Genomic DNA, 72,089 nt, shown 5'->3' with positions numbered 1-72,089 from the left:
ATTCGGGGATCAAGTTAAGTGATTACACACTTAATAACATGTTGTAAGGTATTAATGAAAGTAGTTAATCATTAAATAAGATCCCAGAGCATAAACTAGCTCAGTACGCACATATACGCAGTTTCGTGAAAGCACAAAGCACAAAAGTAAGTCGAAAAAGCCGGGTCGTTACAGTATGTATGCGTATAAGACTAAGCAATTAGCTTACCCTCTCGTTGTTTACTTTTTTTAGGTTCGGAGGCGGACGTGGCAAGGGTATGCTCGGGATTTAGATGATTCCCTTTTTGTTGCTTGCTTGTATTACTTTTGAATTTGACCTAGGATTGGGTAGTTTATCCCTAAACACCATGCTCGTAGTTTGTTTGGAAATTAAACTCATTTGGGTCGAAGTCACTACCTTAATGTATTTAACGGGTCGTTGGAGTCCCAAAGGTTGTAATGTACTTTTGTCGTTTAAAACTCGGCTATTTAATGTTTGTGAATCGTTGGGTTTGGTTTGGGGTTTTACGGAACTCGGGTTGGGCGAAAATGCTTCGATATGTTAAAAATGGGCTGCAGATACTTTTCAGTTGAAGTGCGCGCCGCGCAAATGGCCAGAGGTTGGTATTCAGTCAGTTGTCGAGTTCTGATTTCAAAACACGTTATAGCGCGCGCCGCGCAAATGGCCAGTAAATGTTTTTTTTAAAGGCGTGTTTTCTCGTATAACACCCTAGATTTTTTTGAAATAACAGCGGAAGTATTTAAATCAAACATAACATAATTCTTTATTAAACATAAGAATTTATTATTCAAAAACCCGCAATATGGTGTTACTTAACAAAACAGTTTCATTATTACAAAATCACGACACCAGAATTCCAAAGGTGGTCAAACATATCCACTAGACATCCCATCTTCTCCCAAAAACTAGCATGCAATAATCAATAACCTGCAGGGAAGATGTGGGGGGATTAGCACGAAGCTAAGTGAATGAAACTATCATAACAGCACTAGCGTACAGTATCAAATCATACAACTGTGAGTAACAACTAACAACAAACAACTTTGCCATCCCAGAGGACCGGCGGCCAGGCCTGACCTGCAACCCTAGCTGATTGAGCTAGAGTCTACCGATAGTTCCTGTTACTGACTCATTCGCATAGAAATCTAGACGCAACGCATGCGTCATTCAAAGCTATACTACACAGATAGTAACACTCGAACCCAACCTCACAAATCAAGGTTGACCTCATGAGCCAGCCTCACAAATCAAGACTGACTCCCGACATCCGACCTCACAAATCAAGATCGAATCAACTGGTGCACATATAATCATATAATCAACACAACCTATCAACAATATACTATCATGGCAATCTAATCGGTCGGTCATAACAACAGTAGCACAACTTGCTACTCTATACTAATATCCGAAAGGACAGTTCCACTCACCGATATCCACAAGTACTCAGTGGTCTAATATTACTGAGTCTTCTACTTACTCTTATCACCTGAGAATAATATAATCCAAGTCAGTAATCATATCTCAAATATATACTGAATCAATAGCACTGTTTTAGTCGCATTGATTATACACGAAATTCACACAATATATTTTTAACAGCAAACAAGTATTAAAAACACTTTTCACACAAGGTTCATGCCAAAACCCATTTAACTCACTTTTTGACATAAACCCTAAAATCACTATTTCAAGAAATATCAATCAAACAAGTCATTCATATATATATATATATATATATATATATATATATATATATATATATATATATATATATATATATATATATATATATATATATATATATATATCAATCATCAATTTTATCAGACAATCATCAATCCACAACATCTAATAATTTACTCATATTTCTTACTTATACCAATACTTAACAAAAAATCTAATAAAAGTAATATAATAAAAATTAGCAACTAATCGATATAGATCAGATAGAATTTATGTACTAGGCTCATGAATAGGCTCATGAATTCATTTGTGATTCCTAAAAGCTACTTAATACCAACACCTTAACAAGATTCAAATGATAATTTCATGTTTTTATGAAAAGCTTCGTAATATAATTAATAAGAATCATATGCTACAAATTAACTTCTTGTAGTCATTAGATTGAAAGGATCCAGGAACAGTCAAGAAATAATATATATCTCTTCTTGATTAGAGTAATAAAAATCGATCATACTTAATTAACGGCGGTGTTTGTTATCGTAAGAGTGTGTGTGCATTGTTATTATAATTAGACAATGAACAAAATTGGTAAAATGAAATACATGGGACCAGCGTACGAGTACTTGAAAGGTCAACGTAATATCTAGATGTTTAATAGTTTTTTTTCGTTATCTAAAACACGATGTCTACGTTAGACGGTCTTAACGAAACCCGAATCACACAAACAAATATTTTCTGCGACCATCGTTATAAAAGGTATTTATTTGTCCACTTAATAACTACCCCACTCATAATTTATTATTTCACTTTTATATTTAGTGATTATTATTTATCCATAATTTAAATATCGTATTTGTATTATAATAAAATAACACAAAGTGGCCTATTTCGTCTAGGCCAAAGACCAGGGTGTTACATCTCGTATAATGTTTTGGGTCATTATAAATGATGTCTGTGTTTCCTTTCAACAACTCCATTCTGTTGTGGTGTGTAAACACAGGAAGTTTGATGTAAGATTCCATTAAGTTTTAAGAAACTTGAGAGAGTGTTATTAAGAAATTCAGTTCCATTATCACTTATAAAAACTTTTATAGGTTTGTTAAACTGAGTTTAAAACATATTGACAAAGTTTATGATGTTTTCAGTTGTGTCACTTTTATTTGAAAGTAAGAACACCCACACTGCTCTAGAGAAATCATCAACAACGTTCAAAAAGAACCTAAAACCTTCTCTAGTAGTTACTTTATATGGTCTCCAAACATCAAGATGAACAAGTGCACATATGCTTGTTGACACATGATCACTTAAGGGAAAGGGTTCCCTTGTTTGTTTTGCCTTATGGCAAATATCACAAGGGAAAATAATATCATTTCCAAACCCTAATGACTATTTGAGAACCTGCATCACAGGTTCTGCTGGGTGACCTAACCTATTATATCAAGTAAACTTAGTTAAAAAAACATGAATTAACACTACAGTTTAAAGATTTACCTAGCACAGACAGATTATCAAACACATATAAACCTCCATGAACACTACCAGTCCCCAATGTCTTTCCCATGACACCCTTGTGGGGCAAGTCCTGAATATAACAAGTGTGTTCATCAAAACCTATAAACTTTTTACTATCCCTTGCAATTTTATAAATAGACATTAGATTAACCAAGTAATCTGGGACAACCAGCACATCAAACAAAGTGAGATTTGAAGAAATAACACAATCACCAATTTTAAATTTTTTAGCCAAAGTACCATTTGGATGCTCAACAGCTAAATTTAAGTCAGAGATATCAACAACATTTATTAAATCATGTTCATTAGTAGTATAGTGTTGATTAGCCCCAGAATCAATGATCCAACTATGTTTAGGAAAACCAGAACTCAGACCAGCCATATTACTTTTAGCAAAACAAGAAAAGAAAGATCTTGTACCTGCCATATTAGCTTTAGGATCACAAGAAGGTGTCTTTGAATTAATCAAAGACATAAGAACAACAATTTATTCATCAGAAAAAGGCATATTTCCTTGAGAAGATGACTCTGCAACAGCAGAGACACTAGAATAGTTTTTAGTATTAGAGTTATTATTCCAGGAAGTTGAACTGTTATGATTAATTTTGCTGTTAACCATCTCTCTTATACTTAAAACAAAACCACTATTGAGTGACAAATCCGATCAATATTAAATCCTAGCCATCCAAACTTTTAACTACATCTAATCACAGCCATTCATTTCAAAACCAACCCTTAATCACGTGACAATCCTTGGATTAGGAGGTAATCAGACAAAATTAGCCTTTAAAACCAAAAAACGTACGGGGTTTAGCCCTTAAATTAGGGATCGTTCCATCTCAAATTCATTTGCAAGCTACGCAGTCTTCTTTAACCCTTCAAAACTCTCTCATCTCAAATCAGTAACACTCAGCTAATCAACCAAAAAACCCTAAATCGATTCTTCATCCAATCCTCCATCCATCGCCAAACAAATCTATTCTTCAGCCATCTATATCGAATTCGCACAAGGTAATCAGATTCTGATGAATCTGTTTAATTTGAATTTAGATTTGTTTTGATCAATCTGTTTATTGATTTGTTTTTAATCCAATTGATATAGATGATTTGATTATTCAGATCATATGCATCGACGATTTGATTATTCAGATCATATTCATCGACATTAAGCATCGAAGGTAAAATCCATCAGTTTGATAGCGAAAAGATCTAAAGATTTCATCTGTTTATTGCTTTATATATCGATTAGTTGTTTTTCAACTTACTTTGATTTTGTTTTTCCTTAGAAATATTGATTTTATTTATCAATCAACTATTACTTGCAGATAATCGATTCAACCAGAAACTGTTATTGTAAACATGCTATTATGAAAATGAAAGACTGATCAAGTAATCAATTCTTATTTTATATGCTATTTTATCGAATACCATTTGTAATCAAGTCTTATTTTTGTGAATCACGAGCCCAAACATTGATGTGAATCACGAGTCCAAACATTGATGTTTCTGGTTTCATGTGTAACATTGATGTTTCTGGTTTCATGTGTTGCTTTGAACTACATACTCAAAGGTTGGACTTTCAATTTGTATCCTTGATCTACATACTTTTATGGTGTAGCTAGAATATCATTTATCTATGATCTTATAAAGTTAGAAAATTGGTGGCTCTAGTAATGGTTAAATTCTTTATGTTGTTCGATTCTTGCACAGTTCATCTTATCTGAAATTGGACTGGAAATGTTGGTTCTTGGGCTGCTCAGCTTATTCATGAAGCAGGTGGAAAAGTTGTAGCAGTTAGTGGTAAAGGATTTATACTACTTTGGCTATCTCAACTGCCATCACAAATCTTTGTGGTAATTTTAGTTTTCACAATTTTGAGATAATGTTCAATTTGATTTGATAGATATATGGGTTTGAGGGATGTTAGTGGTTCAGATCGTTTCGATAAGTTGTTAACGTGATTTTGAGAGACGGATATGGAGCTGGATTTGGAGGGTTATTGGTTTCAGTTTAAGGTTTTTAGAAACGGATATGTAACTTGCATCGAGATTGTATAAGAATAACTATTTTGGTGTTTGTAAAGTTTTATTTTTTTTAATATGTTACTCTAAAATGAACCATTAACTTATGTTTGTGTACGGATATTCGTTGCATGTGATATATGTCATGTCTACCTGGATAATGGAATAAATCAACAAATCAGTGAGTATTATCTTTCTTATATTCAGAGCTCAGCGGATTTAGGTGTCTTAAGAGAATGGTATTCCAAATGCTCATATAAAAATGTAAATAGAAGTATTTTGGGAACTCGAATCCAATGACCTAGAAGGTGACTATTTATCACTTGATCTTATAGGTTTGCCTATCCTACAACTTTATGCTTCTTCATTGTTATGTATGTATCTTCTAAATATAAATCATGGTTTATTGGCCAATTATCACTTGATCTTATTGGTTTGACTATCCTACAAGTTTATGCTTCTTCATTGTTATGTATGTATATCCATTGTGAATTGTTGACTAAAAATAGTCTTTTTGATTATGTTTAAGTGCAACAAGTGTTACGAATTAGTGTTGCAATGATCATGGAAAACTGGAGAAGAATGGGTAAAAGATTTAATCAGTAATCTAAAACGTGAAAAAGCATATTACAACTCCAAAAAATCACTAGTTGGTACGAATTTTTATTAGACGCACACCATATGTTTAATGAAATGACAAAGATAAATTTAGTTGCAGCCTTGCAGGTAAATTTTTGGTACCCATCTTTATATTTTTTATCTTTATTTTTATTTTATGTCTTTGTTTAAATTACAATTCCATTATAATTTATGGATTTATAGCATTTTACTCTTATACCAAATGATTAGAGGTTTACATGTGCAGATGGGGTTTCTAATTTTGAAAAATTATATTCTCTCGATGCATGTGGGTGAGATGAAAAAAACAAATATTAATGCTCATGACCATAATTAGTTGCCCAAGTTCTATATTTTAAGTTTAGCAATCCCTGGTTCCATCCAATGCTATACCTATGTCCAATTCTCTAATAAAATGTGATTATCTATGTAATTTTTAAAATGAGATAGTTGCTGCTAAGGCTATGGAAGAATGAGTCAGTCATATTTGTTTGGACCATTTTTGCACTTTGTCTTAGTTGTATTTGGGATTTTTATAATTAAAGGATGTGTATTAATGTTGATCGTTATATATAGAAATCATTTTAAGCGTAGTTATCAATATGGGTCAAACGACAAGGAAACTTATTGACGAAGATCACGGTGTCACCAAAGAATTTCTCACACTGGCTCCTTCTAAAGCTTCACGCTTCAACTCAATCGCATCCGAGATCAGAAGATTTTTCTCCTTATAAAGTGAGTATTCTTCAAACTGTTGTTGATATCATATTTGACACATTGGTTGACTAAATTGTTTGACTTTTTGGGTAGAGTGAGATGAGTGATTCATGTGAGAGTAATGTTCAAACCTGAAACAAATATTTCTTACTTTTTTCTAGCAGAAACATCCATGGAAACTTCAATTGTGTTGAGAATATGTAAAGAATGTAGAAGTTTCACTTATATGCCAATTTCCATTCCATCTAGGCCCGACGATTCAAAAATGAATGATGTTATGTGAGTTTTATTTGGTATTAATCTTTATATTAATATATTAATATAATAATATACTAATGACGTATGAGGAAGATATGAATACAGTTTCTCCATGCTGCATGAAACTCAATACCACATTATGTGAAGGTAAGTTTCTATTATGCTTGGTAACTGATCCAATTTTTAGGCGTAATAAATTCACCATTCCTCTATAAGATGACTTAGCATTATCTTATATTTTTTAAATATAAATAAATCATTATCTGAGTCATAAAAAAATAATGAATATTCTAATGATGATTGAATGCTTAGCATTATTTTAGCCTTTCTATATTCATTAAATGCTTATAAATATAGTTGTAAATATGGTGGACCAAATAAATCTTAAGGGTTGTTGTTTTGTTGTTGTTGTTGTTGTTGTTAAGACACTTAATAGATCAGAATATTCATGAGTATCTCTATTTGCAGTTTACCAAGTTATTGGTTGCTTTTTCTTCATCCAGGGGAGGTTTGGCTCCACATATAAAGTCTCTGAGGGCCACCATGGTTTATGAGGTTAGATAAAAATCTGGTTTCTTGCACCTGGGGTAAAAATATTTGTAATAGATTGTGCAACAGAGTTGGTTTATAACTTGGAACTCAAATGCTAATGATTGTTTGAGGTGTTTGACTATTTTTATTCAAAACTCATAAACTGATGTTTTATGTACAGGGTACTGGGAATCATTGTAGTGGAGCACCTCAACGAAAAAACAATAATTGAAGGGAAACGCTTAATACGGGTCTGGATATGCAGTCAATACGCGTCCAAGTCAAATTGTGTACATTATTATGGGTCAGAACAATGCTTCTTATCGCATCTTGTGAGAATTTCGATATGAGCATCAGATTTGTCCTTCTCTGTCTACTACTGTTTTTATTATTTAATGATTAATCAATTAATGTGTTTGCCTTTTGGTCAGTTTTCATAAGGTGTAATAAGGTGTAGGCTGTGGAAGATTCAAGTGGACTAAAAGGTTAGTAGTATATATCTTACAATATCCCTTTGAAGTTTCCATCAGGTCAATACTATGGCTGGAAAACAGTAAGGGGAGACAACCTTTATTTTGTGTTAACTAAGAGATTGTCGTTACTACAAATAAAATATCTTTATTAATTCCTTTTTTTTCTTTTTTCTTTTTTGTTTAATGTGGTTAACTAAAATTATCCTTCTTCATTTTTCTTCTAAATAATCATCATTTTGTGATTTTACGTGACATATGAAACTTGGTGAGACCTACTTTAAATAGAAGTCGACTAGACTTGGTGAAACAACGAATTGGTTATCTTTTAAACACGAAAAATGTTTCACTTTTAAAGAAAAAGAACCTAATAGGGATCAACAAGTTAATGTTGTTTTGTGGGTGAAAGGGTCAGCTTGACTAGATCCAAATTTCAGGATGTCGGATACAAAGAAAGAAATTGGTTTGTCTACTTTTGATTAAAAGTCTTCTATGACCCCCATTTACTGCAGGTCATATGTTGCAGACCTTAATCTACAAAGATCAAAGCCCCAATCCTGACTTCTCGAAAATGTGAGTGTACTTTTAATTCAATATGTGATTTTGTGCTTTACGCCATAAGAATTGGTCTCTCAATATAGGTTTACATAATTTAGAGATCAGTGCCATGGTGTTTGTGTAATTAGTCAATTTCGTGTTCCAAAAGGAGAAAAAACAGTTCAGCAGAGCAGTACCAAAATCAGTGGATATATACGAATGGGCTTCTCGCAGTCATCTTATCTTTTGGTGTCCTTATTACTTCTATGAAGAGTATAGGTGCTAGGTCTTGGCGTTATGGTACATGGTGGTTATGAAGTTTTATAGCAGATTATGGGGTCCCACTTATGGTGTTGGCTTGGACCGTATTATCTTATGTGAAGCCATCCGAACTTCCTCATGATGTCACCAGGAGACTTTTATGCCCTCTACCGTGGGAGGCTGGTTCGTTATCCCATAGGACCGTCATCAGGTTATAAAACTGCTTAGTAAATAACATTGCAAAAGATACATTTTGAGTTACAAGTGGCAGTTCGACCCTTTTAATATTATATGGGTTGATTTGGGTTATATCATGACTCATCTGTAAATGGGTCAAACGTGTATAATATATAATTTAGCCTAAAAGGAAACGGGTCAAATGAGTGAACGCAAACAACTGATAAAACTGACCCAAAAATTTTTTACGTGGGAAGGGCCTTGAAAAGAACAAAACAGAGTCCTCGGTGCTTCAGGGTGTGCGTTTTTCTTTTCATCTTCTTCAAGTACAACATTATGTCCAGATGTGAATATGAATACTGAATGAAAAGTTTTCAAGTACTATAATTTTTATTTTCGTTCACCAGGACTCCAAAATCATCTTGGTAGCTTGGTAGATTAAGATAGTTTGCTATCATCTATTTTTTTAAAATTTAGATTCTATATTAAATGAAGATATGAAAGATGTTTCACATCTATTCTTCTATGTGTCCAATGGAAGTGGCTATGAGAAGTCTCTGTTGGCAAAAGACAATTGACATGCATATATAATAATGTTACACAAATTGAATTGTTAATTCGTTAATTCAAGCTCAAATTGTGTGATATCAATGTTTATTTTTTTACACAATAATATTATTCTCTATATATATCTTTTAATTTTTTATTTTAGCTTCTTAAATTTAATATAAGACAAATAACACTACCACTTTAATTTAATACATTCATTTAAACATTACTCTTGATTAAACTCATATTAAATCATTTTGCATTTTGTTACATTACATTAACAACACCATTATGTTTTTTTAACATATTTTATCGAAGAAAGGCGTTATCATGCCTGAAAAATTTGCAATTTCAGGATGAGTAACAGTTAGTTACTTTGAATGGGGGTTCAGGTAAATTAAAAAAATAAAATAAAAAAAACTAATGTTGTTTCTCTCATGTAAAAGATTTATCATTAGTATCTCAGTCTTTGATTTGTCAAGTTTAACTTATGTATTAAAGGAGAACCATCCTACAGATTCTGAAGCTGACGAGGTTACCCTTTTGTTTCAAATTTCATTCGATTACTCATATTAAATCATTTTGCATTTTGTTACATTTCAATCCAATTAATGTCAAAACTCTTGAGTTGATAGTCTATCTACCAAGTTGTATTGAAAGAATCACAATATCATCTTTGCACAATCAGTATCACAATTCTTTACCTGCTACACGAGAAATTAAAGTTGAAGAAGACTTTAAGGATGATGAGGTAAGAGGAGCTGGTGTGCAAAACCAGAATCAGTCTTCAGCTCATGATCAACCAACTCAATTTCCAACAAACGAGGTTCATATCAATCCAAATCCAAACCCTAATGATGCTCTTTTGCTCACATTTCCGATTCGTAAAGCGAGATGCTTGGTATTTTTCTACTAACACTTTTTTGTTTCTTTAAATGCTTTGAAATATTTTTCTGACCACATCCTCTTTTATTTAAATAAATTGCATAAAGTAGATTATCTATAATTATAATTTATACTTATATGATATAAAGTTACTTATTTACCAACGGTTTCTTATTATTTTTCTGCGAATTTCAAATGAATGGTACGGTCTACGAGCAAGGGTGAATATAGAGTTAAAGGGGTGGGGTCCTATGACCCCACTAATGTATACATTTTTCATACGATATACTCTTCAAATCGTATATGACACCACTAAATTTAACTAGATGACCCCATATATTTTAAAATCAATGATTTTTTTGAAGTAAACAACCACCAAGTATTCTTTAAATATAATTAGCTTTGAAATTTTTTTTAGGACCCGGTAACGTTTTCATCCTGGATTCGCCACTGTCTACCAGGAGTTTTCCCTGGCTCAAGTTTTACTGTTGTCAATCTTGATGCAAGTACGGGGCTTTATAGTGGAGAAAGGAAAACAACAGCCAAGGTAGTATCCAGAGGATGGAGGCAATTTATTATCATAATGAGTTGGCTGATGGAGATCTATGTATGGTGACCTACGATGTTAGCCAACTAACGTTCCAACTAATTGAAGTAATGAGGATTCTTTAAAATTAACTGTTTGACAACAACAAATAAAGTTTTGGTTAGTTTTTCACTGTTTTGTTCATGTGTGACATGTTATAAGTTTGCTATGTAACACTCATTATCATACTTTTAATTTGCATTGCTATATATATATATATATATATATATATATATATATATATATATATATATATATATATATATATATATATATATATATATATATATGTTTGCATTTTTAATTTGCATTGCTACATTGGATATAGTAAAAACAAAGATATAGCTAAACTCTAATACATTATTGAAATTCTTAATATTGTTTTTACACTCACAAAGTCCCGCGAATTCGCGGGTCCTCAACTAGTTTTGCCCTTATAGTTTGGAGGATATCCAACAATTTCAAAACATCTGTCAATTGTATGCCCAATTTTTTGACATTTAGTACATTTAAGATTAGGATTGGGACCTATTTTCACAATATTGTTTTGATTTGCAGTGAGTTTGTTATTAAAAGCAGAAGCAAGAGGCTTCTTGACAGAATGTTGTGAAGTAGTCCTATGAGACACTTCCCTTGAAAGAATAGAGTATGCAGTTTTGACAGAAGGAAGTGGATTAGTTGTTAAAATATTACTTCTGATTGAATGATAGGAATCATTCAATCCCATTAGAAATTGCATTAGTTTAATCAATGCATGATGTGCTTTTAAATCATCAGTATTATCAGGTATTTTAACCATGGCATCAAATTGTTTTCACAAAGAATTAAGAGGATGATAATACTCAAAAAGAGTGGAACCATTCTGAGTTAAAGAATTAATTTTCTGATGCAAATTAAAAACCATAGAACCATCAACTCTATCATAAGTTTCTTTCAACTCAAGCCAAATCTCAAAAGTAATTGTAGAAAAAACTTGACCAAGATAAAGTTCTTCTGAGATTGACCCAAGAATCCATGAAAGAACAACAGAATTACATCTTTCCCATTGATTACCCAAAGCTACATCAGTTGCATGTTTCTTAACTATTCCATCAAAAAAACCAAATTTATTTGTAGTTTTTAAAGCCAATGTCATAGCACATTTCCAAACTCTAAAGTTTTCAGTACCAAGAAGTTTAAAAGTAATAATAGGTGTACTAGTAATATCACTAGCATGTAAAAATAGTGGATCACTGAAATCTAATTTTGAAATTGGATTATCTGATGTAGTTGCATCCCCTATTGAAATAAACAATAAAGATCAACAAATAACACAAAAAGAAGAATCCTATTACACAACTGTGCTTGATCAAGTTTTCACCAGTTTCAAGAACTGGAATCAAGAGTTGGGCACAGTTGATGTCTCTTCTACAAAGAAAAACAAGGTTAGAACAGTTCAATAGATAAAGAAGGGTTAGAAGTAACCAGATTCAATATCAATTGAATATGCTCAACGGAAGAAGAAAAAACAGATGAATGAAGTCATGAAACCTAATTTGGAAAACTTGATCTTCAAACCACCAAGAGGATTCAACGATCTATATTCACACCAACAGATCTTGAATATTAAGAAAGAATCAACCAATAGAAAACCAGATGAAGAAACAGCCTCAAATCACATAAACCCTAATTTTAGGGTTCTTGTAAAAAACACTTGAATCGAACGAATCAGATCACCAACTGTAGTGACCCGAACTTTTCCATGTTTATATATATTAATTGAGATTGATATTTACATGATTAAATGTTTCCAACATGTTAAGCAATCAAACTTGTTAAGACTTGATTAATTGAAATATGTTTCATATAGACAATTGACCACCCAAGTTGACCGGTGATTCACGAACGTTAAAACTTGTAAAAACTATATGATGACATATATATGGATATATATATAGTTAACATGATACTATGATAAGTAAACATATCATTAAGTATATTAACAATGAACTACATATGTAAAAACAAGACTACTAACTTAATGATTTTTAAACGAGACATATATGTAACGATTATCGTTGTAAAGACATTTAATGTATATATATCATATTAAGAGATATTCATACATGATAATATCATGATAATATAATAATTTAAAATCTCATTTGATATTATAAACATTGGGTTAACAACATTTAACAAGATCGTTAACCTAAAGGTTTCAAAACAACACTTACATGTAACGACTAACGATGACTTAACGACTCAGTTAAAATGTATATACATGTAGTGTTTTAATATGTATTTATACACTTTTGAAAGACTTCAATACACTTATCAAAATACTTCTACTTAACAAAAATGCTTACAATTACATCCTCGTTCAGTTTCATCAACAATTCTACTCGTATGCACCCGTATTCGTACTCGTACAATACACAGCTTTTAGATGTATGTACTATTGGTATATACACTCCAATGATCAGCTCTTAGCAGCCAATGTGAGTCACCTAACACATGTGGGAACCATCATTTGGCAACTAGCATGAAATATCTCATAAAATTACAAAAATATGAGTAATCATTCATGACTTATTTACATGAAAACAAAATTACATATCCTTTATATCTAATCCATACACCAACGACCAAAAACACCTACAAACACTTTCATTCTTCAATTTTCTTCATCTAATTGATCTCTCTCAAATTCTATCTTCAAGTTCTAAGTGTTCTTCATAAATTCCAAAAGTTCTAGTTTCATAAAATCAAGAATACTTTCAAGTTTGCTAGCTCACTTCCAATCTTGTAAGGTGATCATCCAACCTCAAGAAATCTTTGTTTCTTACAGTAGGTTATCATTCTAATACAAGGTAATAATCATATTCAAACTTTGGTTCAATTTCTATAACTATAACAATCTTATTTCAAGTGATGATCTTACTTGAACTTGTTTTCGTGTCATGATTCTGCTTCAAGAACTTCGAGCCATCCAAGGATCCATTGAAGCTAGATCCATTTTTCTCTTCTCCAGTAGGTTTATCCAAGGAACTTAAGGTAGTAATGATGTTCATAACATCATTCGATTCATACATATAAAGCTATCTTATTCGAAGGTTTAAATTTGTAATCACTAGAACATAGTTTAGTTAATTCTAAACTTGTTCGCAAACAAAAGTTAATCCTTCTAACTTGACTTTTAAAATCAACTAAACACATGTTATATATCTATATGATATGCTAACTTAATGATTTAAAACCTGGAAACACGAAAAACACCGTAAAACCGGATTTACGCCGTCGTAGTAACACCGCGGGCTGTTTTGGGTTAGTTAATTAAAAACTATGATAAACTTTGATTTTAAAGTTGTTATTCTGAGAAAATTATTTTTATTATGAACATGAAACTATATCCAAAAATTATGATTAAACTTAAAGTGGAAGTATGTTTTCTAAAATGGTCATCTAGACGTCGTTCTTTCGACTGAAATGACTACCTTTACAAAAACGACTTGTAACTTATTTTTCCGAATATAAACCTATACTTTTCTGTTTATATTCATAAAATAGAGTTCAATATGAAACCATAGCAATTTGATTCACTCAAAACGGATTTAAAATGAAGAAGTTATGGGTAAAACAAGATTGGATAATTTTTCTCATTTTAGCTACGTGAAAATTGGTAACAAATCTATTCCAACCATAACTTAATCAACTTGTATTGTATATTATGTAATCTTGAGATACCATAGACACGTATACAATGTTTCGACCTATCATGTCGACACATCTATATATATTTCGGAACAACCATAGACACTCTATATGTGAATGTTGGAGTTAGCTATACAGGGTTGAGGTTGATTCCAAAATATATATAGTTTGAGTTGTGATCAATACTGAGATACGTATACACTGGGTCGTGGATTGATTCAAGATAATATTTGTCGATTTATTTCTGTACATCTAACTGTGGACAACTAGTTGTAGGTTACTAACGAGGACAGCTGACTTAATAAACTTAAAACATCAAAATATATTAAAAGTGTTGTAAATATATTTTGAACATACTTTGATATATATGTATATATTGTTATAGGTTCGTGAATCAACCAGTGGCCAAGTCTTACTTCCCGACGAAGTAAAAATCTGTGAAAGTGAGTTATAGTCCCACTTTTAAAATCTAATATTTTTGGGATGAGAATACATGCAGGTTTTATAAATGATTTACAAAATAGACACAAGTACGTGAAACTACATTCTATGGTTGAATTATTGAAATCGAATATGCCCCTTTTTATTAAGTCTGGTAATCTAAGAATTAGGGAACAGACACCCTAATTGACGCGAATCCTAAAGATAGATCTATTGGGCCTAACAAACCCCATCCAAAGTACCAGATGCTTTAGTACTTCGAAATTTATATCATATCCGAAGGGTGTCCCGGAAATGATGGGGATATTCTTATATATGCATCTTGTTAATGTCGGTTACCAGGTGTTCACCATATGAATGATTTTTATCTCTATGTATGGGATGTGTATTGAAATATGAAATCTTGTGGTCTATTGTTACGATTTGATATATATAGGTTAAACCTATAACTCACCAACATTTTTGTTGACGTTTAAAGCATGTTTATTCTCAGGTGAATATTAAGAGCTTCCGCTGTTGCATACTAAAATAAGGACAAGATTTGGAGTCCATGTTTGTATGATATTGTGTAAAAACTGCATTCAAGAAACTGATTTCGATGTAACATATTTGTATTGTAAACCATTATGTAATGGTCGTGTGTAAACAGGATATTTTAGATTATCATTATTTGATAATCTACGTAAAGCTTTTTAAACCTTTATTTATGAAATAAAGGTTATGGTTTGTTTTAAAAATGAATGCAGTCTTTGAAAAACGTCTCGTATAGAGGTCAAAACCTCGCAACGAAATCAATTAATATGGAACGTTTTTAATCAATAAGAACGGGACATTTCAGTTGGTATCAGAGCGTTGGTCTTAGAGAACCAGAATTTTTCATTAGTGTGTCTTATCGAGTTTGTTAGGATGCATTAGTGAGTCTGGACTTCGACCGTGTTTACTTGAAAAATGATTGCTTAACAAATTTTGTTGGAAACTATATATTTTTAACATGTGAATATTATGTGATATATTAATCTCTTAACGCGTTTGATATTATGTGATAGATGTCTACCTCTAGAACAAGTCCCATTGACTCACCTAATAATAATGAAGAGTCAAATGTAAATTGGTATGATTCGTGGACTGATTCACAAGTTCCCGAAGAGGAACCGGAAGAAGAGTCGGAACCGGAAGAAGAATCGGAACCGGAAGAAGAATCGGAACAGGATGAAGAAATAGAACCGGTGGAGGAAATAATAAAACGGTTAAGTAAAAGAAAATCCTCAACCAACCGACCAAGGTTAATTATGGTCAATGGTGTTTCCGCCAAGGAAGCAAAATATTGGGAGGATTACCAATTCTCCGATGAATCGGATTCCGACGAGAATTCCGATGATGTTATAGAAATTACCCCAACTGAATTTAAAAAGGCAAAAGAAAATAATAAGGGAAAGGGCATAAAAATAGAGAAATCTAATTCCAACCCCGATGAACTTTATATGTATCGTCAACGCCCGAAGTCCTTAAGTTGTAACAATGACCCGGGAACCTCTAAACCACCAGGTTTTTCTAAACCAATGTGGACAACGACGACTCGTATTAGGGGAACATCATATATCCCTAGAAAATTGGCAAAACGAACCAAAACCGAAGAAGAAGAAACGAGCGAGTCGGAATAAGATAGTTGTATTCGTGTGGTGTAATATATGTAATATAGTGTTCTTATGCTTTATGATATATGTAAAAATTGCTTGTATTAATAAGTATTTTTTTATGAATCTAACTCTTGTCTATTTTACAGTTTAAAAACACAAAATGGATAGATAACCCAATATTTTAAGAGACCTACCCGGAGACATGATTGATGAAATCTTGTCTAGAGTCGGCCAGAATTCCTCGGCACAACTATTTAAGGCGAGATCAGTTTGTAAGACATTCGAAGAACGTTCCAAGAATGTCTTGGTTTATAAGAGACTTTCATTTGAAAGATGGGGGATATCACATTGGGAAACCCATAAGTTACGATGTGTTTACTTTGACGCATATATTGCGGGGAACCCAAATGCTATTTTACGCAACGGGTTAAGAAATTATTTTGACTCAATATATCCGAATATTGGACTTCGTGATTTAGAAAAAGCGGCTAACATGCAACATAAAGAAGCATGTTATGCTTACGGATTAGTAATGTTCACTTCTCACCAAAGTGAGAACAAGAACATCGGGCTACAACTATTAAACAAAACGTTTCCACAAGTGACGGAGTCGGTAATTGGGGTAAGAAATGAGGTTTTTAGATTATTACGGGACTGTTGGACATTACGTAACCCTCGTCCCTTTGACGACGTTACAACACGCTGTCTTATCAACGGCCATAACGGTTATGTTGCACAAGACCAAGGATGGGAAGTAGTCCTAGTAAAACCAGAATGCATGACTTGTTTCTGGACGTATGAATTACGTGTCTTTATTGCCTTTGCTGAACGACTTGTGTACTAGCTAGAATTATCTTCACAACTATCTTGTATCAAAGTTATTGTGTGCTATATTTCATGCTTTATGTAAAATAAGCGGTATTGTAAGTTTGTAAAATATTGTATAAAAGTTTGAACGCGAAATATTATTATAATCAGTTTTTCATATAGAATTGTAGTAGTTGAATTGTATATTAGCTACTAAGTATGAACTTAACGGGTAGGTACTACCCGGATTTAAACTTATAAAACGCTAATATGAAGAAAAAGCTTTTATAAATGAGTTCATATTATGCTACGAAATACTATTAACTACTCTTAATATTCTGTATGATTAACTTGTTCCATTTAACTATTTTGAAGGAAATGGCACCGACTACTCGACACACCGTGAATATGAATGAAGAGGAATTCCGTACTTTTCTAGCTTCAAACATAGCCGCAGTACAGGCTGCGCTACATACCAACAATAACCTTGGATCTAGCAGTACAGGAAATCGTGTAGGATGCACCTACAAAGAATTCACTGCCTGCAAACCTTTGGAATTTGATGGAACCGAAGGACCGATCGGATTGAAACGGTGGACCGAGAAGGTCGAATCGGTGTTTGCCATAAGTAAGTGTACTGAAGAGGACAAAGTAAAGTACGCTACGCATACCTTCACAGGTTCTGCGTTAACATGGTGGAATACCTATCTAGAGCAAGTGGGACAAGACGATGCGTACGCACTACCGTGGTTAGCATTCAAGCACTTGATGAACGAGAAGTACCGTCCCAGAACCGAGGTCAATAAGCTCAAGACAGAACTTAGAGGGTTACGAACCCAAGGATTTGATATTACCACGTACGAAAGACGATTCACAGAATTGTGCCTATTGTGTCCGGGAGCATTCGAAGATGAGGAAGAGAAGATCGACGCGTTTGTGAAAGGATTACCGGAAAGAATCCAAGAAGATATAAGTTCACACGAGCCCGCCTCCATACAACATGCATGTAGAATGGCTCACAAACTCGTGAACCAAATTGAAGAAAGAATTAAAGAACAGACTGCTGAAGAGGCCAATGTGAAGCAAGTCAAAAGAAAGTGGGAGGAAAACAGTGATAAGAATCACCAATACAACAACAACAGCAATTACAACAATAATCGCAACAATTATCCCAACAATCGCAACATCAATCGCAACTACAACAAACGGCCCAACAACAACAACAACAACAACAACAACAACTACAACAATCATCCCAACAACAATAATAACCGCAACAACAACAACAATCAGAAGCAGCTATGCCAAAGGTGTGAAAAGAATCACTCGGGGTTCTGCACCAAATTTTGCAACAAGTGTAAAAGAAATGGTCATAGCGCGGCGAAGTGTGAGGTCTACGGACCAGGGGTTAATAGAACGAAAGGAACAAATGGTGTCGGAACGAGTAATGGCGGAGCAAGTAGTGTTGGAGCAAGTTATGCCAATGTAGTTTGTTATAAATGTGGAAAACCGGGCCACATTATTAGAAATTGCCCGAACCAGGAGAACACGAATGGACAAGGCCGTGGAAGAGTTTTCAATATTAATGCGGCAGAGGCACAGGAAGACCCGGAGCTTGTTACGGGTACGTTTCTTATTGACAATAAATCTGCTTACGTTTTATTTGATTCGGGTGCGGATAGAAGCTATATGAGTAGAGATTTTTGTGCTAAATTAAGTTGTCCATTGACGCCTTTGGATAGTAAATTTTTACTCGAATTAGCAAATGGTAAATTAATTTCAGCAGATAATATATGTCGGAATCGAGAAATTAATCTGGTTAGCGAAACATTTACGATTGATTTGATACCAGTAGAGTTAGGGAGTTTTGATGTGATAATCGGTATGGACTGGTTGAAAGAAGTGAAAGCGGAGATCGTTTGTTACAAAAATGCAATTCGCATTATACGAGAAAAAGGAAAACCCTTAATGGTGTACGGAGAAAAGGGCAACACGAAGCTACATCTTATTAGTAATTTGAAGGCACAAAAACTAATAAGAAAAGGTTGCTATGCTGTTCTAGCACACGTCGAGAAAGTACAAACTGAAGAAAAGAGCATCAATGATGTTCCCGTCGCAAAAGAATTTCCTGATGTATTTCCGAAAGAATTACCGGGATTACCCCCACATCGATCCGTTGAATTTCAAATAGATCTTGTACCAGGAGCTGGACCAATAGCTCGTGCTCCTTACAGACTCGCACCCAGCGAGATGAAAGAACTACAAAGCCAATTACAAGAACTTTTAGAGCATGGTTTCATTCGACCAAGCACATCACCGTGGGGAGCTCCTGTTTTGTTTGTCAAGAAGAAAGATGGTACATTCAGGTTGTGTATTGACTACCGAGAGTTGACCAAACTTACCATCAAGAACCGCTACCCACTACCGAGAATCGATGACTTATTTGATCAACTACAAGGCTCGTCTGTTTATTCAAAGATTGACTTACGTTCCGGGTATCATCAAATGCGGGTGAAAGAAGATGATATTCCAAAGACTGCTTTCAGAACACGTTACGGTCATTACGAGTTTATGGTCATGCCGTTTGGTTTAACTAATGCACCAGCTGTGTTCATGGACCTTATGAACCGAGTGTGTGGACCATACCTTGACAAGTTTGTCATTGTTTTCATTGATGACATACTTATTTACTCAAAGAATGACCAAGAACACGGTGAACATTTGAGAAAGGTGTTAGAAGTATTGAGGAAGGAAGAATTGTACGCTAAGTTTTCAAAGTGTGCATTTTGGTTGGAAGAAGTTCAATTCCTCGGTCACATAGTGAACAAAGAAGGTATTAAGGTGGATCCGGCAAAGATAGAAACTGTTGAAAAGTGGGAAACCCCGAAAACTCCGAAACACATACGCCAGTTTTTAGGACTAGCTGGTTACTACAGAAGGTTCATCCAAGACTTTTCCAGAATAGCAAAACCCTTGACTGCATTAACGCATAAAGGGAAGAAATTTGAATGGAATGATGAACAAGAGAAAGCGTTTCAGTTATTGAAGAAAAAGCTAACTACAGCACCTATATTGTCATTGCCTAAAGGAAATGATGATTTTGTGATTTATTGTGATGCATCAAAGCAAGGTCTCGGTTGTGTATTAATGCAACGAACGAAGGTGATTGCTTATGCGTCTAGACAATTGAAGATTCACGAACAAAATTATACGACGCATGATTTGGAATTAGGCGCGGTTGTTTTTGCATTAAAGACTTGGAGGCACTACTTATATGGGGTCAAAAGTATTATATATACCGACCACAAAAGTCTTCAACACATATTTAATCAGAAACAACTGAATATGAGGCAGCGTAGGTGGATTGAATTATTGAATGATTACGACTTTGAGATTCGTTACCACCCGGGGAAGGCAAATATGGTAGCCGATGCCTTGAGCAGGAAGGACAGAGAACCCATTCGAGTAAAATCTATGAATATAATGATTCATAATAACATTACTACTCAAATAAAGGAGGCGCAACAAGGAGTTTTAAAGGAGGGAAATTTAAAGGATGAAATACCCAAAGGATCGGAGAAGCATCTTAATATTCGGGAAGACGGAACCCGGTATAGGGCTGAAAGGATTTGGGTACCAAAATTTGGAGATATGAGAGAAATGGTACTTAGAGAAGCTCATAAAACCAGATACTCAATACATCCTGGAACGGGGAAGATGTACAAGGATCTCAAGAAACATTTTTGGTGGCCGGGTATGAAAGCCGATGTTGCTAAATACGTAGGAGAATGTTTGACGTGTTCTAAGGTCAAAGCTGAGCATCAGAAACCATCAGGTCTACTTCAACAACCCGAAATCCCGGAATGGAAATGGGAAAACATTACCATGGATTTCATCACTAAATTGCCAAGGACTGCAAGTGGTTTTGATACTATTTGGGTAATAGTTGACCGTCTCACCAAATCAGCACACTTCTTGCCAATAAGAGAAGATGACAAGATGGAGAAGTTAGCACGACTGTATTTGAAGGAAGTCATCTCCAGACATGGAATACCAATCTCTATTATCTCTGATAGGGATGGCAGATTTATTTCAAGATTCTGGCAGACATTACAGCAAGCATTAGGAACTCGTCTAGACATGAGTACTGCCTATCATCCACAAACTGATGGGCAGAGCGAAAGGACGATACAAACGCTTGAAGACATGCTACGAGCATGTGTTATTGATTTCGGAAACAGTTGGGATCGACATCTACCGTTAGCAGAATTTTCCTACAACAACAGCTACCATTCAAGCATTGAGATGGCACCGTTTGAAGCACTTTATGGTAGAAAGTGCAGGTCTCCGATTTGTTGGAGTGAAGTGGGGGATAGACAGATTACGGGTCCGGAGATTATACAAGAAACTACCGAGAAGATCATCCAAATTCAACAACGGTTGAAAACCGCCCAAAGTCGACAAAAGAGCTACGCTGACATTAAAAGAAAAGATATAGAATTTGAAATTGGAGAGATGGTCATGCTTAAAGTTGCACCTTGGAAAGGCGTTGTTCGATTTGGTAAACGAGGGAAATTAAATCCAAGGTATATTGGACCATTCAAGATTATTGATCGTATCGGACCAGTAGCTTACCGACTAGAGTTACCTCAACAACTCGCGGCTGTACATAACACTTTCCACGTCTCGAATTTAAAGAAATGTTTTGCTAAAGAAGATCTCACTATTCCGTTAGATGAAATCCAAATCAACGAAAAACTTTAATTCATCGAAGAACCCGTCGAAATAATGGATCGTGAGGTTAAAAGACTTAAGCAAAACAAGATACCAATTGTTAAGGTTCGATGGAATGCTCGTAGAGGACCCGAGTTCACCTGGGAGCGTGAAGATCAGATGAAGAAGAAATACCCGCATCTATTTCCAGAAGATTCGTCAACACCTTCAACAGCTTAAAATTTCGGGACGAAATTTATTTAACGGGTAGGTACTGTAGTGACCCGAACTTTTTCATGTTTATATATATTAATTGAGATTGATATTTACATGATTAAATGTTTCCAACATGTTAAGCAATCAAACTTGTTAAGACTTGATTAATTGAAATATGTTTCATATAGACAATTGACCACCCAAGTTGACCGGTGATTCACGAACGTTAAAACTTGTAAAAACTATATAATGACATATATATGGATATATATATAGTTAACATGATACTATGATAAGTAAACATATCATTAAGTATATTAACAATGAACTACATATGTAAAAACAAGACTACTAACTTAATGATTTTTAAACGAGACATATATGTAACGATTATCGTTGTAAAGACATTTAATGTATATATATCATATTAAGAGATATTCATACATGATAATATCATGATAATATAATAATTTAAAATCTCATTTGATATTATAAACATTGGGTTAACAACATTTAACAAGATCGTTAACCTAAAGGTTTCAAAACAACACTTACATGTAACGACTAACGATGACTTAACGACTCAGTTAAAATGTATATACATGTAGTGTTTTAATATGTATTTATACACTTTTGAAAGACTTCAATACACTTATCAAAATACTTCTACTTAACAAAAATGCTTACAATTACATCCTCGTTCAGTTTCATCAACAATTCTACTAGTATGCACCCGTATTCGTACTCGTACAATACACAGCTTTTAGATGTATGTACTATTGGTATATACACTCCAATGATCAGCTCTTAGCAGCCCATGTGAGTCACCTAACACATGTGGGAACCATCATTTGGCAACTAGCATGAAATATCTCATAAAATTACAAAAATATGAGTAATCATTCATGACTTATTTACATGAAAACAAAATTACATATCCTTTATATCTAATCCATACACCAACGACCAAAAACACCTACAAACACTTTCATTCTTCAATTTTATTCATCTAATTGATCTCTCTCAAATTCTATCTTCAAGTTCTAAGTGTTCTTCATAAATTCCAAAAGTTCTAGTTTCATAAAATCAAGAATACTTTCAAGTTTGCTAGCTCACTTCCAATCTTGTAAGGTGATCATCCAACCTCAAGAAATCTTTGTTTCTTACAGTAGGTTATCATTATAATACAAGGTAATAATCATATTCAAACTTTGGTTCAATTTCTATAACTATAACAATCTTATTTCAAGTGATGATCTTACTTGAACTTGTTTTCGTGTCATGATTCTGCTTCAAGAACTTCGATCCATCCAAGGATCCATTGAAGCTAGATCCATTTTTCTCTTTTCCAGTAGTTTTATCCAAGGAACTTAAGGTAGTAATGATGTTCATAACATCATTCGATTCATACATATAAAGCTATCTTATTCGAAGGTTTAAATTTGTAATCACTAGAACATAGTTTAGTTAATTCTAAACTTGTTCGCAAACAAAAGTTAATCCTTCTAACTTAACTTTTAAAATCAACTAAACACATGTTCTATATCTATATGATATGCTAACTTAATGATTTAAAACCTGGAAACACGAAAAACACCGTAAAACCGGATTTACGCCGTCGTAGTAACACCGCGGGCTGTTTTGGGTTAGTTAATTAAAAACTATGATAAACTTTGATTTTAAAGTTGTTATTCTGAGAAAATGATTTTTATTATGAACATGAAACTATATCCAAAAATTATGATTAAACTTAAAGTGGAAGTATGTTTTCTAAAATGGTCATCTAGACGTCGTTCTTTCGACTGAAATGACAACCTTTACAAAAACGACTTGTAACTTATTTTTCCGACTATAAACCTATACTTTTCTGTTTAGATTCATAAAATAGAGTTCAATATGAAACCATAGCAATTTGATTCACTCAAAACGGATTTAAAATGAAGAAGTTATGGGTAAAACAAGATTGGATAATTTTTCTCATTTTAGCTACGTGAAAATTGGTAACAAATCTATTCCAACCATAACTTAATCAACTTGTATTGTATATTATGTAATCTTGAGATACCATAGACACGTATACAATGTTTCGACCTATCATGTCGACACATCTATATATATTTCGGAACAACCATAGACACTCTATATGTGAATGTTGGAGTTAGCTATACAGGGTTGAGGTTGATTCCAAAATATATATAGTTTGAGTTGTGATCAATACTGAGATACGTATACACTGGGTCGTGGATTGATTCAAGATAATATTTGTCGATTTATTTCTGTACATCTAACTGTGGACAACTAGTTGTAGGTTACTAACGAGGACAGCTGACTTAATAAACTTAAAACATCAAAATATATTAAAAGTGTTGTAAATATATTTTGAACATACTTTGATATATATGTATATATTGTTATAGGTTCGTGAATCAACCAGTGGCCAAGTCTTACTTCCCGACGAAGTAAAAATCTGTGAAAGTGAGTTATAGTCCCACTTTTAAAATCTAATATTTTTGGGATGAGAATACATGCAGGTTTTATAAATGATTTACAAAATAGACACAAGTACGTGAAACTACATTCTATGGTTGAATTATCGAAATCGAATATGCCCCTTTTTATTAAGTCTGGTAATCTAAGAATTAGGGAACAGACACCCTAATTGACGCGAATCCTAAAGATAGATCTATTGGGCCTAACAAACCCCATCCAAAGTACCGGATGCTTTAGTACTTCGAAATTTATATCATATCCGAAGGGTGTCCCGGAATGATGGGGATATTCTTATATATGCATCTTGTTAATGTCGGTTACCAGGTGTTCACCATATGAATGATTTTTATCTCTATGTATGGGATGTGTATTGAAATATGAAATCTTGTGGTCTATTGTTACGATTTGATATATATAGGTTAAACCTATAACTCACTAACATTTTTGTTGACGTTTAAAGCATGTTTATTCTCAGGTGAATATTAAGAGCTTCCGCTGTTGCATACTAAAATAAGGACAAGATTTGGAGTCCATGTTTGTATGATATTGTGTAAAAACTGCATTCAAGAAACTGATTTCGATGTAACATATTTGTATTGTAAACCATTATGTAATGGTCGTGTGTAAACAGGATATTTTAGATTATCATTATTTGATAATCTACGTAAAGCTTTTTAAACCTTTATTTATGAAATAAAGGTTATGGTTTGTTTTAAAAATGAATGCAGTCTTTGAAAAACGTCTCATATAGAGGTCAAAACCTCGCAACGAAATCAATTAATATGGAACGTTTTTAATCAATAAGAACGGGACATTTCACCAACAAGGATCAAATCGCTCTGATACTATGTAAATTTATATAAACACAACATCAAATCTTCAACAATCAACTTTATTTATCCGATCGAATCACAGTAACAAACAAATACACAAGATTAATTGTTCAAGTTATGTTGAACAATTGTAATAACAGAAACAAGAAACCAGAAATAACATATTCAAGATTATTGAATCTTTACAGATCGACCAGATGATGAAGATGAATAAAACCCTAGAATAGAGAGAATACGTATTTGTGTGTGTGTTATCTCAAAACTGAATGAATAAAATAAGGCATAAGCCTTGAATATATACCCAAACCTATTAACTAAATGGATAATAGGTTGGGCCTTCAACATAAGCCCAATACTTGAAAAGAAGCCCAGAAAAGAATAAGTCCACAATCTGCAGTCCATGTGTCCAACTGCTACACTCAAGATCATAATCAACAAGCCTTATCATCATCAAGAATCAAAAAACCTACACACAACAAACTAAGTTAGAACAAATAAGATTGTTAATAAAAACAAGTATCTTTTTTAACACCGTATGAATTTGTCATTGGGGTTCCTCCGGGGATCGTGGGGCGGTAGGACTATAATAGTTCGACCAATAAATGATCAGGTAAGTGGGTTCCGACATCACGTTAGGGCCCCTGTCAGTAAATCCTAACCGTTTATTTTTTAGATATAAATATAGAAATATACAAGAAAAGAATGAGAAATAGGATTTCACACACACACACTATATATATATATATATATATATATATATATATATATATATATATATATATATATATATATATATTATATAACTAATAACATTAACATAACATACCCTTCATATTATCCCTCCCCTACCAGAACTTCTTGTTTCAGAAGGTAAATCTATCCAATTGAATCAACCATTGACAAGTAATCAGGGAGATGCAGAAATAGTACTTCAAGATTCATTACGTGTACAAGGCCTTTTGTTCTTCTTCGCATCTGTTATTTTGGCACAAGTATTTTTGGTTCTTAAAAAGAAACAGTTCGAGAAGATTCAATTGTCTGAAATGAATTTCTAGACTGGATAAGGATTTTACAACATCTACTATTTCGATTTGGAAAAGATCATATTATGCTTTGAGAAAAGGAATCATGAACTCATCCAAACTCTACGCTTTATTACTAACACAAAAACCAAACGATCGCCCTAAACCTTGATCTCGTCTTCTAACAGCTCTTTGTCTACATTTGATAAAGTATATGAAGGAGAAAATTGTGACAAATCAGCCCTAGTATCATGGTGTATAAGTATATGAAGGACGAGACCACATAAAGTGAGGTTAAGGCGATCGATAATTATTTCAAAAAATTTCTCTTTTTATTGGTCAATAAAAGTATGTTTCCCACTTCCCAGCCCAGGCCCACAATAACAGTTCAGCTTCTCAATGTGCAGATTAAGGCCCATAATAAATACGACGTCGTACTGATCGTCATCAACAACCAAACCTTCTATTGAGAATAGGAGCAGCTGAGAGTAACTGCTACAAATCACTAGCAGATATGAATCTCCTTCAAAATGCAATCAGATCATCTTCGAGCCATCTGAAACGAAACATTAATCCAAATCTAGGTCTCAGATCATTTCTATCTGGCTCGCCGTCTCATCGTCAGCTCTCGACCGAATCTTCACCGGCGACTAACCAGCCATCCTTTAAACCATTCTTTGAAACACCTTCTGAAGGTATAATTACAGTCCACAATTTTTAAATACATCCGCCTAATTTAAAATTAGGTTTTGTTATGTTTGTACTATAAGCTAGGGTTTCATATGTGTGTAGGTGTAAGAATTTTTTGGTAAAAAATGTCTGATATGTAAATTCATTGTGTTATGTTAAACTGAAAGCTCAATTAGAGCAATAATCGTGATTATTTAAATGTAATAGTGTTCTGTTTCTCTACGCATATTTGATAAATTTTTGAATATATGTATTCATATAATATATTTAGTCCTTATAGTGATGATTTTAGCTTATGGTTAGTCATTTGAGTTAAAAAAAACTATGCTAACGAGCTAGTGGATTCATTTTATAGATAGTTAATATGTATGTTAACAACTTTAGGATGTTTTCTTATAAATTTATTTGATTTATGGTAAGGTTTGGTCTATGGAAGGTTGTTAGGGATTACGAATAATACATTGAAGAGTGACGTGCTCAGTTTGTTGGAAGAATGCAATTTAAGCCCCGATGATCTCAAAGTTGATTACAATCCGTCATACTCACCAACCGGAATGTAATGTACCTCATGCTTTAGTTTTTAAATTAAAAAGTTGACATTTTCCATTGTATTGTTTACTTTCTCTTTTCTTTCTGTTGCTCATACATATCAACTGATATTTTTGTGTGTTGATTGTTATGTTATTTTGGGGTTGGTGAACAGGATGGTTCAGTTCTCTTCTCGGAGTGCATATGATGCTGCTCTTAAGGCAGTAACTAGGAAACGCCCCTTATATAAATTGGAGAGGGTAATCTTGTTTTGAAAATACTAGATGAATTTGCAACAATGTGCACTATATCTTCATAATTCTCAATTTCTAAATCTTTGTCATTTTGGTATCAGGCTGACCGTGCAAAATGGAATTATATCCAGACGTATGGCGGGAAATTTGTAAGCACACATTCTTCCTCATTTAGCTGATATACAAAATAATCTCGATAATATTTTTCTTAAATGTCTTTCATGTTCTCAATCTGAGTTAATATAGTATTATAGTCGCTTAAGCTTTTCAATCCTTCAATTTCCTCCTACTTTTGGGTAATTGTTGTATGAGCTTATTAACTCCCATCCTTTCTGTAAATGCTTGTAATTCTTCAGTTAATTTTGAACATTAGATAATAGTTTAAGTTCCGTCTTATATATTGAAATAAAGTTTGAATCGGCACGACTAAAACTTCTATATATACTGGGGAAAACTTACATACAGAGATTTTGCTTATGTTCAATGTTTAAAGCGCTTTAAAATTGGTTTATATAAGTCTTCAATTTCAAATCTTGTCTGAATGGTTTTTAAATATATAGTTACTCATGAATAGTTTGTGTATTTTTCCATTGTATTGCAAAACCTGTATTTATTTATATTTATATTCATTCATATGTCTTATTAATTGAAGTGACAATATGTTTGTATCTGTTTGATGTTTATGTCAGGCTATGCATTCTTGTTTTATAATCTTTTTTGTTTTTTTTAACTCATTCTCTGAAAAAAAAAAAAAATATGTTATGATTTGCTTGTTACAGGTTTTATTGCAAGGAATTCCCCTAAATGCATCATTAGACGATATTGAGCGTTTTCTTGATGGTTGTGAGTATGATCCATCCAATATCCGTTTGTTTTCTAGGTAAACACGGCCATTAAAACCCTTCGCTTGGGTCCATGCTTGCATGCATCTGATAAAAGTGTATTAATTCCAGTTTTTCTTTATTTAATGACATTATTGATTACTGTTGCAGGCAGGGATTAAGGATGGCCATAATACCTTTTCTTTCTCCAACTGCAGCCATGAGTGCGACGATAACGAAAAACAGAGGCTTTTGTTTCAATAACCAAATCTCGATGCATGTTCTTCAGTAAGCGGGCTCATCATGTTTTGGGCGTGCGTCTCTTTATCCATAATGCGAGATGATTTAATCTTGCTTTTTTAGACATTGTTATGTGTTAAACTGTCAACATTTATGCACTTATTTATAGGTAGCACTTTTTGTTTAATGAAATATTTTGACTTACAATTAGAATTAGATACTTGAAATGTCTTTGTCAATCAAAATTATGGCTGCAAATCTCTTTGCTTAATCGCGAAATATTAGCCATTTGCAAAGAGCGGTACGAATTGGATGATCTGATCGATTATTCTAGTTAATCAGGCCTTTGACAGCTCTGGCACAGGCATACAAATAGACAATATACAGGACAACCATTTCTTTTCAAAATTCATATACCACAACAACATATTTATTTAGTTAAAGATATCATAATAATGCTTAATGCTTAATTTATTTAATATTAGTTTAAGAATTAAGTATTCCTATTAATTAAGTTGGACACGAAGTGAACGATATACATTAATCTTGGCTATCTGTTATGTCCCTTGGATTGGAGTAAACAACAATGATAACACATGAGATTTCGTCACATCCGGACATCCATGTCCATCTCCTTGGCCGTACATGAATTGAGCCATTCTTGAAAGGTTTGTTGCACACTCGATAAACTCTTTCGAAAATTTAGACTTGGCATCTGCTCGTTCTTTGTTAAGTTTCTTCCACGTCTTGTTGATTAACGTCTTAATATAACTTCTAGCTTCATCTTCTGAAGCACCGCTCTCGTGCATGTAACATTGGATCGATTTTGGAATATCCCCTCTTGCCATTTCATCCTTGAACAAGAAAAAGTTTTCAAATTTACTTATATTTGTAAAACATGCATGAATTGCTACATATGACAGTCCGTATTAATTTCCCCTACACAAAAGTAAGGGGAGCATCGACGAGAAGATAAGGGGATAAATTGCTTTTGATTTAAATTATGAATTATCCTATAAAATTTTTACATTTGTGATGCACTACGTCAGATTGAGTTGGGTTTGGATCGGGTCAAAACGTGTCTGGGTCTAAACAGGTCTAATTTTTAGACGGATCGAAGAGTTCAAATGGGTTGGTTTTGCCCGAGTTTGTTCGAGACCCGTTCCTAAGAAAAAGGTAATCGATTATTATCTCAAAGTTTTGCGTTGCAGTTAATTGTTTCGCGTTGCAGTTTACTGTTTTGTGTTTATGTTGCGTTGATGTTTACTGTTTCGCGTTGTGCGTTTAAATTTTTAGTTTTAATTTTACGTGTCATTTTTCAGCTTCCAGTTTCACATTTCTAGAGATGAGTATTTTATATATAGTTACCGAGGATGTCGCCAGGTCATCAGCTAGTCGTAAAATCAGTGACGAGTAACGAACAATATCATCGGCTCGTTCCATGAACCGTAAGATCTCTTCACTTGAATCAACCAATGTTAGAAAGTTAACATGCATGAGTATTACAGGAGCCGATATCGATACATATGCATTATCCAAGTACTCTTCTAGTGTCGGTGTATATCCACTGTGATACCATTGTGCTTCTAGTAGGTATGACTTGCATAAATCTGCCCACTGCAATTGTCATCATTCCAAAATTCAGAAATCAATATTTGTATTACAAACGAAATATATATTTAAATATATAAATAGATACCAAATTAAAAAATAAAAACAGATGAATTTATTACTGCTTTCTTGAGGTACGGAAGAATGAGGAATCCTGTGTTTGTCAATGCGTCATAAGCGATCTCATTAATCGAGTTGTAGAGTCCAAAGAAACATATCTTCATATAGTCTGGTAGTTCTTCGGTCGCATTGATATCCCATCTATGTGTGAAAAAGATTTCGAACTCGTAAAATTTGTTTAAATATTTCAGGTTATAACCGGTGGCGGCAGAGACATGTCTTTCCGAGACATATGCAATGTGTGCAACAAAACATAGTCCCAAATTTTTTAAGGGTTCAAATTTGAAAGATCTATACAAATTTTTATCTATCCATATATCGTGGTGGAATATCACCAAGATAGATATTTTAAATTTTACTTATCTAGTTTTAAGATAATAGGCTTAAAATAATATTAATTTAAATGTAAGTTATAAATAATATTAATTTAAGTATGTGAAAAAAATTTCGATCGTTGAAGACGCCTTACCCGGATGCCCTATTGAGTTTTAATTTTGTAGCAATTACCTGTTGATGACATCCGTAAATTTTTCAAGTTCATCCAAAGTACCATACACATCATAGACATCATCTATCGTAGTAATTAAAGCGTTAACCTTTGTTAAGGTTCTCCTCCCAAGACTAAACCGGGGTAGATAATTAACACCAGTCGTCCATAGAAAATTCTCCACCAAGCGATCTCGAGCAAAGCTTAATTTCGTATCCCAACATGTATTTTTCCACCAACTATGCAACATATCATTAGCGAACATGGTTAGTACATTCAAAATGCAATCCGATAAAAAAGACTACTATTTGACATATTACACTCATATACAACATAATGAATGAATGAAACGAATGAAACAAACATCTTATTGTAGTGGAACATGAAATATAAATGTCCTTTTTACTTATTTTATTTATTGCATATATGATCAAAATGATGCAACCTTATGCTTTGTGTTTTCATCGTCACAAACTTTGTGAACCCGCCTCCGTGGCCGAGTGGTTCACTCTATTAGGAGGTCAGGGGTTCGATCCCCGTCTCCTAAGAAGTCCTAGGGAGGTTTTACCGACCCATATTTAGGATCCAGGTCCTACTCACTTGCCCCTTGAGATGTTTTAAGGTTCGGATCCCCCTAATACGGTTCGGGTTCCGCCCGAAAGCGGTGTGTGCGTGACAAATGACCGCGAAGGTGGTTAATACTTTCTAAGTGATGCCGACAACTTGCCTTTAGAAAAAAAAATTGTCACAAACTTGGTTATTCAGTTTCGTTTTACTTTTTGTTTCACATAAATTTAACCGACACAAATTTCTTAAACAATACCCCTATTATTTTTCCCAACTTAAGGAAGAAATATTTGTACCTTGATGAATGTTTTAAATCTTCCAAGTAGATCGCTTGTACCATATCGAAATCCAATTTTGCAAGCTCGATTAATGTAGGGTTCACAGTGCTCGATCCATTATCGTACGCCTCGATATACCACTTTGCCTCTACCCTTGGTACTCTCAAATGCAATGGAAGTTCCAAAGCGTGAGTTACTAATGATGATATATTTTTGTCTAATTTTTTCAAATTTTCTTTAAGATATTTAGTTGTGAATTCTCTTGCATCATCCAAAATGGTTTCATCCTCAAATGAGTGATAAGAAGCTTCATACAAGTTCAACATGCTCACCATATCCTTGTGTATGTATGGGTTAAGATTTTGCATCATCTCTTTGAAGTCACCAAATATATCTAATTAATATTAATATTTATTAATATTTAATATTAAAAGATAAATACAAAAAAATGAATTAATTAATAAAAAATGTAATTTAGATATTCCATGTAAAAAAATCACTCTTAAATTTACACTTATAGTTCGTACATAAGTGATGAGTGAACTAAATTTTTTTTTCTCAATAAAAGGAAGGAAAATAATTACTTCTAAGATTAAGTAAAAGATCAATAAATTTATTTCATTACACTAGGTAAATACATATATCGTACAATGTTCAAATTAAATGAAAATTACATATAATTTGAAATTTTATAAGTGTTACCCGAATTACTTATTAATGTGTTCACATGTGATTATATTTTTATTTAGAAAATATTACGCCGTTGGTACCTGTAGTTTGTTTACATTATCTTGACAACACCTAAACTTTCTTTTTAGCATAGTTGGTACCTATGCTTTGATTAACTTTCATGATTGGTACCCCAAACTGACTTCTGTTAAGTTTTGATAGCTAACCCCTCACATGTGCCACACATGTGAGGGCAAATTAGTCCATTTAACTAATTTAGTATTGCTTTAATTAATTTTCATGAACTACTACTATATGATACAGCTTCAAACATTCACTCATTTCTCCAACAACCACTGTTTCTAACATTCCTTGCATCCACCCATTTAATTTAATACATATTAATTGAAATTAAAATTAGTGTCAGGCTTTAGTCAAAGTTGATATTTCCTGTTAAAGCAAAAAAAAAAAAAAAAAAAAAAACCCGTGAACAACACACTTGAAGTCTTGTGTGTAAAAGTGTAAAACCCCGAATATGAAACAATACTATTATACTTACCTTATTACAAGGCTTTTCATACACTTTAATTTATACTGAGTAATGCATAAAAGAACAATAAATAAATATAAATATATTTACTTCAAAATATGACTTTTTGTTTAATAAACATTTAATTATTTGATGACAAAATAAAAAATGAAAAGGTTACCATCGGGACTAGTTTTCATCGGTTTCTTTTGTGCAAACCGAGAAGCAACAAGTGGTTTCTCAGTTTCGGCGAACTTAACTCTCGTCAACAACTTTCCGGCGAAATTAATTCCAACTGACTACTTTCCGGCACAATCTCCACACCAACAACAGGAGATTTAACCTCCTGAAACAAACTCGGTACACTATCATACACCATAACCGAATCATCTATCAGATCTAACATCAATCAACGGCCGAGATTGATTCTGGTTCTCATTGTTGTTGTGAATGTGAAAACGTGAAGTAAGCGCAATTGTGAGGATGATAATATTGATTAGGAGGTAAAGATATGGCGGTTTAAGGGATGAATTGATGACATGAATAAATGATGACGGTGAAGCCATTTTTTGTTTTTTCAATTTTATTTTCTTTAGTGTGTGAAATGAATTTGTGTATGTGTGTGATATGAATATGTGTGTGTACCTAAAGTTTTTTTTTTCCAATTAAATAGACGAATTTGCCCTCACATGTGTAGCACATGTGAGGGGTTAATCATCAAAACTTAACGGAAGTTAGGTTGGGGTATCAATCACGAAAGTTAATCAAAGCATAGGTATCAACTATGAAAAAAGAAAGTTTGGGTATTGTCAAGACAATGTAAACAAACCACAGGTACCAACGCGTAATTTTTTCTTTTATTTATATAATGTGAATGAGTAATAAAATTCTAATAGCATGTGTTCTAAAACTTTACTGATGTGCTAAAAAACAAGTTATATATATTTGTTATTGACCCAAATACTCAAATTCAGGTCAAATGGGTCAAGCTTTCGGGCCAATTGGGTCTTGAAAAAAATTAGGCCTAACGATGTAAATCAAAACTTAAAAAAAGATTCAAATGAGTTTCTCACCAACCTATTGAGTCCTGCACAAAAAATGAATGAACGGGTGTAATGGGTATCAATACTCAAAGATCAATAAATAGAAATGGGTCTAATGGGTTTTGTGAATGGGTCAAATGGGTCAGGCATAAAAAGTTTCATCCGAAAAAAATTTATAAAGCATTCATGTTTATATCATTTATTATATATATTAATGTTTCTTATGTATATTTAATAAATAATAATAACTAAAATAATGTAATAAATGTAAAAAAAAGTGATGTAACCCGTTTGACCCATTTGACCCAATTGACCCGTTTCGACCTGTTACCCAAACCAACCCAACCTGACCCATTTTGACCCGTTTAAAAATTGAACTGTTTGACCTATGACCCATTTTAACCCAAAACCATTTTGACCCGTTACCCAAATCGACCCAACCTGACCCGTTTGCCAGGCATAATATTTGTTCACGAATTATTTAAATTGTGTGACAAACCAACTTTACTTCCGATATAACCGACAAAATATAGGTAGGAATATTTTTTAAAATATATATAGTTAAAGTAACTTACAAATTTTCAGGTGTTATTTCGATCAAATTAGACAAGTTAACAAAGTCACAAGTTATTGACTAGCCAAAATGTCACATCATTTTTGCATCAACGTGAACGAATTATAGTGACATATTTAATTGAAGTCTAGAGTGTTCATAAAGTTAAATTAATAAATAATATTAATGATCCTCAAAAGTTTTACTCGTTAGTGAGGACTCAATGTGATTATCACTATGGAGGTTTTCTATACAAATAAAAAAATAAATAATATTAATGTGTGGTGATAAATTCAAAAAGCTTTTTGATAAATTCACTCATTCTACAAATTAACATATTGTACGATAAAAATAAACAATGCATAATGTGAATGTATTTATTAGAAGTTTGTTGAATATATCATCATTCAATATTAATAGTATATGAATATTGTCACAACCCATTAATCTTATGGCCCAATCCACTAAGTTTGTGGCCCAATATGTCAAAATCAAAGAAGGCCCAAGAACCTCATGAAAGTTCACTAGAACTTTCCCATGAGTTCTTCCATGGAATGGTATAGAATGTCCATAAAAATATCTAGACACATGAAGCTTCTAGTTCTTAGATCTTAGCCATCCATTGTATTTAATCCTAGCCATCCATTTTGAGGTAGGAGTAGCATAAATAGGGGTGGCCTCATTTGTCACACCACACCTCAAATCTCAAACATTCTCTATTGTAAAGCATTCTCAAGAAATATAAGTATTTTCTTCAATTCCACTTGTTCTATAATATTTTCTCTTTGTAATATCCGTGTTACATCCGTCCCACATCGGTTGGAGAGGGGAACGAAGCATGTCTTATAAGGGTGTGGAGACCTTTCCTAGCATGACGCGTTTTGGGACCACAAGCACAGCAGATCTCATGAGAACTCTGCAGTTAAGCATGCTCAGGCGAGAGCACTACCAGGATGGGTGACCTCCTAGGAAAGTGCTCGCCGTGTGTGGTTGCCAATAAAAATCCGTGCGCCTACGGGCAAAGCGGACAATATCATGCTACGGGGAACGTTTACCTGGGATGTTACAGATGGTATCAGAGCCAGACCCCGGACCAAACGTGCACAGCGAGGACGTTGTGTCCCATTAGGGGGGAGGATTGTAATATCCGTGTTACATCCGTCCCACATCGGTTGGAGAGGGGAACGAAGCATGCCTTATAAGGGTGTGGAGACCTTTCCTAGCATGACGCGTTTTGGGACCACAAGCACAGCAGATCTCATGAGAACTCTGCAGTTAAGCATGCTCAGGCGAGAGCACTACCAGGATGGGTGACCTCCTGGGAAAGTGCTCGTCGTGTGTGGTTGCCAATAAAAATCCGTGCGCCTACGGGCAAAGCGGACAATATCATGCTACGGGGAACGTTTACCTGGGATGTTACACTCTTTTGGTTACTTGAATTATTATAAGGTCCGAGTAAGGCTGACTTAGTAGAGACTAAGTGCCGCACGTGAGCTTATCGAGATAAGTCCGTGACATTTGGTATCAAGAGCCAGGTCGATTCAAGGAGATGGCAACCGAGACCGAGAAGAATGTGAGCGCAACAAGTGGTGTGATGGGTGATGAGACTCATGGCCGGGTAGAGACTCGCTAAGGAGCCAAGAAGAATCGAGGTACATCCAAAGACTTTGTCGCAAACTTGGACAAAAGGATCATGCATGTAGAGACATCCATGGACGACCTGAAAGCAAAGGTCGAAGACGTCCACCAACGTTTGGATGGTTTGGACGGGGACTTTGACGAATTGAAAGATGATTGCAAGAGTGTAACATCCAGCCTTTTTTCATTTACTTTTCCGTTATACTAATTTAAACTCCGTTATATGTTTATAACATCTCCCGTTGATACGCGTTTTAAATTATCTCGTTTAGGTCATTCACGCACCCGATTCAAATTAGAGGGACTAAACTTGCCAAGAGGCCAAAGATTTGACTAGGTCAACTAGTCAAACCTTCAACCTCCTCCTCTCATTTCAACATCTCCATTTTTCTTCTACTCCCTTTTTCTCTCAAGAACACCAACAAGAATTCATCATCTAAATTCGGATTAGGAAGCTAGCAACAAAACAAATTACAAATTCGTGATCCTTGCATCTTCCTCTTCGATTCCATACCGATTTCATTACATTTGGGTAACTTCCTAAAATCACTAGATTTTGTGTTCTTTATGTTTTTAACTTATAAAAGTGTTAATTAGTGTCTATGGCTCAAGTCTAACATGATTATATGATTTATATGCTCGATCTCGTTGTTTTAGTGTAACTAGCATGAACTTGAATTTTGGTGTGTTGTTCTTGAATTTTGGATGATCATATGTTGTTAGATGTTAAAAGTTCATGTTCTAATTGTGTTCCTAGTATCACTAGCTTCAATTTGATGTGTAGGTTGCTTTAGAAAAGTTCATGAACTTGATTTATGATTTTGGTGAATTTGGGTTAGGGTTTGATGAACTTGAAATGGACTTTTGATGCAATGAATGCCATGGATTATTGTTGGTAAGTGTTTAGTTGGATTGTATGCTTGGTTACCTCCGAAACGGCATATCATTCATGTAAATTGGTTGCCCGAATCATTGAATTGCATTTATGAACTTGTATGCGATTAATGTTGAGCATTAGATGCGGTTTTGGTTGTTATAATAGGTAGATTGATTGGTGAAATGTGTTTTGTTGTCTTCCTCGTCAAATTACCATCCCAACGGTATAAAATACTTGACTTGATTGTTTGCGGATCATAAATTGTGTTTATTTGGTTTTTGGTTCGTGTACTTAGAAACTTACTGCATCAGACTGGAATACCAATCTGGACGCCGTCCAGATCCTGGGACGCCGTCCCAGATTACAAAGCTGGACGCCGTCCAGATCTTTGGACGCCGTCCCAGCCTTCAAAGCTGGACGCCGTCCAGAAAATCTGGACGCCGTCCAGATACACTGGCAGGCTTCTGTCTTCGTTGGTCATTTTACGAAAAATGTTTGCTATGCTATGGACCTCCGATTCACATGTAACTTGTTCTAACATGCTCATATATGATTAAAAACCTCAGAAAAATAGTTCGGGACCCGACCCGAACGTGTTGACTTTTTCGTTGACTTTGACCCGACCAAGTTGACTTTTAATCAAACTTAACCAAATGTTTGTGCAATCGTTCTAACATGCTTTTATACTTGTACCTTGCATGAAACATGACAATTTGATTCACATACTATTATGATCGAGTCTTAACGAGCCATAGGACTAATTGAACATCTTTGACCAATCGTGACTATCGTTATTGATACAACCTATTTGTTTAGGTCAAGACTAGCATTGTTCTTTGCACACGTTTACTTGTTGAAGTACTTTACTACTCGTGCACTCAAGGTGAGATCATAGTCCCACTTTTACTCTTTTGCACTTACATTTGGGATGAGAAAACATAAACGTTTCTTTTTATTAAGTGAACACAAGTACAGGAAAACAAACATTCTACATACGAGTTTGAACAAAAATCCTCAATTCGATTATCATTAGTTACACTTGCCGGGTGTAAGCGAGAACTTATGTTATATGGCCATATGAGTTTGACAAACCCTCATTCAAACGGTTCGCTACCGTTTACGAATGAAATGTATTTTCGAGAAACAGTGTATGTTCTAACACTATTGTGATGGGGTTCTATGGAAGGAATGTTAAGCATTGATAATTGAGTGCTCGTGAAACAAACTTTTGGAATGTATTACTATTATCTCATTGTTGCAAATCTTGTGGTTCACTTGTACTTACTTACTCAAACCTATGATTTCACCAACGTTTTCGTTGACAGATTTCTATATTTTTCTCAGGTCCTTGAACGATACATGATACATGCTTCCGCTCATTATTTTGATACTTGCATTGGATGTCGAGTATATATGCATACATGGAGCGTCTTTTGGCTACTTTTAAATTGTGTCGCATAAGTTTCATTTGTACTTATAACTTTGTAACGTAACTTGTGGTGGAACTATTCTCGTAAACTTTGAACAATCTTTACATTTGAAATGAATGCGACATATCTTTTGGTCAAACGTTGTTTTAAAGACTTATGACCACGTAACGGGACCTAAGTAGACGACGCCGTCAATGACGATTTTGTCAGGTCGCTACAGATGGTATCAGAGCTTTGGTTGTAGGGATTTAGAGTTCATTGGTGTCAACCTCGAGTCATAGGGTACATTGGTGAGTCTAGACTACAACCGGCATATAGACTTGAAGTAGGAATTACTTGACTACTTGTGCATTTATACTCGAACGCTTCTACTCATATCTACTCTTAGTTCATCTTAATCTCACGTTGTTTAATTTGATTGACACGCCACCTTGACTATATGAAATGATGTCGAATGCACATATGAATCAGGGTAATATAATTTCCGGGATTATATTACGGTGACTCATATGAACGTTCCGACATTGTGGCATAAAGAATTTAAGGCGAGTCAGGGAAAATTTTCTCTCTATCTTTATTCCATATCACGGTTAGTATTATTTAGAATACTAACCAACGGTATTCTTTTGTTTTGAAGGAACAATGCCTCTTCGCCGTGCGCCACGCCGTGAAACTCCCGAACAAGCTCTACAACGCATGATAGCCACCGTCGTAGATGCGGCCATGGCCGGTCACTCATCCAACAACAATAATAATAACAACCACAACAACAACAACAACAACAACAACAACAATGGAGCCGGTAACTCAAACGAGGGATGCTCCTATAAAGCTTTCATGGGGTGCAAACCTCACACTTTCGATGGAACCGGAGGACCGGTTGCTCTCACTCGATGGTTTGAGCAAACGGAAGCCGTTTTTAGCATAAGCGGTTGTCGGGACCAAGACAAGGTCAAGTACTCCACTCACACTTTCTCCGGCGTCACTCTCACTTGGTGGAACACCTATGTACAATCGGTGGGTACCGATGAAGCCCACGCTCTCTCTTGGTCTGATTTGAAAGGAAAGATGATCACCGAATACTTTCCGTGTGAGGAAACCCGAAAGCTCGAACAAGAGCTAAGAACTCTAAAAGCGGTCGGAAGCGATCTCAAGGCCTATAATCAACGATTTTCTGAACTAGCCTTGATGTGCCCAAACATTGTGAACCCCGAGTCTTTAAGGGTTGAACTTTACATGGATGGTCTTCCAAAGAGCATCAAACACGGAGTAATGTCATCCAAACTCCCTAATCATCAAGAAGCTTTGAACATGGCCCGCAAATTGATAGAGACGGTGGACGAAATCGTAGTACCGGCACCTAAAGCCGAGGACAAGTCGGGTAACAACAAAAGAAAATGGGAAGCCACTCCATCAAGCAACTACAACAACAATACCTTCACCAAAAAGCCTTTCAACAACGACGGCAAGAAAGGTTATGCCGGAACTCAACCTTTTTGAAACAAATGTCACAAGCACCACTCGGGTGAATGCGGCAAGCTAATTTGCCACCGGTGCCAAGGAGTTGGTCATAAGGCCAACAATTGCACAAGCGCCGCCCCCATCGCTCGAAAGGGGCCCAATCCTCCAAAAACGGTCACTTGTTACGAATGTGGCCAAACGGGCCATTATAGAAATGCATGCCCGAAGAGGAAAGATAAACCCAATACGCGCGGCCGAGCTTTCAACATCAACACCGAGGAAGCCCGAGATGATAATGAATTGGTCACGGGTACGTTTCTTCTCAACGACACTTATGTTACTTGTTTATTCGATTCGGGTGCCGATAAGAGTTTTGTATCCAGGACTTTGACTCATTCTTTTAATACTCCACCACGTCCACTAGATACCACTTATACCATTAAAGTGGCCAACGGAAAACTATTGAGTGCCGACACATATTACCGGGGGTGTACGTTAAACATTTTGGGTAATGAGTTTGAAATTGACTTGATACCCATGGAACTAGGGAGCTTCGATGTAATAATCGGTATGAATTGGCTAGCCAAAACGAAATCTCACATCCTTTGTGATCTTAACGCAATCCGAATCCCTATCGAGAATGGTGAACCTTTGATCGTCTATGGCGATAAGAGTTGCACCGGACTCAACCTCGTTCCGTGTATTAAAGTTAGAAAAATACTCCGTAAGGGTTGTTTTGCGATCCTTGCTCACGTTAAGAAAGTCGAGTCCGATGAGAAGCACATCGATGATGTGCCAATTGTTAGTGACTATTCCGATGTATTTCCCGATGAATTGCCGGGTCTTCCACCTCATTGACCGGTTGAATTCCAAATCGATCTTATTTCGGGAGCCGCACCCGTAGCACGTGCACCATATAGACTCGCTCCATCCGAAATGCAAGAATTGCAAAGTCAAATCCAAGAACTACTTGATCGTGGTTTTATCCAACCTAGCCATTCACCTTGGGGCGCTCCGATTTTGTTTGTTAAAAAGAAAGACAGATCCCTACGAATGTGCATTGACTATCGTGAACTAAACAAATTGACGGTAAAGAACCGATATCCTCTTCCTCGCATCGATGACCTCTTTGATCAACTACAAGGGTCTTGTGTATATTCGAAAATCGATCTCCGCTCGGGTTATCATCAATTAAGGGTTAAGGGGGAAGATGTCTCCAAAACCGCTTTCCGAACTCGTTATGGTAGTTATGAATTTCTTGTAATGCCATTTGGTCTCACTAACGCACCGGCGGTGTTCATGGATCTTATGAACCGCGTGTGCAAACCTTATCTTGACAAATTCGTTATCGTGTTCATCGATGATATTTTAGTCTATTCAAAAAGCGAAGAAGAACACGAGGAACACCTCCAACTTGTGCTTGAACTTTTAAGACAAGAACAACTCTATGCCAAATTCTCCAAGTGTGAATTTTGGTTAAAGGAAGTTCAATTTATTGGTCATGTTGTAAGTGACCAAGGTATTAAAGTCGATCCAACGAAAATCGAAGCCATTAGTAAATGGGAGACTCCTACTACTCCTACTCACATCCGTCAATTCTTGGGTCTCGCCGGATACTACCGTAGATTCATCAAGGATTTTTCTTTGGTTGCTCGTCCTCTAACCACGTTAACTCATAAGGGAAGAAAATTCGTTTGGGCAACCGAACATGAATCCGCATTCCAAATCTTGAAAACGAAGCTAACCACCGCTCCTATCTTGTCACTTCCCGAAGGCAATGATGACTTTGTTGTATATTGCGATGCCTCGAAACATGGTTTTGGGTGTGTATTGATGCAACGAACGAAAGTCATTGCTTATGCTTCTCGACAACTCAAAATTCATGAACGAAACTACACGACGCATGATCTCGAACTCGGAGCCGTTGTCTTTGCACTTAAAATGTGGAGACACTATCTTTATGGAACCAAGAGTACTATCTTTACCAACCACAAAAGTCTCCAACACATTTTCGATCAAAAGCAACTAAACATGAGACAACGAAGGTGGATTGAAACCTTAAACGATTACGATTGCGAGCTTCGTTACCATCCCGGGAAGGCAAATGTAGTAGTCGATGCCTTAAGTCGAAAAGAAAGAGCGGTGCCTCTTCGTGTCCGAGCCTTAAACATCACCATCCACACAAACCTTAATAGCCAAATTCGGGTAGCCCAAGATGAGGCTCTCAAGGATGAAAACCTTTCACGCGAGCTCTTGAACATTCTCGTCTCTCGATTCAAAATTAGGGAGACCGGACTCCGATATTACGCCGGAAGGATTTGGGTGCCTAGTTATGGGGACCTACGAAGCCTTATTTTAGATGAAGCCCATAAGTCACGATACTCGATTCACCCCAGTGCCAATAAGATGTACCACGACCTTAAACAACTATATTGGTGGCCGAACATCAAAAGGGACGTAGCTACTTATGTTTCCAAGTGTTTGACATGTTCCAAAGTCAAATCCGAACACCAAAGACCGTCCGGACTACTTCAACAACCCGAGATCCCGCAATGGAAGTGGGAAAGGATAACGATGGATTTTATCACCAAGCTACCAAAAACGACGGGCGGTTATGATACCATTTGGGTTATTATTGACCGTCTCACCAAATCCGCACACTTCCTTGCCATGAAAGAAACGGAAAAAATGGAGAAACTTGCACAACTTTACATTAAGGAGATCGTAGCCCGACACGGTGTACCTTTATCGATTATCTCCGACCGAGATGGCCGTTTCGTTTCTAGATTTTGGCGTACATTGCAAGAAGCGTTGGGAACGCGTTTAGACATGAGCACCGCATATCATCCTCAAACCGATGGACAAAGAGAACGTACAATTCTAACCTTAGAGGACATGTTACGAGCTTGCGTTGTTGATTTCGGAAAATCTTGGGACAAGCACTTACCTCTCGCCGAGTTCTCTTACAACAATAGTCATCACGCGAGTATTAAAGTCGCACCTTTTGAAGCGCTATATGGCCGAAAATGTCGTTCACCTCTTTGTTGGGCCGAAGTAGGCGACGTACAAATCACCGGACCCGAACTCATTCACGAAACCACCGAGAAGATCGTTCAAATCCGAGATAGACTTCGGACGGCCCGGAGTCGTCAAAAGTGCTATACCAACAAAAGACGCAACGACCTTGAATTTCAAGTAGGTGACCGCGTCATGTTAAAAGTCGCACCTTGGAAGGGTGTAATCCGTTTTGGGAAACGCGGGAAGCTAAATCCGCGGTATATTGGTCCTTTCGAAATCTTGGAGCGTATTGGAACCGTTGCTTATCGTTTAGATCTTCCGCCTTAATTGAACTCCGTTCATCCTACCTTCCATGTATCTAACTTGAAAAAGTGTCTTGCCGAACCCGATATCGTCATCCCTCTCGAGGAACTTACTATTGATGACAAACTTCATTTTGTGGAGGAACCGGTTGAAATTGTGGACACCTCCGTCAAGACATTGAAACAAAGCCGAATCCCGATTGTTAAAGTCCGTTGGAACGCCAAAAGGGGACCCGAGTTTACTTGGGAAAGACAAGATCAAATGCAAAGGAAGTATCCTCATCTATTCGTGAATTCGGAAATGCAAGATCTAGAGGAAGAAACAACGACTACTACGCCTACTTAAATTTCGGGACGAAATTTCTTTTAAGGAGTAGGTAATGTAACATCCCGCCTTTTTCCATTTACTTTTCCGTTATACTAATTTAAACTCCGTTATATGTTTATAACATCTCCCGTTGATACGCGTTTTAAATTATCTCGTTTAGGTAATTCACGCACCCGATTCAAATTAGAGGGACTAAACTTGCCAAGAGGCCAAAGATTTGACTAGGTCAACTAGTCAAACCTTCAACCTCCTCCTCTCATTTCAACATCTCCATTTTTCTTCTACTCCCTTTTTCTCTCAAGAACACCAACAAGAATTCATCATCCGGATTAGGAAGCTAGCAACAAAACAAATTACAAATTCGTGATCCTTGCATCTTCCTCTTCGATTCCATACCGATTTCATTACATTTGGGTAACTTCCTAAAATCACTAGATTTTGTGTTCTTTATGTTTTTAACTTATAAAAGTGTTAATTAGTGTCTATGGCTCAAGTCTAACATGATTATATGATTTATATGCTCGATCTCGTTGTTTTAGTGTAACTAGCATGAACTTGAATTTTGGTGTGTTGTTCTTGAATTTTGGATGATCATATGTTGTTAGATGTTAAAAGTTCATGTTCTAATTGTGTTCCTAGTATCACTAGCTTCAATTTGATTTGTAGGTTGCTTTAGAAAAGTTCATGAACTTGATTTATGATTTTGGTGAATTTGGGTTAGGGTTTGATGAACTTGAAATGGACTTTTGATGCATTGAATGCCATGGATTATTGTTGGTAAGTGTTTAGTTGGATTGTATGCTTGATTACCTCCGAAACGGCATATCATTCATGTAAATTGGTTGCCCGAATCATTGAATTGCATTTATGAACTTGTATGCGATTAATGTTGAGCATTAGATGCGGTTTTGGTTGTTATAATAGGTAGATTGATTGGTGAAATGTGTTTAGTTGTCTTCCTCGTCAAATTACCATCCCAACGGTATAAAATACTTGACTTGATTGTTTGCGGATCATAAATTGTGTTTATTTGGTTTTTGGTTCGTGTACTTAGAAACTTACTGCATCAGACTGGAATACCAATCTGGACGCCGTCCAGATCCTTGGACGCCATCCCAGATTACAAAGCTGGACGCCGTCCAGATCTTTGGACGCCGTCCCAGCCTTCAAAGCTGGACGCCGTCCAGAAAATCTGGACGCCGTCCAGATACACTGGCAGGCTTCTGTCTTCGTTGGTCATTTTACGAAAAATGTTTGCTATGCTATGGACTTCCGATTCACATGTAACTTGTTCTAACATGCTCATATATGATTAAAAACCTCAGAAAAATAGTTCGGGACCCGACCCGAACGTGTTGACTTTTTCGTTGACTTTGACCCGACCAAGTTGACTTTTAATCAAACTTAACCAAATGTTTGTGCAATCGTTCTAACATGCTTTTATACTTGTACCTTGCATGAAACATGACAATTTGATTCACATGCTATTATGATCGAGTCTTAACGAGCCATAGGACTAATTGAACATCTTTGACCAATCGTGACTATCGTTATTGATACAACCTATTTGTTTAGGTCAAGACTAGCATTGTTCTTTGCACACGTTTACTTGTTGAAGTACTTTACTACTCGTGCACTCAAGGTGAGATCATAGTCCCACTTTTACTCTTTTGCACTTACATTTGGGATGAGAAAACATAAACGTTTCTTTTTATTAAGTGAACACAAGTACAGGAAAACAAACATTCTACATACGAGTTTGAACAAAAATCCTCAATTCGATTATCATTAGTTACACTTGCCGGGTGTAAGCGAGAACTTATGTTATATGGCCATATGGGTTTGACAAACCCTCATTCAAACGGTTCGCTACCGTTTACGAATGAAATGTATTTTCGAGAAACAGTGTATGTTCTAACACTATTGTGATGGGGTTCTATGGAAGAAATGTTAAGCATTGATAATTGGGTGCTCGTGAAACAAACTTTTGGAATGTATTACTATTATCTCATTGTTGCAAATCTTGTGGTTCACTTGTACTTACTTACTCAAACCTATGATTTCACCAACGTTTTCGTTGACAGATTTCTATGTTTTTCTCAGGTCCTTGAATGATACATGATACATGCTTCCGCTCATTATTTTGATACTTGCATTGGATGTCGAGTATATATGCATACATGGAGCGTCTTTTGGCTACTTTTAAATTGTGTCGCATAAGTTTCATTTGTACTTATAACTTTGTAACGTAACTTGTGGTGGAACTATTCTCGTAAACTTTGAACAATCTTTACATTTGAAATGAATGCGACATATCTTTTGGTCAAACGTTGTTTTAAAGACTTATGACCACGTAACGGGACCTAAGTAGACGGCGCCGTCAATGACGATTTTGTCGGGTCGCTACAAAGAGTACAATCAACCTTCTAGGCTTTGACATGAGACGTGAGGTCCATGACTTAAGGGGTATGCTCATGGGTGAGATTACGAAGTTGAGAGGCGAAATGGAGGGGGAGGTCTCCACTATTCACCAACGCCTCATGGATTTGCAAACCAACATGAACTCTTGTTTGAGATTCATGGCTAGTAGGGTGGAAACACTGGATGCAATGCTCCGAAGGTGGACGTTCCCAAGCCGTCACCGTTCCTGGGGAAGCAGGAAGCCCGGGCGGTTGATGATTTTATATGGGAGATGGAACAATACTTGGAGGGAGTCAACATAGTGGATGATGCAACGAAGATCAAGACGGCAACCCGTTACCTGAAGGATACCGCAGCATTATGGTGGCGTCGTCGATATGGAGATATCGAGAAAGGTACGGTTACTATTGATACTTGGGATGATTTCCTTATTGAACTTAAGAATCAATTCTACCCCAAGAATGCTCAAAAGGATGCAATGATTCGTCTACGTAAATTACATCATTCCGGGACAATTCGGGAGTATATTAAAGAATTCACGAACCTTAGCCTGGAGGTCCCAGATATTCCCGATGATATTCTTCTCTTCTATTTTCTCGATGGTTTGCAACCTTGGGCTAAAACGGAGTTGGAGAGACGGGGAGTCCAAGACCTTGCCACCGCAATTGCTCAAGCGGAGGCACTAGTCGACCATGCTAATAGGAAAGATTTGTTCAAGTCAAAAGATTAGAAGCTCAGCCATGATAAAGGTGGGGGAGATAAGCCAGCCCAATCAAGAAATGATAATACACGTAGGCCACCAACCGGGAATAACAAGAGCATAAAAACTTCTTACAAGAATGATGGATGTTTCATATGTGATGGACCGCATAGAGCCCGAGATTTTCCGAAGAAAGCTAGCCTTCATGCTATGGAAGCTCAAAAGGCGGGTTGTCAGGATGAGGATGTGTGCATGGGATCGATACAAATACTCAACGCTATCAAGGTAAAGGTGGAGGTACACAAGGTAATGGCTAAAGGACTCCAATTCGTGGAAGTTTATGTTCGAGGAAACCGGGTACGAGCTTTGGTAGATACGGGAGCTATTCATAACTTTGTCTCCATCGAGGAAGCTAAGAGATTGGGGATTAAAGAGATAAAGGAGGACGGAATGATGAAGACGGTGAACGCGAATGCTAAACCGATTAGTGGGGTGGCTAAATATGTGCAAGTGAAGATTGGAGAATGGGAAGGAACGATTGATCTATCGGTCGTTCCTATAGATGACTTCAAGTTAGTACTTGGAATGGAGTTCCTAGATAAGGTACGCGGTTTCCCTATGCCATTCGCTAACTCACTGTGTATCTTGAATGGGGGAAAACTTGTATGGTGTCAACCGAACGTGGAAGCAAGAGTGCGCCCAAGTCACTTTCGGCCATGCAATTCAAGAAGGGATACAACAAGAATGAGACTTGCTATTTAGCGGTAGCAAGGCAAGAGACAGTCGAAGAAAAGGGAAAACTAGAGGTACCCAAGGAGATTGAGAAAGTCCTTGATGAGTTCAAGGATGTCATGCCTAAGGAGTTACCAAATAAGTTACCACCTAGGAGGGAGGTTGACCATGAGATCGAGTTGGAGCCGGGATCAAAACCACCTTCCAAAGCCCCATACCGAATGCCACCACCCGAGTTGGAGGAGTTGCGAAGACAACTCAAGGAGTTGCTGGATGCGGGATACATCCGACCTTCAAAATCCCCGTATGGTGTTCCGGTGCTATTTCAAAGAAAGAAGGATGGGTCCTTGCGGATGTGTATAGATTACCGGGCACTCAACAAGGTAACTATCAAGAACAAATACCCAATCCCACTTATTGCTGATTTATTCGATCAACTTGGGAAGGCGAGATACTTCTCCAAGTTAGACTTGAGATCGGGATATTATCAAGTCTGAATTGCCGAAGGAGATGAGGCTAAGACCACATGCGTGACGAGGTATGTCGCTTATGAATTCCTAGTCATGCCCTTTGGTTTAACCAATGCCCCTGCCACATTTTGTACTTTGATGAACAAATTATTTCACCACTTCCTCGACAAGTTCGTCGTAGTGTACTTAGACGACATAGTCGTGTCTAGCGACACCATGGAAGATCATGTGAGGCACTTGAAGCAAGTATTCCAAGTACTAAGGGACAACGAGTTGTATGTGAAGCTAGAGAAATGTTCATTCAGATTAGAGGAGGTGGATTTTCTTGAACATCGAATTAAAAATGGGAAGTTACTCATGGACGGGGCTAAGGTCAAGGCAATTCAAGAGTGGGAGGCACCAACGAAGGTGACTGATTTACGATCTTTCCTTGGTTTAGTAAACTACTATCGTCGTTTTATCAAGGGATACTCGGCAAAAGCGGCTCTACTGACAGAATTGTTAAAGAAGAACAAAGCTTGGTTGTGGGATGAGAAATGTCAAGCAGCATTTGAAGAGTTGAAAAGAGCGGTCATGGAAGAACCGGTGTTGAGACTTCCGGATGTGACCATTTCGTTCGAGTTACACACAGACGCATCGGACTTTGTTATTGGAGGAGTTCTAATGCAAGAGGGTCATCCGATCGCGTTCGAAAGTTGGAAACTTAATGAGGCGGGGAGGAAGTACACTGTGCAGGAGAAGGAGATAACGGCGGTGGTTCATTGTTTGAGGACATGGAGGCATTATCTTTTGGGATCAAGGTTTGTGATCAAGGTTTGTGATCAAGGTTTGTGATCAAGACGGATAATGTGGCAACGAGTTATTTTCAAACCCAAAAGAAGTTGAGTCCCAAACAAGCTCGTTGGCAAGACTTCCTAGCCGAATTTGACTATGTGTTGGAGTATAAGCCTGGGAAAGCCAATGTGGTAGCTGATGCCCTAAGTCATAAGGCGGAGTTTACAGCGATCACAAAACCACAATTCTTCCTTCAATATCGTATAAAGGAGGGATTAGAGCAAGATCCTATAGCCAAAAACCTTGTTGGATTGGCTCGAGATGGGAAAACGCGAAGGTTTTGGCTCAAGGGAGATCTATTATTCACCAAAGGAGGCCGGTTATATGTGCCTAAGTGGGGTGATCTTAGACGGACAATCTTGAAAGAGTGTCATGATTCGAAGTGGGCCGGTCATCCAGGTATCAAGAGGACGTTGGCATTGGTGGAAAGCACTTACTATTGGCCAAGGATGGAAGACGACGTAGAGACGTACGTGCGGACATGCCTAATATGCCAGCAAGACAAGATAGAGCAACACCAACCAGGAGGACTATTACAGCCGCTACCTATACCGAAAGGACCATGGGAGAGTGTTTCTATGGACTTCATCACTTGCTTACCAAAGTCGGAAGGGTGTGAGAGTATTATAATCGTGGTGGACCGGTTCTCAAAGTATGGAACCTTTATAGCCGCATCATCCGAAGTTACCGCGGATGAGACCGCAAAACTATTTTTCAAGAATGTGGTAAAGTATTGGGGGATACCGCACGTGATAGTAAGTGGTCGAGATCCGAGGTTCACGGGGCATTTTTGGACGGAGTTGTTCAAGATCATGGGGACAGACTTGAATTTCTCCACGAGTTTTCATCCCCAAACGGATGGACAGACGAAAATGGTGAATGCACTATTGGGGCTCTATCTTCGAAAATATGTAAGTGCAAATCAACATGATTGGGCTAAGCTTCTTGATATTGCTCAGTTCTCTTATAATATGCAAAGGAGTGAGTCCACAGGGAAGAGTCCTTTTGAGTTGGTGACAGGACGCCAACCTTTGACCCCGAATGCTTTGGCCGCTTCATATGATGGAAGCAGCCCAGCCGCTTATAAAACGATAAAGGAGTGGCACGAACAAGCCGACTTGGCGCGAGCATCACTAGATAAGGCGGCCAAGAAAATGAAGAAATGGGCGGATGTGAAACGACGACATGTTGAGTTCAAAGTTGGGGACCAAGTGATGGTGAAGCTTTTACCTCAACAATTCAAAACATTTAGGAAGGTGCACAAAGGATTGATCCGGAGATATGAAGGCCCATTCCGGTAATTGGACGTGTTGGGAACGTATCTTATCGAGTTCAACTACCGCCCAAGTTAAAGATTCATCCAGTCTTCCACATAAGTTTTCTAAAACCTTATCATGGAGACGAGGAAGACCCAGAACGAGGAGTTTCCAAGCGAGCACCAATGGCAGTTGCGACTTCGTTCGATCGTGAGGTGGAAGATATCTTGTTGCATCGAACGGTACGGAGACGAGGTGTGTCGAGCTATAGAGAATACCTAGTTAAGTGGCGTAACTTACCCAATAGTGAAGCAAGCTGGGAGGCCGAAGACCTATTGTGGCAGTTCACAGACAAAATCAAGAAGTATAACGAGGATCACACGACGAGGACGTAATGGAAGTTCACTAGATTGTGGCCCAATATGTCACAACCCATTAATCTTATGGCCCAATCCACTAAGTTTGTGGCCCAATATGTCAAAATCAAAGAAGGTCCAAGAACCTAATGGAAGTTCACTAGAACTTTCCCATGAGTTCTTCCATGGAATGGTATAGAATGTCCATGGAAATATCTAGACACATGAAGCTTCTAGTTCTTAGATCTTAGCCATCCATTGTATTTAATCCTAGCCATCCATTTTTAGGTAGGAGTAGTATAAATAGGGGTGACCTCATTTGGCACACCACACCTCAAATCTCATTCTCAAGCAATATAAGTATTTTCTTCAATTCCACTTGTTCTATAATATTTTCTCTTTTGGTTACTTGAATTATTATAAGGTCCGAGTAAGGCTGACTTAGTAGAGACTAAGTGCCGCACGTGAGCTTATCGAGATAAGTCCGTGACAATATGCTCACTCAAAAACACCAGTAACCATTTCAAATCATTGTCTCATCTTACTATTATAAATTTTTAATTTTAATTTTGATTTTTCTTTTTGCATTATATAACATTTAAAGAAAATTATAGTAATAAAAAAATACGTTTATAATCAACTCCATTCATATAAATGTAATTAAATATTATATAATATAAAAAATTTATTAAAAGTTAAAATTGAAAAAAAATATTTTCAAAAGTCAATATAGTTACTTTGGGATGGAGGAATATATCTATTTTCTTAAATTTTCGTAGTAGTTTATAAAATAGATTTCTATGTAGAGAAAATCAAAGTAACATTGTAATGCTTGATTTATTAACTAAGAAAAAGTTTGAGATATATTTGTACCTTGAGGAACATAAAAACCATGTTGTCTCAAGAGTCTAAAACCAAGGGCTTTAAAGTTCATATCCATTGCATTCCACTTATCTTGAGTTTTGTAGTAATCACAATAAATCATCCCCAAAAGATCACTTATTTCATCCACGAAATGATACGCTATGCCAAATCTCTGCAAGTTATCAATCAATTCAAGGCTACCCAATGGATCAGTAACTTGACGTATCAGCTTTTTCACTACTTCCTTCAAACTATAGGCTCTTGACTCATATACTTCTCCCTGTGTATGTTTAATTCCCGAGTATCAAAAACATCGTCCATATCATATATACATATCAACCACAGATTAAATAGATGCTATTGAATTTACCAAAACATAACCTTATAAGTTATAACATTCAGTGCCACTCTTATAACATTGATGCCTTGATGGCACATGTCACTAATAATTTGAACTCGGTAGTGTAATCTAGCTTTTTTAAGAATTTTTACTAGTGATAACGTGATATCATAAGTTAGATCAAATTTAATAGCAACCCAAATCTTAGTAATTTTACTAACAACACAAATCGAGAGTTAAAGTTAAAAAAAATAAAAATCGTAAGTTTCGTTATTGTTTTACGAAGTATCATGTAGCAAGTTTTATCCTTTGGCAAGATCACTGAAGTATCATGTACAAGTTTTATCCTTTGGCAAGATCAGTGTTGCAAATATCCGTTGCGTTCATTGTGACGCTCTTTGCGATATTTTGGTGACTAGTCCGCCACGACCCCGTCTCGTCGTCTAATAAGTCGGTCAACAGTTAAAAGTCGGGTCAAAGCCGGCCGGTCAAAATTCAAAAAACTTGATTAAAATCGATCAAATGCCGGTCAACTCGATCAAAATTGATGTAGTTTTGTGTTACTTTCGTGTATTATATTAAAGGTAATAGCGATTATATGTACAAACTGGTCAACGAAGGTTTTTTGGTTTTAAAATATGTGTATAAATATATAAGTCAAAGCCAGTTAACATTAGTCTAAACCCCGTCTCGACTGTCTCAAGCCCGTCTCAATGTTTTAAGGTCCCGATCGTCAACCCCGTCCTGCGTCTTTAACCTTGGGCAAGATACACATTTTATCCTCTTTCAAAATATATTCGCAAATTCAATTTAATATAGGTCCATTATGTGCATCAAACTAGCTTTTAGTTATTTTAATGGTATCCGATAACCTATTCTTCCGACACCAGAATTATTGATTATGTGGCAACATTTATAAGTCGTCATGTCACATAATACGTCATTGCCATGTCATGAATCGCGAATACTGAGTATATAAGGGGCATTGAGTAATGACATATAGTTTATGATAAATTCACTATAATCATACATTGTGAATTTGTATTATACGTACCCATATAAAACATATAATGCACATTCTTGGTGAACATAAATCGGGATGTACGTACCTTGTATTTGCTGGAAAGTGATTGAACATGATCGAATGACCATAATGATGGTTCGTAATTTGCTGATCGTCTAACAAGGGGTTCAACTGTTGTGACCCGTATTGAGTTGGATTGTGATGAACAGGTGTTGTGGCAAATGTCGCAACGACTACTTTGGGTACGTAAACGGTTAACATGGGCAGTTAAATTAGTTACAAAACACGTTGGAATCATGAGGAAAGACATGCTAGAAAGTGAAATTGGTCTATTTTGATTTTAAAAACATTGGCATCATGCATGTGTTGATGCATGTGTGTATATATATACAAAAGAAGGCGAGATATGAAACTTAATGGATAAAATTATGAGCTTATTTATGTCCCATTATCAATAATACACATTCACTATTCGTATTAAAAAAGTATTTTAGTTGATACGGAAATCAAGAAACAATTATTTAAAGATCTTGTTGATAACGCAATAAAGAAAGGTTGAAAATTTAATCAATAATGCTTTATACGTCCTAAGTTTATCACCACCGGATAAAAACATACATTTTAATAAATATTATTATTATTATTATACTATATACATATACTAAAACACACGAGTTTTAATAACAACTGATTGGTCAAAAAAAGAAGATCATTTGGTCAGCTTTCAGAGGAGATTATTGCGACTGTTAGCTGAAATTGATAACTATCAAATGGAGGGATTTGGAGCACGTCAAAAACATGAATGTAGATATACACACATACGTATTTTAAGATAAAGTGGATTATGGCCCTACGAATTTTAAGATTTTTGACTCTTGGTTCGCTCACCCCGATTTTGAGACCACGGTTCGTAATGCATGGAACCCAATTAATGTAAATAATAATAAGGACATTGTTGCTAAATTCAGGTTTTGAAAGAGCACTTAAAAAGTTGGATTCATACTGCCAGGTCCACGGAAGCGGCTCGTCTGAAAGATATTAATATTAAAATTAACGAGTTAGATGTCGATATTGATGCAGGTAACGCTAGTCCTGAGACGATAATGTTACGAAACACCTTATCTTCTGAAAAAGACGATATTTCAAAGCTTGTTGATCGCGATCCTCTTCAGAAAGCTAGAGTTAAATGGGAAGTTGAGGGTGATGAAAACTCAAAGTTTTTTCATTGTTCTATCAAACACAAACGTCGGACTCAAAATATTCAGGGGCTTCTTATCGATGGGCTATGGGTTGACGAGCCTGAAGCTGTTAAAAACGCATTTTATGACTTTTTTAAATCTAAATTCGAGGCTCCTGTTAACGAGGTGGAATTTGATAACTTGATGCCGTAATATGTGTTATCAGAAGAAGATTTCAGGTTTCTAGAATCAGATATTGTTGATGTGGAAATAAGAAACGCGGTTTGGAGTTGTGGTAGTTCGAAAGCTCCCAGCCCGGACGGTATATCGTTTCAATTCTTAAAACATTTTTGGGATATATTTCAGTGTGCTTTTTGCAGGGATGTTAGAGATTTCTTTTCTACATGTACGATGCCTCGAGGTGCAAACTCTGCCTTCTTCTCGTTAATCCCCAAAGTTAATAACCCGACGCTTATCACTGATTTTCGCCCTATATCGTTGGTTGGTTGTTTCTATAAGACGGTCACTAAAATACTTACGAATTGGTTATAAGGAGTCATTGACAAAGTAATTAGTCCGGTTCAATGAGCGTTTATTCCTGGCCGTCAGATTCTGGACGTGCCTCTTATGTTAAGTGAAATTATCTCGTGGTACAAAAATAAAATAAGAAGATGCTTCTTTTTAAAGTCGACTTCGAGAAATCTTATGATTCGGTAGATTGGAAATATCTTCTATTTATGCTTTCATCTTTGGGTTTCGGTCGTAAGTGGTACTCATGGATCAAGGGGTGCTTATTTTCGTCTAGAACTTGGTTTTAATTAACGGGAGTCCGACTCGTGAATTTGAATTAAAAAGAGGCTTGAGACAGGGCGATCCACTAAGCCCGTTTCTTTTTATCATTGTCATGGAAGGTCTTCACCTCGCCTTCCGTCGAGCCATGGAAGTTGGTTTCATTCACGGGATTAAAATCGGTACAGATAACGTTCATCTATCTCACTTTATTTATGCCGACGATGTTATTATTTTTTCAGATTGGAAAACACATGAGCTGAATCGGATTCTTATTATACTGGATATTTTTCATCGGGTTTCCGGTTTGAAACTAAATGTCAATAAATCTCATGTTTTTGGCGTCGGGGTTGAAGACACAGATGTTAATTTAATCGATAATGCTGTGGGGGCTAGAACAGGCTCTCTTCCTAAGACTTATTTAGGTATTCCAATTGGTGCTAATATGCGAAAGATTTCGAATTGGGATTCCTTATGCGATATATTTTGGGCTAAATTGTCTTCTTGGAAAGCAAGTCTCATTTCGTCGGGTGGGAGACTAACCCTTCTTAAATCAGTAATGGGAAGCCTCGGGATATATTTTATGTTTATGTTCAAATGTCCCGAGACCGTTTTAAAACGTCTTGAATCGATTCGGGCGAGATTTTTTTGGGGGCGGTAGCAATTCGGTAAACAAGATGGCTTGGTAAAAGTGGGACAAAGTCATTGCTCCATATAATAAAGGTGGCCTCAATGTTGGGAGTATAACGGCTTTTAAGATAGCTCTCATTTATAAATGGAGATGGAGGTACTTGACAAACCGAATGACATGTGGGTTACGATTATAAAATCGATACATGGCAGCATATTCGAAGAGTTTTCAGCTTCGACTTATAGCATCTGGCAGAATATCGTGTCCACTTGTTTAAAAAACGTGGACAACGAGCTTATTCCTACGGATATATTTCGATTTCAGATTGGTAATGGTTGTTCGATATGTTTTTGGCATGATCTTTGGTGTGGTAATTCTAGCCTTGCTTCTCGTTATAACAAATTGTTCCATTTAGATACAAATCCGAATGATTTTCGTTGTTGATAAATTCGTAAATGGCGACTGGAAATTTTCGTGGACTAGAGATAATTTACGTGGTCGAAACGAGCAACTACTTCACTATTTACTTGATGAAATCGGGACTCCTATTCTTCGTGACAGTAGCGATTCTTGGTTGTGCACCATTTGCGATGAAGGCAGTATTACAGTTAAAGATTTGAGAATTCATATTGATAGTAAAATTCTTACTTCGTCTCCGGTTGAAACGTTATGGTATAAATTTGTCCCGAGGAAAGTTAACGTTTTTTATGGCGGTTTCGGTTAGATATTCTTCCCGTTCGTTGGAACCTTTCCGCGAAGGGGATTGATATTAACTCTATTGTTTGTCCGGTTTGTAACAATGGGGTTGAGACTCGAGAACATTTATTTTTCGAATGCACGTTGGCTAGTGAGTTATGGCACAAAATTCGGATTTGGTTAGATTGTGGTTTTCCTCACTTATCTTCATGGGAATCGTTCATGTCTTGGAAAATGGCGTTCGATTATAGAATTCGTCCAATGCTCGTATTGTTGCGGTCACGATTACTTCTTTATGGGTTTTATGGCAATTCCGGAACGATGTTGTTTTTCTTTATTCCTTTTGTAGAAAAAGTAGTTTGTTTGATGTTATTAGACTTATTACTTTTCGTTGGATTAAAAATAAAAGTCATGTAGTTTCTAATTAGAACTCATGGCTTTCTATTCCGTTGTAATTATCCCTTAGCGTCTTGCTAGGGATCGTTTTATTTATACAATTAATTCGTTGGCTGTTAAAAAAAAAGATATACACACATACACTAACAATGTAATCGATTACTATTTTTTATGCTCCGATAAGTTCATAATGGGAATCATATAATTTTGTACAAATTATCGATATGATTATTTAATTAGAAACTATTAAAAGAATGTTTAATATATAGTTAAATCATGTATTGTTGTAAACGGTTTTCCAAAACACCGTGTAGGTCATTCTATTCACTCACTATATATCAAAAGACACCCAAAAGCGTGTAATTTTAATTGAAGTTATTGTCATGTTTTTTCTAGTGTTCAAACTAGCTATTATTTTTTAATTAATCGTTGGACAATATCTTTTTTTTGTCTTATTAAAAAATGAATTTACTATTCTTCTTTTTTAAAATCATTTTATTTATAGAGTGTGTTTTCTATTTTGTCATATGTATTGTTCTTATAATCTTTTAAACTTTGCACAGTGAAATTATTATATAAAAAAAGTATACATGTTATTTTAAAAGTTATTACATTTTCTACCTTTTTAGATTGTCATAAATTAATTATCTATATTTCAAGTAGATAAACTAAAGTTACTTCACATATTATTATCTCATATTTTAATTTTTTGGTATTTATTTAAACCGTATCAGATTATTCATATCTAGTAATAGATGATTGTCTCATTGTATTCTGCAGCAACACGCGACTGAAATGCCACTCGTTATTATTATTGTTATTGTTATTGTTATTGTTATTGTTATTGTTGTTATTATTATTATTATTATTATTATTATTATTATTATTATTATTATTATTTTATTATTGTTATTATTATTATTATTATTATTATTATTATTATTATTATTATTATTATTATTATTATTATTATTATTACATTGTATATTTATCAGCTTTACAGTTTAATGGTTATTTATAGAAATCCTTTTTTCTTACATGCACACATTAGAGCCCAAAAAACATACTTCGTTATTATATATATATATATATATATATATATATATATATATATATATATATATATATATATATATATATATATATATATATATATATATATATGACAATTAATTTGAAACATTAAAAAAATTGATAAATTAGAAATAGACAGGGTTATTATTATTAAAAAAATTTATGTGTAATATTAGGGTTTGATATTAAAAATGTGGAAAAGATGAAATATTTTAGTATTTTACATCGAAATTTTAAAATGAAGGAACAGGGTGTATATATATATATATATATATATATATATATATATATATATATATATATATATATATATATATATATATATATATATATATATAATCAAGAGGGAAGCACTTTTTTGGGGGGAAATGGGGGAAGTAATTTTTTTTTTCGTTTTTTAAAAAAAAATTTCAGTCATCAAGATCACATGAAAATATGAACATTTGAAAAAGACACTTTGTGATGAATGTTATTATTTTGGCGGTAAAACGCTCGGAAAAAAAAATGAAAACATTCAATGCATTGAATGTTTTAATTCTGAGTTTTTTAAAGGGTTAGAAATTAAGGGGTTAAAATTTAGGGTTTAGCTATTAGGGTTTAGAAATTAGGGTTTTGAGTTTAGAAATCAGGGTTTAGATTGAATATTTTAACACGAACGGTTTAGAGTTTAGGGTTTAGGGTTTTAGGTTTAGTCCCCAAAATCCTAAACCCTAAAATCTAAATCGGGCTAAATTTAAAAAAAAAAAACACTTCATACAAGATGAAAACAAAACGATGCAAATAAACTCAGAATCAAAACATTCAATGCATTGAATGTTATCATTTATTTCTTCGAGCGATTTGCCGCCATAATAATAATATTCATCACAAAGTGTCTTTTTTAAATGTTCATATTTATACCTAATTTTGATGTCTGAAAATTTTTTCGAAACAAACCAAAATTTAAAAAAAAAAAAAAAAAAATACTTCCCCCACTTTCTTCCAAAAAAGTGACTCTCTTGATGATGACCCTATATATATATATATATATATATATATATATATATATATATATATATATATATATATATATATATATATATATATATATATATATATATTGAATTTATTAGACTGTGTATATGTTTGTATCTGTATAACATGTATTCGATATGATTAGTTAGTATAATTTGATCATTTGAAAATGGTTTACTAAACGCTTATGGTTTTATTTTGATACAATCGTAACTTTTTTTGTGTGAAAATCGCAATTCTCATAGGGTTTTAAGACTGATTTCAAAGCCGCGTCAAATTTAAGGTGTGACTTATTTGGCAAATTTAAGGTGTGACTTATTTGGCATCCCATGTGGTGGCTCCTTGACGCCCGTAACGCATTTAACGGGGCTTCAGTCATAAAACATTGATATCATGCATGTGTAATATACACAAAAAGGTGAGATAGGAAACCTTGTGAATAAAATGATGGCCTCAGTCATGCCCAAATTATATTCAATAACTCAAATTCCTTTACAATGCAAGAAGCTAATTATTTTACAAGGCTCAAATTGCTGAGAAAAAGAAAAATAGGCCCAAATAATTTGGCCCAAATTCAAGTGCTCTGATATCAGTTAACAATGTCGATTAATTCTCTAACGGAAGGTATAAATGGTGTTATGAAATTAGACTATCTATCTATATCTATACTTATCTTATAAAAGGCTAATTAGATGATGTCATTAAATAGTATTTACCAAGCTTAAGAAAAAATTAAAAATTAAAAGAAAAAAATCTAGACAAGGTTAGTGATGTCATTAATGTTGATTAAAAATATTTAAAAAAATGTTAAAGAAAATTATAAAACACAATAGAAAAAAACGTTTTTTTTTTTATTATAGAAAACTAGCTTATAACCTGCGACTTCGCAGGATTTTGAAATAACATTACACTATTTGTTAGAGATGTCAATGAATTGTATCATAATGAGAAATCGATGTGAACTGGAACAGAAGATAAATATGGTGTGATATTGCTACAATTCGATAATATTGTAAAAGTACTCTTCCATTTAACGATAAAATTTATTAGATGAAGAACAAAAGAATAGTGTTTTCATTCCATCAGTAATGTTAGTTTATAAGGTTGCCCATAAAGCCTTTAAGCATGAGGAGTCATGTTCTTTATTCACCGTCAGATCACAAAGTTTATGGTTTAAGTCGCTTTCATTTATTTATTTTTTTCAAAATGTCCTCATTAGACCACCGAGCCTCTAAAAGATTTAACATAAGAAGCAGAATAAACCATTATCTGCAAGTTAAAAACCAGTCAACAACTCTAGGCCATGAATAAATTATAGCAAGTGCACAAAAAGATGCTTTAAAAGCAAACAAAAGTTCTGAAAGAATTAACTAAAAAGAGTTCCAAGTATGACTAACTAAGAGTCACTATGCTAAAATCAACAGAAATCTAAGAAATTAATCTAGTCATGCCCGTGTACAATTTACATATTTGCATTTTCTATTTTAAGGCGTTAACATGAAATTTTGTTTTTTCCGAAACTAACAATGAAGTTTAACATCAGTCAATTAAATATATAAAAAAGAAGACAAAATATTAAATATGCAAGCGAATGTAGAGATGGCACCCGCGGGTCGTGGGCGCGGATCCACTACATCCATCACCCGCACCCGTGGATTTTTTGAGGATCCATTAGCTCGCGGATCTTGGTTAACGGATTTATTTTTAGATCCATGCCCGTACTCACGGATATTCGCGGGTCGCGGGTTTACCCGCGGATCTTATTCATGAAGTATATATGTAAATTAAAGTATTCAAAAATCAAAAATAAATATCATTATGCAATTCAAAGTGACATGAAAAACATAATCCAATCATATACCCATGTTTATGGTATAATATAATGAGAAAACGTATATTAATTATATTTTTTTGCTAATATATGTGAAGCTACAATGTTTAATAGTAACTATCAAAATTTAGTAGCTAAAACTAATCATACAGTGGTTGACGAATTACTAAAATGATAGGTAAAAATTAGATTTTATAAGATAGTCTAATAAACGAAACAATCAATAACATGCTTTGATTATATAATAGATGTGATCTGTAGTTGTGGGATGCTCTAGTTACTAAAAAGTTCGATACCACAATAATATGAGGAATGTAAAAACGTATACGGAGTAAATTATTACCTATTGCCCATTTATTCAAGGTGGCGTTTTTCACATTTAGAACGAGTATATCCGCGAATTATTCAAACGGGTATTACGGATTTTCGGATCGGATTTTAACCGCAACGGATCTATTACATCCATCACCCACCCGCGACCCGTCAGCGGGTACAAGATTACATCCATCGCCCACCCGCGGGAAATTTTTTTTTGATTTTATCCGCCCATCACGGGTGCGGTTACCCGCGGATCTCGGATTTTTTTAGATCCATTGCCATCCCTAAGCGAATGTACAGACAGATACTCTAACAACAAATGCTGGACCAAAACCAAGAGCGTGTATTAAGTGTGCAAATAGATATTGTTACTGAACCCCAGCTTGAACATAAATGGCATATCCCGATCAAAGCTTGAATGAAACAGAGTTCCATCAAGTATACTTCCCACATAGTGAACTGCAAACATAAAGTCACTAATCCGACCATAACTAAAAGTAGACTAACCTTTTTTTTTTATGAGTATAACCTCAATAGATTTATAATAGGGTCATTTATCAAACAAACAACATATGTAAAAATTACCTTCCACTTCATCGCCATGAAGGGAGCTTTCATACCTTTTTATTTCCTTGCAACTATTTTCTTCAACCCATTTATCCCAATCTCCTCCTCTTGGCCAACGATATCATCCCTTATTCTTTCTTCGTCGCTCTCGTTGATTTTTACAGCTATCACGATCTCAAATTCATCATCCATTTATTCACGCTAATTGCAAACAATAGGAAAAAGTATAGTATAAAGCAATCGAATATATATAAATTAACAACGCAAAGGGTAGAAGGGAAAAAAGCGATAGAAAACTATTAGATTATAGTTTGTTATGACCCGAAGCACAAGACTATAGCTTGATAAAACACCTTCTCACAGAGACCCGTAGACATATTAGATGGCTACGGGTTGAATCGATTACAAAAGCATAATGTGTGTTGGTTGATTTTTTTTATCGCAAAGTAACCTGCATTTACAACTTCACTTTAACAAACCATATTATAAGTATCTATATTATATCTGGAAGTCAAATTTGATTCACTGCAGCAGTGTAGGTACATCATTTACAAACCATAATAATCTATTTTTCAAAGCATATTAATCTATATTATTTACAACTTCACTTTATGAAATATTGATGTTACAATATAACTAAACAACTAATAAATAACACAAGAAGAGACTATACAAAAAATGTATAAACCAAGAACTTACATTTTTTCAAGAAAAGCTAAAAAAATTTTTCAAAGGCGAGAAGCTTTGATATGGCAGATAATTCAAACAACGGAGGGCATAAGTGAAACTGAAAATCACACATGAAGATAATTTATATATACATTCCAGCAAAGCAATGAAACTTACCATGTTTGAGAATTAATTCAGGAGGCCCTCTGACTGAAGTGAAAAGGAAAGATCAATACCATTCATTCCATCAGTAATCGCATATTAGCCATGAAATTAAGAGACAAACCTTTCACTTCAAATCATTGCAGAACGTGAGTTGCAGAATCACGATTTGGAAACTCTTGTACTGTCGGAGCAGAACGTGAGTTGCGTGAGCTGTGATAACCGATGATTCATCATAGTTACTAAGAGGATTGAAAAACTAAAATTCTTGCTAGCGATGGTTAATCATAGTTACTACGATCAACAAATCTAACATATACTAAAATCCGGAAATATGTTATATACAAAGGACGATATCGATATCATTTAAGTCCTTAACAGACACCTTAAATCATACCCTAATGAATACCTGATCCCAATCTGATTTCAAAATATCAGATTCCAAAGACCATTTAAGGATGACTCTTCTTCGTATTTCCTCCTGAATACATTATCGATATCAGTTCTCTATAACCTGCATCATTGAATAACTGTATTAGCTATTAAATGACTAAGATGAATTAAGCACATACATAATACATAACAAAAAATAATACAGAAACACAAGAACCCTAATTATCAAAACATTATCCACTTTAATACAGAAACACACGAACCCTAATTATCAAAAAATAATCCACTGTATTTCGCCATGTCTTCATATCCATAAATAATCCATGATCGAATTGCAACTGATTTGAAAAACATACCTAAGAACCCTAATTATTATTCGTTTATACATAAAATAAGTTTATTGATCGCATTGCATAAAGGCTAATATGCGGAATACCTGATGTGATGGAGGTTATTCTATTCTGATTTGTATCAAAATTCGATCGATGGGGATTGATGTTCACGATTTGACTTCCAACACTATTTTTCATCTCCCTAACCCGATTGGATTTGATCTTCGCTAGCTATTGTTTATCGATTATGAACCCTAATTTGTTTGGTGAATAGAATAGAGTAGACTCGATGTTTTTACCCGTTATTTTATTTTAGGGGTATTTTTGAGAATAAACAATTGAAATGGAGGTAATATTAAAAGTTTGAGATTTAATCTAATGGTCAATTCTTTTCCATTTTAAATTTTTAAATGATGATTAGGAAAAAATGACTTTGTTATTATATATAATATATAATATAGAATAGAATATAGAATATAGATATTCAATACGGGAGTATGAAATAGAGGCTTACGTTGGAAGTTTTATTTTGCAGAAACGTGCTTTTTCTTTGGGAACAGCCAATTTTCAAAACTCCTACACTACCTCTGCAAATTCTCCTATCACCTCATATTATCATTTAAACTTCATCTTTCTCTTTATTTTATGTTTCTCTATTTTGTATAGCTGAGAACATTAGGTTTTAAACCATAACTTTAGATCTTCTTGGGGAACCATTTTCAAGGTATTATGGTGTGCACAATACATCCCCAAATCTTCCTGCCCAAATCACGGCCAGTTGATCAAATAGTGTGATTAAAAAGTGTATATATGGTTTGAAGCTGCCGTAACATCTGATTTTAGTGTTCTAATTGACAGGTGCTATCATTTTACTAAATTATAGTTTTGTTTGAATTACTAGATGGTTAATCTGCAATTTTCTGCAAGGGTTTTTTTTAAAGTTTGTTCTTCGTTGTTATTGCTAGACATCATATTTATTGATAAAGATTGTTTCTTTAGTGTTTCTAAGATGAAAGTTCATAATATATTTTAGATCAGTCGCAAATATCGCAGGTTCATGCCGTACAATAAATATGAAGTGCATGAAAGGTGTTCGATGAAATGTCTGAGATAAATGAATTATATGGTATGAACTCGGTTACATTTTTAGTTTAATGTGTTTGAAGATGATAAGTTCTGTTACAAGTAGTTTAATGTTAACAGATGTTTTTAGTAATGTGATCTGTGGAAGATATTTCATACGTAGTATATTTTAAGCTATCTTATATCAGTTTAACTCGAAGGTAATGATTCTATATTAAACTTTGTGTGCAAGTGAAACATGCCTATTTATGAACTCTCAACAATTAGTCGTAGTTGATTAGAACCTATGAATCTTAAGTCATCATAGTGGTTTTTCCAATGGCGACATAGTAAATAATTGAAATAAGTATTATAATTGGTTATATCAACTCATCTTAAAATAGGTTTAATATTCTGTTATATCCATAAGTTGTCCTAAAACTCAACCTCACAGTGAGGTAATGTTTCTACTGCCCTGAAGTTTAAAAGCACATTTTTGGTTTTGCTGAAGGTTTATGGTCTCGGTTGTAGAGACTGGAAATGTTCAAAGCTAATATTAAAGGTATCTCAATCTCTCAACAAATTGTTTAAACTTTTGCATATATTTTAGCTTTTAAATCATTTATAGCTTTTAAATATACATTCCTCACTTGAAGTCAGTGTTGTAAAAAATGGCCAAAACGGGCGCCGCAACGGATTTGCCTTAGTATCATTGCAACGGGCCTTGAAACGGCAAAAAAGACGTTCAACGCTTAAAAAACGGTCAACAACGCTAAAAAACGGTAAAAAAACGGTCAAAGACGGAAAAAAAACGGAAAAAAACGGAAAAAAGGGTCAAAGACGGAAAAAACGGTCAACTATATATATATATATATATATATATATATATATAACGTTAGAAAACGTCCGTTTCGACCCCGTTTTTTCCATTGCGATGTTTTGAGGTCGCTAACGTTTCGACCCCGTCTCACGTCTTTTTCAACCTTGCTTGAAGTTTATTGACTTTTATTCTCCATTCATGGATGAAGATAATTACAAAGTTATCCTGATTTTGTTTCTGAAATAAATCACCAAATTGATTTTAAAATCAATTTTGTGTTTGGGAATACTTCATATGTGCGAAGTAATTTTGTTCAAGCAATTTGGTTTAAGCTATTTTCTTCATGTTATTGAGAGTACTTGATATTTCTTCAAGCAATTTTGTTCATGTTATGGTGTTGATGACTTAAATGACTTTATATTTCTTCAAACAATCTTTACAATGACTTCAAGTATGTTTTGTTTTCCACTAAAAGAAAGTGTTGTGTTCATGTTGAGCACTATTTGTGTCAACACCATAAAGCGTAATGTTTCATGTAATAAGACAAAATGGCCAACTCTTTTAGATCCAGATAATAATGTGTGTTTTTGAACTTAACCCGTGAATTTACGAGTCTTTTAACTAGTTTTTTAAAATTTTCTAACGAAAATTTTAAATGTTCGCGTGTTTGCAATAATTTAATTCTTGAAGAATTTCAAGTTTGGTTTCTCGCAAGAAGGTAAAAAACAAACACATTTCTAACAACGAATTGAAATGACGTATATTTCTTCCGTTATATCTTCGATACCTAATTTTGTTGACAAGAATTCAGCTTTTCTTGAAGATGTTGATGACGAAGATGCCCTTCTTGTGAAGGAAATAGAATTGTTCTTGATCGGTCTCGAAGTGCCGGTCAAAAATAGCCTAATTACTCTACTTTAGATAGGGCAAGCAGAATTCGTTTCACGAGAAGTTATGGTTAACTAGCAAGCAATTTCAAGATTGGTTTGTTTGTGATTAACCAAGATTAACTAAAGTAAAGACTAAATTAACAATTACTAAGCAAGTGCAAACTTTGAGTATTTAAGAGCATAAACAATGAACTAAATGAAAAGGTTGTAATCAATTGGATAAAAGCCTTTATTCCTTTACAATTCTAATTATGCATGCACTAGTTCAATAAATCCTTATGCTATCAAATTATCAACTAAATCTCATAGACAAGACTTCTTCAGTTTTCCAATTTATGATTATCTTGGGCACAAACAATGCTACTTACACACATTGTCTTTATCCCTATACTAAATTATAACTAGGTTGGATTAAGCACAAGATGTTAAATAACAATCACTTGTCTTGCAACAATCAATAACTTCCAAACTTGCATTAATTGATAATTCAAAAGATTCAATGAAGTTATAAACCAAAAGACATAAGGATTACAAAATCAAGAATCACATAAATAAATGAAGAACTAAACATACAATAATTGTTCATGCAAGGAATAAAGTAAAAGAGGCTAGCCAAGCATGTTGGTGATGATGATCATAGTTGTTTCTTGAAGTTGCATGATGAACACCACTTGAATTCTAGCTTGAATCTTTGATTGATGATGATTGGTGATGATTGATGATGTGATTTTGTGTGTTTTTAGCTCTCAAAACTGATGAAAAAGGTATCCAATTCGTAGCCTAGGGTTTACTATATATAGGGATGAAGTAGGGTGTTTCCCCAAGTATGAAATCCCTCAAATCCGGCTCAAAATATTATCCAAAAATACGTCCAACCGCAATTTGTGCCCAACGGCCGCAATTTACGCCCAACCGCAAAAAAGTGGGCGCCTCCTTATGCCCATTTCCTACCTGAAGAAATTCCTGACCACCTACCAGGCGCAATTAGCGCCCTCCGGCCGCAATTTGCGGCTGGGCACCTTTTTTCGCGACTTTTTCTCGTTTAAATTCCCTTTTCGCGTTTTCGTCTCGAATCGTTACTCGTTATGAAAACCTTATAAAATAGCTTTTTAAACCTAGAATACACCCGTAAAATTCATCTCTTAATATCAAACATGATCGGCATTTATGAACCGATCAACTCCCCCACACTTATCATTGTTTGTCCTCAAACAATCTTCAACTCAAATCTTCTACTCGAACCTCTAACAAATGATAAATCTTCAAAAGCATGAATAAAACCGCAACGTCTTGAACTCAACATGAAACATAAAATCCACCGATATGGTTCCCACTTGAAGTTAACCAACTTTAAATTCCCAATTTGAATCATGATTATAACGACATTTTGTCTTGAACGAATACTTCATATCAAAGTGTAATAAAACCTCGAACTTTTTAATCCTCAAATAAGCCATGAGTCAAGTGAGAACCATCCGCCAAGCGAACTAGATAAAAGAACCATGTACCGTCAATTCCATATTTGTTTTAAAGGTTGGTGTGCCAGAGTGTCCGAAGACACCCTTTTTGGTTCTCCCGATGTTTTAGGATCATGGCACTAATCTCATGCCCCAACAACTCCTCCGGTGACTCTCGGAGCAGGGTGGACAATCGACGAAGGGTCGTGGAATTTAAGTCCCACGTGACTTATAATGAGAAATAGTTTTTGTGGATTTAGCCCCATCTAGCTCTATTTTAGCGGTATTATACGCCCCAACAAGGCTCGCGTGTAGAAATATTTATCCAGCCCCTAAACTGGCTGTTTTATGGATTTGGCTCCATCGAGCTCTCGTTTTGTGGTTTTAGCCCCAAGCAAGGATCTCGTTTGGGAATATTTATCCAGCCCTTAAACTGGCTGTTTTGCAGCGAAGTAGGGGTATAGCTAGTGTCATCCACAGCTAATCCTGGATTTGGATAGCGACACAGAACAAGTCCAAGCATTAGCATTTGTTCCCGGTATCGAAACAAGATGTGAATGAACAGGAAACGACATTTTGTACTTTTTAATTCATCAATACACGGGCTATAACTGCAAAGACTAAGCTTTGCGCGGGACAATCCTGTTCCAGCTTTACATTGTAATCAATCATACACTGGACAACGCACGGGATTTAACCTACCCGAGTTATTTTCTGTTTGTAACATATTTTGACTTTCTTTGAAATCACATTTTAATCACCAAAAAGTTTTTACTATGATGTTTCACAAAGTCAATTCCCTGTTAATACCCCATAATATTCATTATTGCCACATGTCATTTTCATTCTTTTCACAATCTTTTTAACAATCTCACACTTGGGTTGTGATAAAATTATGATTAAAATTTTTTGTTCAATCACAATAATCATAATGTTTTACTCATTTTAAGCTTCAAACCCAAATAATGTATCTCAAAAAATTTTATTTTTCCCCTCTCCCCCACACTTACATCATGATACGCCCTCATACGCATGTTTAGAATATTACAATACTTATGTGAAAAGAAAAGGAAAAATTTAACATATTTTCGAGATACTCGCACGTTCACCATCCAATAGTAACCCTTGCACACCATTTTGATTCATCATCACGCATTCCATTTGATTACATTTATCCTTCCATTACAACTTAAAAAAGAAAAACAAAAGAAAAACGTAAAATCTAACTAGCCCACTTTCGGAGGGATCCGTTTTAAACCACCCGATTCCCTCGGGTGGACGAGTTTTGTCTCGTGAGGGCTTGCAGTGAACATACCCACAAAGTTTATTTATCTAAAAATAAAAATAAAATAGAAATAAACTAAAAATAAAATAAAGAAGACTTACAAACTCTACAAGTTTGTGCAGTTTTTATTTCTGAGTCGTGCACACGACTCTTTCGCCACTTCAGCTAATTCCAGGACTGTAGAAGGTTCCTCCTTCCCTCATTTTCTGAGAACATTCACTATCTCTAACTTTCCTCAACTTAGAATCCAGCCACACATCATTCTCCTTAGCCACATGCATTAACTCAAACAATTTATCTTTTTCTTTAGGAGACAAGTTACACACAAGACGGTTGCTCAAACTTTCATCTCCTCTACTTCTAGCATCGTGGACCCGTCTATGTAATTTCCTCATGGAACGATCAAGCACCGGGTCATACTTATCTTCCTCTACCTTATCATGCGATCTCATAAAAATACGTGGTGGATTTTCTTCGTCTCCCCCACACTTAGGCCCTTCAAGATCCGCTAAATTTGAAGACACCTCATAATTAACTTGAGAATTCACCTTCACATTCTTATTCACTTTGATCTTGTGACCTCCAAATCGCTCAACAAGTTGTTCTACGGTTCTACCCATTACTTTGACTACTTTTCCATCGGTTTCTTCAGACTTTTCAAGTGTATCAACAAACTCATTCAGAACACAAAAATTATCCATTTTGTTATCACTAGATACATGTTCATTTAATTTTCTCATTGACGGTGGTCGGTAGGGCCTAATCGTCTTCGGGGTTACCAAATGTTCATCCTCTTCAAATTTAGAAACTTTTTCATCTACTCCAACAAATGTGGATACTGCCATCACGGTTTCTTTCATCGGTAATGAACAATTGGTGCTAATAGATGAACTTAACTTGGTTTCAAGAACTTGACTCAGATTTTTCATTTCCCGCTCAAGATTTTGTATCGACTCTTGTTGACTCATCAAAATTTCTGCATTAGTTCTTATTTGAGATTCCATGAATTCACTCGTCATACCCTCTTCACTAGATTTCCTTACCTCCTCTTTCTCTTTTACATCTGGTGCATACTTTTGAACCTGTTCATGGTTAGTATCCAACAAAAAACAATCCTGAACATCCGGTGTATGTAATGAATTAAAAATATTAATCCGTGATCTCTTATTACCAAAAGAAATGTCCATAACCCCGGTTCTACAATTGATACGGTCATCAATTGTGGCTAAAAATGGATGACCAAGAATGATCGTCGGTTGAGTATCCCTAAAGGTGGTCTCCGTATCCATAACTATAAAATCTACCGGGTAATAAAATTCTTCCACTTTCACAATCACATTTTCCAACATACCCCTTGGAGTTCTCATTGACCGATCCGCAAGTTGGATGAGAATATCAGTGTGTTTTAAAGTTCTCAACTCGTATCGGTCAACAAGGCTCGATGGAAGTATGTTAATACTAGCCCCTAAGTCGAACAAAGCCTTTTTAATATTAACATTCCCCACCGTAACTGAAACTAATGTCCCCGGGTCCTTAAACTTAGGTGGAAGTGAATCCGAATTTACAGCACTCACTTTTTCAGTTAATTTTACCTTTTTGGGCAATGATGCGTCGAGTTTACGCTTTTGAACACACAAATCTTTTAAAAACTCAGCATATGCAGGAATTTGTTTGATTGCATCAATAAGTGAAATATTTATTTTTACTTGTTTAAATATTTCCCACATATCATCCGTTTTTGGTCCTTTTTTCCCATACGAAAATTGGTTCGGGGACTCCAAAGCCTTGGGGAATGGAATGGTATTAGACTATTAGTCTCCATGTCCGATTTCTCAATTTCGTTAAAGATGGGTTCTTTATTTTCCACCCCCTTCCCATGGTCATTATTTTCACTTACCTCATCATCCTCATCAAGAACGACATGAGACTTACTTGCATCGTGTTGAGCTACCTCTTTCTCACCAACCTTATTGTCATACTTCTTTCCACTACACAAGGTGCCTACCATGTTTACACTATGTCCTTTGCCCGAGTCCTTATGATTTGGATTTAACACTGTATAACTCGGAATGGTACCCGGCTCCCGATTTCCTTTACTCTCCTCTACATTACCAATTTCCTTAACGAATGCACCAATAGACTTGTTTTGCACCTCCAATATTTTTCGCATTTCGGAAATAAACACGTCCATCTTGGCATCCGAGCTTGATGGTTGATTGGGTGGAGCATTGTTTTGATTTTGGTTTTGATTTTGACTTTGATTTTGGTAATTGTTTTGGTTTTGGTTTCGGTTATTGGGATAAGGGTTTTGGTAATTTCTTTGGTAGTTTCCTTGGTTTTGAAAGTTGTTTTGATGTTGGAAGTTGTTTTGAGGTCTTAATTGGGTTCCTTGATTGTTAGCATTTAAAGCGTTGTTTTTGCTCCAACTAAAATTTGGATGATTTCTCCATCCCGGATTATACGTGTTGGAGTATGGATCAAATACCCTTCCTTGAACCTCACTAACCTATTCTTCCATTATCTGTTGATTTACCGGTGGGATCCCACTCCCACACCCGTGTGCAAAATGAGAAGGATCTCTACAAATCTCACAAACTTCCTGAACCTGCGAAACATTACAAGCAAGACCCTGGTTTGGGTTGTTAAATATAAGCATTTTCAAATCATCTAGTTCTTGCTCAAGGTTCCTTGATAAACCACCCGAATCGGACACGTGATTTACTCGGGACGTGCTAGGTTGTTTCCTATTAACCGAAGCTTGGGTTTTTGAACCCTTGCTTAATTGCTCAAAGAAGGTCCACTCATCCTCACTAGTTCGTGTTAGGAATGCCCCACCGCTAGCTGCCAAAAGGAATTGTCTATTTTGAGAATCTAGACTATCATAAAAGACTTTGACTAATTCCAATTTTGGTATTTTATGGTGTGGACATGCCCTAAGTAATTCCTTGAGACGCTCGTACGCTTCATGAAAAAGTTCACCAGGCAATTGCCTAAAAGATTTTATTTGCGTACGCATGTCCGAGGTCTTACTTATCGGGTAAAATTCCTCTAAAAACCGTTTTTTCATTTCCGCCCAAGTATTAATACTCCGGGCGGGTAAAGATAAAAACCACCGTTTCGCCTTATCTTTTAATGAATAAGGAAATAATCGAAAGCGTACATCATCGTCAGTGAATCTATTTACATGATTAGTAGCACAAATTTCGTTGAACTCAGTAATGTGCTCATACGGTTCCTCATTAGCCATACTTCGGTAGATTGGCAAAATGGAGATAAGTTGAGGTCGAACCTCAAATCTCCGAGTGTTTCCCCCTGCTTAGGTGGGAAAAACAATGGGTGAATGATCCTCGTAGTCACCAGGTTGGTAGTAGGTATCTACTCCTCTTTCACGTTCAGCCATTTCGGTTTGATGAACGAAAACTT

The 72,089-nt window shown here is 35.3% G+C and overlaps 2 protein-coding genes across 2 annotated transcripts; one reads left to right on the top strand and one right to left on the bottom strand.

Moving 5' to 3' along the window:
• The first annotated feature begins 27,048 nt into the window (after window positions 1-27,048).
• Window positions 27,049-29,436, top strand: LOC139865819 (uncharacterized). The gene is made up of 6 exons (XM_071853922.1): window positions 27,049-27,356; window positions 27,772-27,907; window positions 28,055-28,139; window positions 28,235-28,282; window positions 28,913-29,013; window positions 29,126-29,436. Exons 1-6 carry the CDS (start codon window positions 27,176-27,178, stop codon window positions 29,244-29,246), a joined length of 672 nt encoding a protein of 223 aa, XP_071710023.1. The 5' UTR covers window positions 27,049-27,175; the 3' UTR covers window positions 29,247-29,436.
• Window positions 29,437-29,751: 315 nt separating this feature from the next.
• LOC139889582 (R-linalool synthase QH1, chloroplastic-like) lies at window positions 29,752-59,786 on the bottom strand. The gene is made up of 11 exons (XM_071872527.1): window positions 59,757-59,786; window positions 57,462-57,485; window positions 54,387-54,407; window positions 54,220-54,278; window positions 53,188-53,335; window positions 51,748-52,018; window positions 32,276-32,651; window positions 31,433-31,651; window positions 30,928-31,066; window positions 30,563-30,811; window positions 29,752-30,048 (listed from the first exon to the last, which is right to left on the bottom strand). Exons 1-11 carry the CDS (start codon window positions 59,784-59,786, stop codon window positions 29,752-29,754), a joined length of 1,833 nt encoding a protein of 610 aa, XP_071728628.1.
• Window positions 59,787-72,089: the final 12,303 nt, after the last annotated feature.

This window comes from Rutidosis leptorrhynchoides, chromosome 1 (assembly GCF_046630445.1).
Source record: "Rutidosis leptorrhynchoides isolate AG116_Rl617_1_P2 chromosome 1, CSIRO_AGI_Rlap_v1, whole genome shotgun sequence".
Lineage (NCBI taxonomy): Eukaryota > Viridiplantae > Streptophyta > Magnoliopsida > Asterales > Asteraceae > Rutidosis > Rutidosis leptorrhynchoides.
Note: the sequence above shows the minus strand (reverse complement) of the source record. Positions and strands in the feature narration are given on the sequence as shown.

Coding starts and splice junctions, on each gene's coding strand:
- LOC139865819 (XM_071853922.1), top strand. CDS start 27,176: ATGAATCTCCTTCAAAATGCAATCAGATCATCTTCGAGCCATCTGAAA. Junction 27,908..28,054: donor TCATACTCACCAACCGGAAT/GTAATGTACCTC, acceptor GTTGGTGAACAG/GATGGTTCAGTTCTCTTCTC. Junction 28,140..28,234: donor CCTTATATAAATTGGAGAGG/GTAATCTTGTTT, acceptor TTTTGGTATCAG/GCTGACCGTGCAAAATGGAA.
- LOC139889582 (XM_071872527.1), bottom strand. CDS start 59,786: ATGTTATTTCAAAATCCTGCGAAGTCGCAG. Junction 57,486..59,756: donor AAAATCCTGCGAAGTCGCAG/GTTATAAGCTAG, acceptor TTAAAATATGAG/ATAATAATATGTGAAGTAAC. Junction 31,652..32,275: donor GATTTAAAACATTCATCAAG/GTACAAATATTT, acceptor TATGTTGCATAG/TTGGTGGAAAAATACATGTT.